The 72,089-nt window shown below is 44.3% G+C and overlaps 1 protein-coding gene and 2 pseudogenes across 1 annotated transcript; 2 read left to right on the top strand and 1 right to left on the bottom strand.

The window, feature by feature from the left end:
- The first annotated feature begins 36,007 nt into the window (after window positions 1-36,007).
- On the top strand, window positions 36,008-37,825 carry LOC115120750 (small integral membrane protein 11-like). Its single transcript, XM_029649725.2, has 3 exons — window positions 36,008-36,115; window positions 37,200-37,428; window positions 37,582-37,825. Exons 1-2 carry the CDS (start codon window positions 36,092-36,094, stop codon window positions 37,401-37,403), a joined length of 228 nt encoding a protein of 75 aa, XP_029505585.1. The 5' UTR covers window positions 36,008-36,091; the 3' UTR covers window positions 37,404-37,428; window positions 37,582-37,825.
- Window positions 37,826-38,482: 657 nt separating this feature from the next.
- Window positions 38,483-50,595, bottom strand: LOC115120749 (calcipressin-1-like; annotated as a pseudogene).
- Window positions 50,596-52,382: 1,787 nt separating this feature from the next.
- Window positions 52,383-62,427, top strand: LOC115144441 (eukaryotic translation initiation factor 3 subunit A-like; annotated as a pseudogene).
- The last annotated feature ends 9,662 nt before the right edge of the window (window positions 62,428-72,089 follow it).

The following is a 72,089-nucleotide window of genomic DNA, read 5'->3' as shown; positions in this document are numbered from 1 at the left end:
ATCCTGCTGTACAGTACATTCATTAAGAGGTGTTGTTGATAGACATACACAGGACTAAATCCTGCTGTACAGTACATTCATTAAGAGGTGTTGTTGATAGACATACACAGGACTAAATCCTGCTGTACAGTACATTCATTAAGAGGTGTTGTTGATAGACATACACAGGGCTAAATCCTGCTGTACAGTAGAGTCATTAAGAGGTGTTGTTGATAGACATACACAGGGCTAAATCCTGCTGTACAGTAGAGTCATTAAGAGGTGTTGTTGATAGGCATACACAGGGCTAAATCCTGCTGTACAGTAGGACTAAAGTCATTAAGAGGTGTTGTTGATAGGCATACACAGGGCTAAATCCTGCTGTACAGTAGAGTCATTAAGAGGTGTTGTTGATAGACATACACAGGGCTAAATCCTGCTGTACAGTAGAGTCATTAAGAGGTGTTGTTGATAGGCATACACAGGGCTAAATCCTGCTGTACAGTACATTCATTAAGAGGTGTTGTTGATAGACATACACAGGACTAAATCCTGCTGTACAGTACATTCATTAAGAGGTGTTGTTGATAGACATACACAGGACTAAATCCTGCTGTACAGTAGAGTCATTAAGAGGTGTTGTTGATAGACATACACAGGGCTAAATCCTGCTGTACAGTAGAGTCATTAAGAGGTGTTGTTGATAGGCATACACAGGGCTAAATCCTGCTGTACAGTAGAGTCATTAAGAGGTGTTGTTGATAGGCATACACAGGGCTAAATCCTGCTGTACAGTAGAGTCATTAAGAGGTGTTGTTGATAGACATACACAGGGCTAAATCCTGCTGTACAGTAGAGTCATTAAGAGGTGTTGTTGATAGGCATACACAGGGCTAAATCCTGCTGTACAGTAGAGTCATTAAGAGGTGTTGTTGATAGGCATACACAGGGCTAAATCCTGCTGTACAGTAGAGTCATTAAGAGGTGTTGTTGATAGACATACACAGGGCTAAATCCTGCTGTACAGTAGAGTCATTAAGAGGTGTTGTTGATAGGCATACACAGGGCTAAATCCTGCTGTACAGTACATTCATTAAGAGGTGTTGTTGATAGACATACACAGGACTAAATCCTGCTGTACAGTACATTCATTAAGAGGTGTTGTTGATAGACATACACAGGACTAAATCCTGCTGTACAGTACATTCATTAAGAGGTGTTGTTGATAGGCATACACTAAATCCTGCTGTACAGTACATTCATTAAGAGGTGTTGTTGATAGACATACACAGGACTAAATCCTGCTGTACAGTAGAGTCATTAAGAGGTGTTGTTGATAGGCATACACAGGGCTAAATCCTGCTGTACAGTAGAGTCATTAAGAGGTGTTGTTGATAGGCATACACAGGGCTAAATCCTGCTGTACAGTAGAGTCATTAAGAGGTGTTGTTGATAGACATACACAGGGCTAAATCCTGCTGTACAGTAGAGTCATTAAGAGGTGTTGTTGATAGACATACACAGGGCTAAATCCTGCTGTACAGTACATTCATTAAGAGGTGTTGTTGATAGACATACACAGGACTAAATCCTGCTGTACAGTACATTCATTAAGAGGTGTTGTTGATAGACATACACAGGACTAAATCCTGCTGTACAGTAGAGTCACAGTAAGAGGTGTTGTTGATAGACATACACAGGGCTAAATCCTGCTGTACAGTAGAGTCATTAAGAGGTGTTGTTGATAGGCATACACAGGGCTAAATCCTGCTGTACAGTAGAGTCATTAAGAGGTGTTGTTGATACTGCTGTACAGTCAGGGCTAGACAGTACAGTAGAGTCATTAAGAGGTGTTGTTGATAGACATACACAGGGCTAAATCCTGCTGTACAGTAGAGTCATTAAGAGGTGTTGTTGATAGACATACACAGGGCTAAATCCTGCTGTACAGTAGAGTCATTAAGAGGTGTTGTTGATAGGCATACACAGGGCTAAATCCTGCTGTACAGTAGAGTCATTAAGAGGTGTTGTTGATAGACATACACAGGGCTAAATCCTGCTGTACAGTAGAGTCATTAAGAGGTGTTGTTGATAGGCATACACAGGGCTAAATCCTGCTGTACAGTACATTCATTAAGAGGTGTTGTTGATAGACATACACAGGACTAAATCCTGCTGTACAGTACATTCATTAAGAGGTGTTGTTGATAGACATACACAGGACTAAATCCTGCTGTACAGTAGAGTCATTAAGAGGTGTTGTTGATAGACATACACAGGGCTAAATCCTGCTGTACAGTAGAGTCATTAAGAGGTGTTGTTGATAGACATACACAGGGCTAAATCCTGCTGTACAGTAGAGTCATTAAGAGGTGTTGTTGATAGGCATACACAGGGCTAAATCCTGCTGTACAGTAGAGTCATTAAGAGGTGTTGTTGATAGGCATACACAGGGCTAAATCCTGCTGTACAGTAGAGTCATTAAGAGGTGTTGTTGATAGACATACACAGGGCTAAATCCTGCTGTACAGTAGAGTCATTAAGAGGTGTTGTTGATAGGCATACACAGGGCTAAATCCTGCTGTACAGTAGAGTCATTAAGAGGTGTTGTTGATAGGCATACACAGGGCTAAATCCTGCTGTACAGTAGAGTCATTAAGAGGTGTTGTTGATAGACATACACAGGGCTAAATCCTGCTGTACAGTAGAGTCATTAAGAGGTGTTGTTGATAGGCATACACAGGGCTAAATCCTGCTGTACAGTACATTCATTAAGAGGTTTGTTGATAGACATACACAGGACTAAATCCTGCTGTACAGTACATTCATTAAGAGGTGTTGTTGATAGACATACACAGGACTAAATCCTGCTGTACAGTACATTCATTAAGAGGTGTTGTTGATAGGCATACACAGGACTAAATCCTGCTGTACAGTACATTCATTAAGAGGTGTTGTTGATAGACATACACAGGGCTAAATCCTGCTGTACAGTAGAGTCATTAAGAGGTGTTGTTGATAGGCATACACAGGGCTAAATCCTGCTGTACAGTAGAGTCATTAAGAGGTGTTGTTGATAGGCATACACAGGGCTAAATCCTGCTGTACAGTACATTCATTAAGAGGTGTTGTTGATAGACATACACAGGCTAAATCCTGCTGTACAGTACATTCATTAAGAGGTGTTGTTGATAGACATACACAGGACTAAATCCTGCTGTACAGTACATTCATTAAGAGGTGTTGTTGATAGACATACACAGGAGTCTAAATCAGGGCTGCTGTACAGTACAGTCATTAAGAGGTGTTGTTGATAGGCATACACAGGGCTAAATCCTGCTGTACAGTACATTCATTAAGAGGTGTTGTTGATAGACATACACAGGACTAAATCCTGCTGTACAGTACATTCATTAAGAGGTGTTGTTGATAGGCATACACAGGGCTAAATCCTGCTGTACAGTACATTCATTAAGAGGTGTTGTTGATAGACATACACAGGAGTCTAAATCCTGCTGTACAGTAGAGTCATTAAGAGGTGTTGTTGATAGACATACACAGGGCTAAATCCTGCTGTACAGTAGAGTCATTAAGAGGTGTTGTTGATAGGCATACACAGGGCTAAATCCTGCTGTACAGTACATTCATTAAGAGGTGTTGTTGATAGACATACACAGGGCTAAATCCTGCTGTACAGTACATTCATTAAGAGGTGTTGTTGATAGGCATACACAGGGCTAAATCCTGCTGTACAGTACATTCAGGTGTTGTTGATAGGCATACACAGGGCTAAATCCTGCATTACAGCTACATTCATTAAGAGGTGTTGTTGATAGACATACACAGGACTAAATCCTGCTGTACAGTAGAGTCATTAAGAGGTGTTGTTGATAGGCATACACAGGGCTAAATCCTGCTGTACAGTAGAGTCATTAAGAGTAAGGTGTTGTTGATAGGCATACACAGGGCTAAATCCTGCTGTACAGTAGAGTCATTAAGAGGTGTTGTTGATAGACATACACAGGGCTAAATCCTGCTGTACAGTAGAGTCATTAAGAGGTGTTGTTGATAGACATACACAGGGCTAAATCCTGCTGTACAGTACATTCATTAAGAGGTGTTGTTGATAGACATACACAGGACTAAATCCTGCTGTACAGTACATTCATTAAGAGGTGTTGTTGATAGACATACACAGGACTAAATCCTGCTGTACAGTACATTCATTAAGAGGTGTTGTTGAGAGGCATACACAGGGCTAAATCCTGCTGTACAGTAGAGTCATTAAGAGGTGTTGTTGATAGGCATACACAGGGCTAAATCCTGCTGTACAGTAGAGTCATTAAGAGGTGTTGTTGATAGGCATACACAGGGCTAAATCCTGCTGTACAGTACATTCATTAAGAGGTGTTGTTGATAGACATACACAGGGCTAAATCCTGCTGTACAGTAGAGTCATTAAGAGGTGTTGTTGATAGACATACACAGGGCTAAATCCTGCTGTACAGTAGAGTCATTAAGAGGTGTTGTTGATAGGCATACACAGGGCTAAATCCTGGAGGTGTTGTTGCTAAATCCTGTACATTCATTAAGAGGTGTACAGTACAGTAGAGTCATTAAGAGGTGTTGTTGATAGACATACACAGGGCTAAATCCTGCTGTACAGTAGAGTCATTAAGAGGTGTTGTTGATAGGCATACACAGGGCTAAATCCTGCTGTACAGTAGAGTCATTAAGAGGTGTTGTTGATAGACATACACAGGGCTAAATCCTGCTGTACAGTAGAGTCATTAAGAGGTGTTGTTGATAGGCATACACAGGGCATACACAGGGCTAAATCCTGCTGTACAGTACAGTCATTAAGAGGTGTTGTTGATAGACATACACAGGGCTAAATCCTGCTGTACAGTAGAGTCATTAAGAGGTGTTGTTGATAGGCATACACAGGGCTAAATCCTGCTGTACAGTACATTCATTAAGAGGTGTTGTTGTTGTTAGACATACACAGGGCTAAATCCTGCTGTACAGTAGAGTCATTAAGAGGTGTTGTTGATAGGCATACACAGGGCTAAATCCTGCTGTACAGTACATTCATTAAGAGGTGTTGTTGATAGACATACACAGGACTAAATCCTGCTGTACAGTACATTCATTAAGAGGTGTTGTTGATAGACATACACAGGGCTAAATCCTGCTGTACAGTAGAGTCATTAAGAGGTGTTGTTGATAGGCATACACAGGGCTAAATCCTGCTGTACAGTAGAGTCATTAAGAGGTGTTGTTGATGCATACACAGGGCTAAATCCTGCTGTACAGTACATTCATTAAGAGGTGTTGTTGATAGCTAAATCCTGCTGTACAGTACATTCATTAAGAGGTGTTGTTGATAGACATACACAGGGCTAAATCCTGCTGTACAGTAGAGTCATTAAGAGGTGTTGTTGATAGACATACACAGGGCTAAATCCTGCTGTACAGAGTCATTAAGTTGTTGTTGTTGATAGGCATAGGGCTAAACAGGCATACACAGGGCTAAATCCTGCTGTACAGTAGAGTCATTAAGAGGTGTTGTTGATAGACATACACAGGGCTAAATCCTGCTGTACAGTAGAGTCATTAAGAGGTGTTGTTGATAGACATACACAGGGCTAAATCCTGCTGTACAGTAGAGTCATTAAGAGGTGTTGTTGATAGGCATACACAGGGCTAAATCCTGCTGTACAGTAGAGTCATTAAGAGGTGTTGTTGATAGGCATACACAGGGCTAAATCCTGCTGTACAGTAGAGTCATTAAGAGGTGTTGTTGATAGACATACACAGGGCTAAATCCTGCTGTACAGTAGAGTCATTAAGAGGTGTTGTTGATAGGCATACACAGGGCTAAATCCTGCTGTACAGTACATTCATTAAGAGGTGTTGTTGATAGACATACACAGGACTAAATCCTGCTGTACAGTACATTCATTAAGAGGTGTTGTTGATAGACATACACAGGACTAAATCCTGCTGTACAGTACATTCATTAAGAGGTGTTGTTGATAGGCATACACAGGACTAAATCCTGCTGTACAGTACATTCATTAAGAGGTGTTGTTGATAGACATACACAGGGCTAAATCCTGCTGTACAGTAGAGTCATTAAGAGGTGTTGTTGATAGACATACACAGGGCTAAATCCTGCTGTACAGTAGAGTCATTAAGAGGTGTTGTTGATAGGCATACACAGGGCTAAATCCTGCTGTACAGTACATTCATTAAGAGGTGTTGTTGATAGACATACACAGGGCTAAATCCTGCTGTACAGTACATTCATTAAGAGGTGTTGTTGATAGGCATACACAGGGCTAAATCCTGCTGTACAGTACATTCATTAAGAGGTGTTGTTGATAGACATACACAGGACTAAATCCTGCTGTACAGTACATTCATTAAGAGGTGTTGTTGAGAGGCATACACAGGCTAAATCCTGCTGTACAGTACATTCATTAAGAGGTGTTGTTGATAGACATACACAGGGCTAAATCCTGCTGTACAGTAGAGTCATTAAGAGGTGTTGTTGATAGACATACACAGGGCTAAATCCTGCTGTACAGTAGAGTCATTAAGAGGTGTTGTTGATAGGCTGCTGTACAGTACATTCATTAAGAGGTGTTGTTGATAGACATACACAGGCTAAATCCTGCTGTACAGTACATTCATTAAGAGGTGTTGTTGATAGACATACACAGGACTAAATCCTGCTGTACAGTACATTCATTAAGAGGTGTTGTTGATAGACATACACAGGACTAAATCCTGCTGTACAGTACATTCATTAAGAGGTGTTGTTGATAGACATACACAGGGCTAAATCCTGCTGTACAGTACAGTCATTAAGAGGTGTTGTTGATAGGCATACACAGGGCTAAATCCTGCTGTCATTAAGAGGCATACACAGGGCTTGTTCAGTAGAGTCATTAAGAGGTGTTGTTGATAGGCATACACAGGGCTAAATCCTGCTGTACAGTACATTCATTAAGAGGTGTTGTTGATAGACATACACAGGGCTAAATCCTGCTGTACAGTAGAGTCATTAAGAGGTGTTGTTGATAGGCATACACAGGGCTAAATCCTGCTGTACAGTAGAGTCATTAAGAGGTGTTGTTGATAGACATACACAGGGCTAAATCCTGCTGTACAGTACATTCATTAAGAGGTGTTGTTGATAGACATACACAGGACTAAATCCTGCTGTACAGTACATTCATTAAGAGGTGTTGTTGATAGACATACACAGGGCTAAATCCTGCTGTACAGTACAGTCATTAAGAGGTGTTGTTGATAGGCATACACAGGGCTAAATCCTGCTGTACAGTAGAGTCATTAAGAGGTGTTGTTGATAGGCATACACAGGGCTAAATCCTGCTGTACAGTAGAGTCATTAAGAGGTGTTGTTGATAGACATACACAGGGCTAAATCCTGCTGTACAGTAGAGTCATTAAGAGGTGTTGTTGATAGGCATACACAGGGCTAAATCCTGCTGTACAGTAGAGTCATTAAGAGGTGTTGTTGATAGGCATACACAGGGCTAAATCCTGCTGTACAGTAGAGTCATTAAGAGGTGTTGTTGATAGACATACACAGGGCTAAATCCTGCTGTACAGTAGAGTCATTAAGAGGTGTTGTTGATAGGCATACACAGGGCTAAATCCTGCTGTACAGTACATTCATTAAGAGGTTTTGTTGATAGACATACACAGGACTAAATCCTGCTGTACAGTACATTCATTAAGAGGTGTTGTTGATAGACATACACAGGACTAAATCCTGCTGTACAGTACATTCATTAAGAGGTGTTGTTGATAGGCATACACAGGACTAAATCCTGCTGTACAGTACATTCATTAAGATGTGTTGTTGATAGACATACACAGGGCTAAATCCTGCTGTACAGTAGAGTCATTAAGAGGTGTTGTTGATAGGCATACACAGGGCTAAATCCTGCTGTACAGTAGAGTCATTAAGGTGTTGAGGCATACACAGGGCTAAATTGCTTAGAGTCATTAAGAGGTGTTGTTGATAGACATACACAGGGCTAAATCCTGCTGTACAGTACAGAGTCATTAAGAGGTGTTGTTGATAGGCATACACAGGGCTAAATCCTGCTGTACAGTAGAGTCATTAAGAGGTGTTGTTGATAGACATACACAGGACTAAATCCTGCTGTACAGTACAGTCATTAAGAGGTGTTGTTGATGCATACAGGGTACATTCATTAAGAGGTGTTGTTGATAGACATACACAGGGCTAAATCCTGCTGTACAGTAGAGTCATTAAGAGGTGTTGTTGATAGGCATACACAGGGCTAAATCCTGCTGTACAGTAGAGTCATTAAGAGGTGTTGTTGATAGGCATACACAGGGCTAAATCCTGCTGTACAGTAGAGTCATTAAGAGGTGTTGTTGATAGGCATACACAGGGCTAAATCCTGTCTGTTGTTGATAGACATACACAGTAGATTCATTAAGAGGTGTTGTTGATAGACATACACAGGGCTAAATCCTGCTGTACAGTAGAGTCATTAAGAGGTGTTGTTGATAGGCATACACAGGGCTAAATCCTGCTGTACAGTAGAGTCATTAAGAGGTGTTGTTGATAGGCATAGAGTCATTAAGAGGTGTTGTTGATAGGCATACACAGGGCTAAATCCTGCTGTACAGTACATTCATTAAGAGGTGTTGTTGATAGACATACACAGGACTAAATCCTGCTGTACAGTACATTCATTAAGAGGTGTTGTTGATAGACATACACAGGACTAAATCCTGCTGTACAGTACATTCATTAAGAGGTGTTGTTGATAGACATACACAGGACTAAATCCTGCTGTACAGTACAGTCATTAAGAGGTGTTGTTGATAGACATACACAGGGCTAAATCCTGCTGTACAGTAGAGTCATTAAGAGGTGTTGTTGATAGGCATACACAGGGCTAAATCCTGCTGTACAGTAGAGTCATTAAGAGGTGTTGTTGATAGACATACACAGGGCTAAATCCTGCTGTACAGTAGAGTCATTAAGAGGTGTTGTTGATAGACATACACAGGGCTAAATCCTGCTGTACAGTAGAGTCATTAAGAGGTGTTGTTGATAGGCATACACAGGGCTAAATCCTGCTGTACAGTAGAGTCATTAAGAGGTGTTGTTGATAGGCATACATAGGGCTAAATCCTGCTGTACAGTAGAGTCATTAAGAGGTGTTGTTGATAGACATACAAGGGCTAAATCCTGCTGTACAGTAGAGTCATTAAGAGGTGTTGTTGATAGGCATACACAGGGCTAAATCCTGCTGTACAGTACATTCATTAAGAGGTTTTGTTGATAGACATACACAGGACTAAATCCTGCTGTACAGTACATTCATTAAGAGGTGTTGTTGATAGACATACACAGGACTAAATCCTGCTGTACAGTACATTCATTAAGAGGTGTTGTTGATAGGCATACACAGGACTAAATCCTGCTGTACAGTACATTCATTAAGATGTGTTGTTGATAGACATACACAGGACTAAATCCTGCTGTACAGTAGAGTCATTAAGAGGTGTTGTTGATAGGCATACACAGGGCTAAATCCTGCTGTACAGTACAGTCATTAAGAGGTGTTGTTGATAGGCATACACAGGGCTAAATCCTGCTGTACAGTACATTCATTAAGAGGTGTTGTTGATAGACATACACAGGACTAAATCCTGCTGTACAGTACATTCATTAAGAGGTGTTGTTGATAGACATACACAGGACTAAATCCTGCTGTACAGTAGAGTCATTAAGAGGTGTTGTTGATAGACATACACAGGGCTAAATCCTGCTGTACAGTAGAGTCATTAAGAGGTGTTGTTGATAGGCATACACAGGGCTAAATCCTGCTGTACAGTAGAGTCATTAAGAGGTGTTGTTGATAGGCATACACAGGGCTAAATCCTGCTGTACAGTAGAGTCATTAAGAGGTGTTGTTGATAGGCATACACAGGGCTAAATCCTGCTGTACAGTACATTCATTAAGAGGTGTTGTTGATAGGCATACACAGGGCTAAATCCTGCTGTACAGTAGAGTCATTCATTAAGATACACAGGGTTGTTGAGTCATTAAGAGGTGTTGTTGATAGGCATACACAGGGCTAAATCCTGCTGTACAGTAGAGTCATTAAGAGGTGTTGTTGATAGACATACACAGGGCTAAATCCTGCTGTACAGTAGAGTCATTAAGAGGTGTTGTTGATAGGCATACACAGGGCTAAATCCTGCTGTACAGTACATTCATTAAGAGGTGTTGTTGATAGACATACACAGGACTAAATCCTGCTGTACAGTACATTCATTAAGAGGTGTTGTTGATAGACATACACAGGACTAAATCCTGCTGTACAGTACATTCATTAAGAGGTGTTGTTGATAGGCATACACAGGACTAAATCCTGCTGTACAGTACATTCATTAAGAGGTGTTGTTGATAGACATACACAGGACTAAATCCTGCTGTACAGTAGAGTCATTAAGAGGTGTTGTTGATAGGCATACACAGGGCTAAATCCTGCTGTACAGTAGAGTCATTAAGAGGTGTTGTTGATAGGCATACACAGGGCTAAATCCTGCTGTACAGTAGAGTCATTAAGAGGTGTTGTTGATAGACATACACAGGGCTAAATCCTGCTGTACAGTAGAGTCATTAAGAGGTGTTGTTGATAGACATACACAGGGCTAAATCCTGCTGTACAGTAGAGTCATTAAGAGGTGTTGTTGATAGGCATACACAGGGCTAAATCCTGCTGTACAGTAGAGTCATTAAGAGGTGTTGTTGATAGGCATACACAGGGCTAAATCCTGCTGTACAGTAGAGTCATTAAGAGGTGTTGTTGATAGACATACACAGGGCTAAATCCTGCTGTACAGTAGAGTCATTAAGAGGTGTTGTTGATAGGCATACACAGGGCTAAATCCTGCTGTACAGTACATTCATTAAGAGGTTTTGTTGATAGACATACACAGGACTAAATCCTGCTGTACAGTACATTCATTAAGAGGTGTTGTTGATAGACATACACAGGACTAAATCCTGCTGTACAGTACATTCATTAAGAGGTGTTGTTGATAGGCATACACAGGACTAAATCCTGCTGTACAGTACATTCATTAAGATGTGTTGTTGATAGACATACACAGGACTAAATCCTGCTGTACAGTAGAGTCATTAAGAGGTGTTGTTGATAGACATACACAGGGCTAAATCCTGCTGTACAGTAGAGTCATTAAGAGGTGTTGTTGATAGGCATACACAGGGCTAAATCCTGCTGTACAGTAGAGTCATTAAGAGGTGTTGTTGATAGACATACACAGGGCTAAATCCTGCTGTACAGTAGAGTCATTAAGAGGTGTTGTTGATAGGCATACACAGGGCTAAATCCTGCTGTACAGTAGAGTCATTAAGAGGTGTTGTTGATAGACATACACAGGGCTAAATCCTGCTGTACAGTACATTCATTAAGAGGTGTTGTTGATAGACATACACAGGACTAAATCCTGCTGTACAGTAGAGTCATTAAGAGGTGTTGTTGATAGACATACACAGGGCTAAATCCTGCTGTACAGTAGAGTCATTAAGAGGTGTTGTTGATAGGCATACACAGGGCTAAATCCTGCTGTACAGTAGAGTCATTAAGAGGTGTTGTTGATAGACATACACAGGGCTAAATCCTGCTGTACAGTAGAGTCATTAAGAGGTGTTGTTGATAGACATACACAGGGCTAAATCCTGCTGTACAGTAGAGTCATTAAGAGGTGTTGTTGATAGGCATACACAGGGCTAAATCCTGCTGTACAGTAGAGTCATTAAGAGGTGTTGTTGATAGACATACACAGGGCTAAATCCTGCTGTACAGTAGAGTCATTAAGAGGTGTTGTTGATAGGCATACACAGGGCTAAATCCTGCTGTACAGTACATTCATTAAGAGGTGTTGTTGATAGACATACACAGGACTAAATCCTGCTGTACAGTACATTCATTAAGAGGTGTTGTTGATAGACATACACAGGACTAAATCCTGCTGTACAGTACAGTTCATTAAGAGGTGTTGTTGATAGGCATACACAGGGCTAAATCCTGCTGTACAGTACAGTCATTAAGAGGTGTTGTTGATAGGCATACACAGGGCTAAATCCTGCTGTACAGTAGAGTCATTAAGAGGTGTTGTTACACAGGGCTAAATCCTAGTACATCACAGGGCTAAATCCTGCTGTACAGTAGAGTCATTAAGAGGTGTTGTTGATAGACATACACAGGGCTAAATCCTGCTGTACAGTAGAGTCATTAAGAGGTGTTGTTGAGAGGCATACACAGGGCTAAATCCTGCTGTACAGTAGAGTCATTAAGAGGTGTTGTTGATAGACATACACAGGGCTAAATCCTGCTGTACAGTAGAGTCATTAAGAGGTGTTGTTGATAGACATACACAGGGCTAAATCCTGCTGTATTCATTAAGAGGTGTTGTTGATAGGCATACACAGGGCTAAATCCTGCTGTACAGTACATTCATTAAGAGGTTTTGTTGATAGACATACACAGGACTAAATCCTGCTGTACAGTACATTCATTAAGAGGTGTTGTTGATAGACATACACAGGACTAAATCCTGCTGTACAGTACATTCATTAAGAGGTGTTGTTGATAGACATACACAGGACTAAATCCTGCTGTACAGTACATTCATTAAGAGGTGTTGTTGATAGACATACACAGGGCTAAATCCTGCTGTACAGTAGAGTCATTAAGAGGTGTTGTTGATAGACATACACAGGGCTAAATCCTGCTGTACAGTAGAGTCATTAAGAGGTGTTGTTGATAGGCATACACAGGGCTAAATCCTGCTGTACAGTACATTCATTAAGATGTGTTGTTGATAGACATACACAGGACTAAATCCTGCTGTACAGTACATTCATTAAGAGGTGTTGTTGATAGACATACACAGGACTAAATCCTGCTGTACAGTAGAGTCATTAAGAGGTGTTGTTGATAGACATACACAGGGCTAAATCCTGCTGTACAGTAGAGTCATTAAGAGGTGTTGTTGATAGGCATACACAGGGCTAAATCCTGCTGTACAGTAGAGTCATTAAGAGGTGTTGTTGATAGGCATACACAGGGCTAAATCCTGCTGTACAGTACATTCATTAAGAGGTGTTGTTGATAGGCATACACAGGGCTAAATCCTGCTGTACAGTACATTCATTAAGAGGTGTTGTTGATAGACATACACAGGGCTAAATCCTGCTGTACAGTAGAGTCATTAAGAGGTGTTGTTGATAGACATACACAGGGCTAAATCCTGCTGTACAGTAGAGTCATTAAGAGGTGTTGTTGATAGGCATACACAGGGCTAAATCCTGCTGTACAGTAGAGTCATTAAGAGGTGTTGTTGATAGACATACACAGGGCTAAATCCTGCTGTACAGTAGAGTCATTAAGAGGTGTTGTTGATAGGCATACACAGGGCTAAATCCTGCTGTACAGTACATTCATTAAGAGGTGTTGTTGATAGACATACACAGGGCTAAATCCTGCTGTACAGTACATTCATTAAGAGGTGTTGTTGATAGACATACACAGGGCTAAATCCTGCTGTACAGTACATTCATTAAGAGGTGTTGTTGATAGGCATACACAGGGCTAAATCCTGCTGTACAGTACATTCATTAAGAGGTGTTGTTGATAGACATACACAGGGCTAAATCCTGCTGTACAGTAGAGTCATTAAGAGGTGTTGTTGATAGACATACACAGGGCTAAATCCTGCTGTACAGTAGAGTCATTAAGAGGTGTTGTTGATAGGCATACACAGGGCTAAATCCTGCTGTACAGTACATTCATTAAGAGGTGTTGTTGATAGACATACACAGGGCTAAATCCTGCTGTACAGTAGAGTCATTAAGAGGTGTTGTTGATAGACATACACAGGGCTAAATCCTGCTGTACAGTAGAGTCATTAAGAGGTGTTGTTGATAGCATACACAGGGCTAAATCCTGCTGTACAGTAGAGTCATTAAGAGGTGTTGTTGATAGGCATACACAGGGCTAAATCCTGCTGTACAGTACATTCATTAAGAGGTGTTGTTGATAGACATACACAGGGCTAAATCCTGCTGTACAGTAGAGTCATTAAGAGGTGTTGTTGATAGGCATACACAGGGCTAAATCCTGCTGTACAGTACATTCATTAAGAGGTGTTGTTGATAGACATACACAGGACTAAATCCTGCTGTACAGTACATTCATTAAGAGGTGTTGTTGATAGACATACACAGGACTAAATCCTGCTGTACAGTACATTCATTAAGAGGTGTTGTTGATAGGCATACACAGGACTAAATCCTGCTGTACAGTACATTCATTAAGAGGTGTTGTTGATAGACATACACAGGACTAAATCCTGCTGTACAGTAGAGTCATTAAGAGGTGTTGTTGATAGGCATACACAGGGCTAAATCCTGCTGTACAGTAGAGTCATTAAGAGGTGTTGTTGATAGGCATACACAGGGCTAAATCCTGCTGTACAGTACATTCATTAAGAGGTGTTGTTGATAGACATACACAGGGCTAAATCCTGCTGTACAGTAGAGTCATTAAGAGGTGTTGTTGATAGGCATACACAGGGCTAAATCCTGCACATTCATTAAGAGGTGTTGTTGATAGGCATACACAGGGCTAAATCCTGCTGTACAGTACATTCATTAAGAGGTGTTGTTGATAGACATACACAGGACTAAATCCTGCTGTACAGTACATTCATTAAGAGGTGTTGTTGATAGACATACACAGGACTAAATCCTGCTGTACAGTAGAGTCATTAAGAGGTGTTGTTGATAGACATACACAGGGCTAAATCCTGCTGTACAGTAGAGTCATTAAGAGGTGTTGTTGATAGACATACACAGGGCTAAATCCTGCTGTACAGTAGAGTCATTAAGAGGTGTTGTTGATAGGCATACACAGGGCTAAATCCTGCTGTACAGTACATTCATTAAGAGGTGTTGTTGATAGGCATACACAGGGCTAAATCCTGCTGTACAGTACATTCATTAAGAGGTGTTGTTGATAGACATACACAGGGCTAAATCCTGCTGTACAGTACATTCATTAAGAGGTGTTGTTGATAGACATACACAGGGCTAAATCCTGCTGTACAGTAGAGTCATTAAGAGGTGTTGTTGATAGACATACACAGGGCTAAATCCTGCTGTACAGTAGAGTCATTAAGAGGTGTTTTGATAGGCATACACAGGGCTAAATCCTGCTGTACAGTACATTCATTAAGAGGTGTTGTTGATAGAAGTCATACACAGGGCTAAATCCTGCTGTACAGTACATTCATTAAGAGGTGTTGTTGATAGACATACACAGGACTAAATCCTGCTGTACAGTACATTCATTAAGAGGTGTTGTTGATAGACATACACAGGACTAAATCCTGCTGTACAGTACATTCATTAAGAGGTGTTGTTGATAGACATACACAGGACTAAATCCTGCTGTACAGTAGAGTCATTAAGAGGTGTTGTTGATAGGCATACACAGGGCTAAATCCTGCTGTACAGTAGAGTCATTAAGAGGTGTTGTTGATAGACATACACAGGGCTAAATCCTGCTGTACAGTAGAGTCATTAAGAGGTGTTGTTGATAGACATACACAGGGCTAAATCCTGCTGTACAGTAGAGTCATTAAGAGGTGTTGTTGATAGGCATACACAGGGCTAAATCCTGCTGTAGTCATAGGCTAAAGTCATTGTGTTGTTGATAGACATACACAGGGCTAAATCCTGCTGTACAGTAGAGTCCAGATCATTCCGGAAGAGCCTTCATTAAGAGGTGTTGTTGATAGGCATACACAGGGCTAAATCCTGCTGTACAGTACATTCATTAAGAGGTTTTGTTGATAGACATACACAGGACTAAATCCTGCTGTACAGTACATTCATTAAGAGGTGTTGTTTGTAAATCCTGCTGTACAGTACATTCATTAAGAGGTGTTGTTGATAGGCATACACAGGACTAAATCCTGCTGTACAGTACATTCATTAAGAGGTGTTGTTGATAGACATACACAGGGCTAAATCCTGCTGTACAGTAGAGTCATTAAGAGGTGTTGTTGATAGGCATCTAAATCCTGCTGTACAGTAAGTCATTAAGTTGTGTTGTTGATAGGCATACACAGGGCTAAATCCTGCTGTACAGTAGAGTCATTAAGAGGTGTTGTTGATAGACATACACAGGGCTAAATCCTGCTGTACAGTACATTCATTAAGAGGTGTTGTTGATAGACATACACAGGACTAAATCCTGCTGTACAGTACATTCATTAAGAGGTGTTGTTGATAGACATACACAGGACTAAATCCTGCTGTACAGTAGAGTCATTAAGAGGTGTTGTTGATAGACATACACAGGGCTAAATCCTGCTGTACAGTAGAGTCATTAAGAGGTGTTGTTGATAGGCATACACAGGGCTAAATCCTGCTGTACAGTACATTCATTAAGAGGTGTTGTTGATAGACATACACAGGCTAAATCCTGCTGTACAGTACATTCATTAAGAGGTGTTGTTGATAGACATACACAGGACTAAATCCTGCTGTACAGTAGAGTCATTAAGAGGTGTTGTTGATAGACATACACAGGGCTAAATCCTGCTGTACAGTAGAGTCATTAAGAGGTGTTGTTGATAGGCATACACAGGGCTAAATCCTGCTGTACAGTACATTCATTAAGAGGTGTTGTTGATAGACATACACAGGGCTAAATCCTGCTGTACAGTAGAGTCATTAAGAGGTGTTGTTGATAGGCATACACAGGGCTAAATCCTGCTGTACAGTACATTCATTAAGAGGTGTTGTTGATAGGCATACACAGGGTTAAATCCTGCTGTACAGTACATTCATTAAGAGGTGGTGTTGGTAGACATACACAGGACTAAATCCTGCTGTACAGTACATTCATTAAGAGGTGTTGTTGATAGACATACACAGGACTAAATCCTGCTGTACAGTAGAGTCATTAAGAGGTGTTGTTGATAGGCATACACAGGGCTAAATCCTGCTGTACAGTAGAGTCATTAAGAGGTGTTGTTGATAGACATACACAGGGCTAAATCCTGCTGTACAGTAGAGTCATTAAGAGGTGTTGTTGATAGACATACACAGGGCTAAATCCTGCTGTACAGTAGAGTCATTAAGAGGTGTTGTTGATAGACATACACAGGGCTAAATCCTGCTGTACAGTACATTCATTAAGAGGTGTTGTTGATAGACATACACAGGGCTAAATCCTGCTGTACAGTACATTCATTAAGAGGTGTTGTTGATAGACATACACAGGGCTAAATCCTGCTGTACAGTAGAGTCATTAAGAGGTCAAGAGGTGTTGTTGATAGGTCATTACAGGTGGGCTAAATACACAGGGCCTGCTGTACAGTACATTCATTAACAGGGCTAAATCCTGCTGTACAGTACATTCATTAAGAGGTGTTGTTGATAGACATACACAGAACTAAATCCTGCTGTACAGTACATTCATTAAGAGGTGTTGTTGATAGACATACACAGGACTAAATCCTGCTGTACAGTACATTCATTAAGAGGTGTTGTTGATAGACATACACAGGGCTAAATCCTGCTGTACAGTAGAGTCATTAAGAGGTGTTGTTGAAAGGCATACACAGGGCTAAATCCTGCTGTACAGTACATTCATTAAGAGGTGTTGTTGATAGGCATACACAGGGCTAAATCCTGCTGTACAGTACATTCATTAAGAAGGGGGTTGTTGGTAGACATACACAGGACTAAATCCTGCTGTACAGTACATTCATTAAGAGGTGTTGTTGATAGACATACACAGGACTAAATCCTGCTGTACAGTACATTCATTAAGAGGTGTTGTTGAGAGGCATACACAGGGCTAAATCCTGCTGTACAGTAGAGTCATTAAGAGGTGTTGTTGATAGGCATACACAGGGCTAAATCCTGCTGTACAATACATTCATTAAGAGGTGTTGTTGATAGACATACACAGGACTAAATCCTGCTGTACAGTACATTCATTAAGAGGTGTTGTTGATAGGCATACACAGGACTAAATCCTGCTGTACAGTACATTCATTAAGTTGTGTTGTTGATAGACATACACAGGACTAAATCCTGCTGTACAGTAGAGTCATTAAGAGGTGTTGTTGATAGGCATACACAGGGCTAAATCCTGCTGTACAGTAGAGTCATTAAGAGGTGTTGTTGATAGGCATACACAGGACTAAATCCTGCTGTACAGTACATTCATTAAGAGGTGTTGTTGATAGGCATACACAGGGCTAAATCCTGCTGGACAGTAGAGTAATTAAGAGGTGTTGTTGATAGACATACACAGGGTATTGCGAATGGCCATGACACACTTGAAAGTCATTTCTCATTCATGTCAAGCTGAAAGAACACAAGGACACATCTCTCTCTCTCTCTGTATATATATATATATATATATATATATATATATCCCTCTTCATCTCTCTCTCTCTCGCTCTCTGTATATATATATATATATATCCCTCTTCATCTCTCTCTCTCTCGCTCTCTGTATATATATATATATATATCCCTCTTCATCTGTCTCTCTCTCTCTCTCTGTATATATATATATATCCCTCTTCATCTCTCTCTCTCTGTATATATATATATATATATATATATATATATCCCTCTTCATCTGTCTCTCTCCCTCTCTCTGTATATATATATATATATATATATATATCCCTCTTCATCTCTCTCTGTATATATATATATATATATATATATATCCCTCTTCATCTGTCTCTTCGTCCTCTTCGTGCATGTTTAAGTGTGGAACCGAATGGACACATACTGTATCAGAGCTTTATGTCATTATGGGATCATGTGAGTTTTTAATCTGGGCCATAGAATCTATGGTCCCTTTTTGCCTCCTTTATCTCTCTGTACTGTTACCCCTGGATAATATAAGCTTGGCCAGAAGCAAAGACCAGGCAAGGCACTTTCCTGCAGTCAAATGAACTAGTGGCCTCATGGGTGGAATGTTAATAATATTTTTCAGATTTTCATAGTTAATAAACATGGTTGTTTTACGCCAAAAATCCAGAGTTTCCATTACAAACAGTGTTATATTTCAGTCTTCTGTGATGTACATAAAGTGTAATAATGGGATGCTGTTACGGTTTTCTTGTGTCGAAAGAGAGGAGGACCAAACTGCAGCGTGGTTATTCCGATACATCTTTAATAAAGATAATAACGAACGATACAAAACACTAAACGTAACGTGAAAAAACCAAAAGAGCCCTATCTGGTGCAAACAAACACAGAGACAGGAACAATCACCCACGCTGCCTAAATATGGTTCCCAATCAGAGACAACGATAAACACCTGCCTCTGATTGAGAACCACTCCAGGCAACCATAGACTTTTCTAGACAACTATACTACACCACAATCCCATAACCACAAAAAAAACCTAGACAAAACACACCACATAAATAACCCATGTCACACCCTGGCCTGACCAAAATAATAAAGAAAACACAAAATACTAAGAGCAGGGCGTGACAGACCCCCCCCCCAAGGCCGCACACCTAAACCCATAGGGGAGGGTCCGGGTGGGCGTCTGTCCACTGTGGCGGCTCCGGCTCGGGACGTGGACCCCACTCCAACATAGTCTTAGTCCACTTACATCGCGTCCTTAGATTGGCGACCCTCGCCGCCGACCTTGGCCTAGTAACCCTAACCAAGGACCCCACTGAACTGAGGTAGCTCGGGACTGAGGGATAGCTCGGGACTGAGGGGTAGCTCTGGACTGAGGGGAAGCTCTGGACTGAGGGGAAGCTCTGGACTGACGGTAAGCTCTGGACTGAGGGGAAGCTCAGGACTGAGGGGAAGCTCAGGACTGAGAGGAAGCTCAGGCAGGTTGATGGCTCTGGCAGATCCTGGCTGGCTGGTGGTTCTGGCAGATCCTGGCTGACTGGTGGTTCCGGCAGATACTGGCTGACTGGCAGATCCTGGCTGAATGGCGGATCCTTGCTGAATGGCGGATCCTGGCTGACTGGCGGATCTGGAAGATCCTGGCAGACTGGCGGCTCTGGCTGTTCCATGCTGACTGGCGGCTCTGGCTGCTCCATGCAGACTGGCGGCTCTGGCTGCTCCATGCAGACTGGCGGCTCTGGCTGCTCCATGCAGACTGGCGGCTCTGGCTGCTCCATGCAGACTGGCGGCTCTGGCTGCTCCATGCAGACTAGCGGCACTGGCGGCTCCTTGCAGACTGGCGGCTCTGGCGGCTCCTTGCAGACTGGCGGCTCTGGCAGCTCCTTGCAGACTGGCGGCTCTGGCGGCTCCTTGCAGACTGGCAGCTCCTTGCAGACTGACAGCTCTGGCAGCGCTGAACAGGTGGGAGACTCCGGCAGCACTGAACATGCGGGAGACTCCGGCAGCGCTGTAGAGGAGGAAGGCTCTGGCAGCGCTGGACAGGCGAAGCGCACTGTAGGCCTGGTGCGTGGTGCTGGCACTGGTGGTACTGGGCCGAGGACTCGCACAGGAAGCCTGGTGCGGGGAGCTGCCACCGGAGGGCTGGTGCGTGGAGGTGGTACTGGATAGACCGGACCGTGCAGGCGCACTGGAGCTCTTGAGCACCGAGCCTGCCCAACCTTACCTGGTTCAATGCTCCCGGGCTATGCAGGCGAACCGGGGACACCGTGGGAAAGGCTGGTGCCATGTAAGCCGGCCCAAGGAGATGTACTGGAGACCAGATGCTTAGAGCCGGCTTCATGACATTTGGCTCGATGCCCACTCTAGCCCGGCCAATACGAGAAGCTGGTATGTACCGCACCGGGCTATGCACCCGCACTGGAGACACCGTGCGCACCACAGCATAACACGGTGCCTGCCCGGTCTCTCTAGCCCCCCGGTAAGCACAGGAAGTTGGCACAGGTCTCCTACCTGGCTTCGCCATACTCCCTGTGTGCCACCCCCCCCTCAAGAAATGTTTGGGGCTGACTCTCGGGCTTCCATCCAAGCCGCCGTGTTCGTCTCTCCAACTCCATTCTCATATAACCTTCCTCGCACTGCTCCAGCGAATCCCAGGCGGGCTCCGGCACTCTCCCTGGGTCAAACTGCAGCGTGGTTCCGATACATCTTTAATAAAGATAATAATGAACGATACAAAACACTAAACGTAACGTGAAAAAACAAAACAGCCCTATCTGGTGCAAACAAACACAGAGACAGGAACAATCACCCACGAAACACTCAAAGAGTATGGCTGCCTAAATATGGTTCCCAAACAGAGACAACGATAAACACCTGCCTCTGATTGAGAACCACTACAGGCAACCATAGACTTTTCTAGACAACTATACTACACCACAATCCCATTACCTACAAAAGAAACCTAGACAAAACACATCACATAAATAAACCATGTCACACCCTGGCCTGACCAAAATAATAAAGAAAACACAAAATACTAAGAGCAGGGTGTGACAGATGCAAACTCTAAATTGACCCTGATTTAGCCGACTGCAGTCAATGAACAAGAAGTCATTGTTGTGTGTGTGAGTGTGTTAGGTTATGTTGCCACGGTGCTCTCTCCCCATGAGATAGAGCCCCTGATGATCAATGTGTGATCTAAAGAGGCACGTCTCAAATATCAACAACAAACACATACACATACACACGCACACACACACACACACACACACACACACACACACACACACACACACACACACACACACACACACACACACACACACACACACACACACACACACACAGAGCCAGAACATCCATCACCACCTTTCCATTCTATACATGAACACACACATATACAAGCAAAGAATGCACATACATACACTCCACTTACACATGGTAAGATATTTGCTACTGCTGTGCATTCCAGACCATAATCTCTAAAGCAGGGGCTTTGGGCATGGACAGAGGTTGCCTAGCAACAGTTGCCTAGCATCATTGATGTATACAGAGAAGAGAGTCGGTCCAAGAATTGAACCCTGTGGCACCCCCATAGAGACTGCCAGAGGCCCGGACAACAGCCCTCCGATTTGACACACTGAACTCTATCAGAGAAGTAGTTGGCGAACCAGGCGAGGCAATCATTTGAGAAACCAAGGCTATCGAGTCTGCCGATGAGGATGTGGTGATTGACAGAGTCGAAATCCTTGGCCAGGTCAATGAATATGGCTGCACAGTATTGTTTCTTATCGATGGCAGTTAAGATATCGTTTAGGACCTTGAGCGTGGCTGAGGTGCACCCATGACCAGCTCTGAAACCAGATTGCATAGCGGAGAAGGTGAGATTGGTGGGATTCGAAATGGTCGGTAATCTGTTTGTTGACTTGGCTTTCGAAGACCTTAGAAAGGCAGGGTAGGATAAGTCTGTAGCAGTTTGGGTCAAGAGTGTCCCCCCCCTTTGAAGAGGGGGATGACCGCAGCTGCTTTCCAATCTTTGGGAATCTCAGACGTCACGAAAGAGAGGTTGAACAGGCTAGCAATAGGGGTTGCAACAATTTCGGCAGATCATTTTAGAAAGAAAGGGTCCAGATTGTCTAGTCCGGCTGATTTGTAGGGTTCCAGATATTGCAGCTCTTTCAGAACATCAGCTGACTGGATTTGGGAGAAGAGAAATGGGGAAAGCTTGGGCGAGTTGCTGTGGGGAGTGCAGTGCTATTGACCGGGGTAGGGGTAGCCAGGTGGAAAGCATGGCCAGCCGCAGAAAAATGCATGTTGAAATTCTCAATTATAGTTGATTTATCTATGGTGACAGTGTTTCCTATCCTCAGTGCAGTGGGCAGCTGGGAGGAGGTGTTCTTATTCTCCATTGTGTCCCAGAACTTTTTTGAGTTTGTGCTGCAGGAAGCTAATTTCTGCTTGAAAAAGCTAGCCTTGGCTTTTCTAACTGCCTGTGTATATTGGTTTCTAGCGTCCCTGAACAGTTGCATATCACGGGGGCTGTTCGATGCTAATGCAGAACGCCATAGGATGTTTTTGTGTTGGTTAAGGGCAGTCAGGTCTGGAGAGAACCAAGGGCTACATCTGTTCCTGAATGGGGCATGCTTATTTAAGATGGTGTGCAAGGCAGTTAAAAAAAATAACCAGGCATCCTCTACTGACGGGATGAGATCAATATCCTTCCAGGATACCCCGGCCAGGTCGATTAGAAAGGCCTGCTCGCTGAAGTGTTTCAGGGAGCGTTTGACAGTAATGAGTGGGGGTCGTTTGACCGCTGACCCATTACGGATGCAGGCAATGAGGCAGTGATCGCTGAGATCTTGGTTGAAAACAGCAGAGGTGTATTTAGAGGGCAAGTTGGTTAGGATGATATCTATGAGGCTGCCCGTGTTTACGACTTTGGGGTGGTACCTGGTAGGTTCATTGATAATTTGTGTGAGATTGAGGGCATCAAGCTTAGATTGTAGGATGGCTAGGGTGTTAAACATGTTCTAGTTTAGGTCGCCTAGCAGCACGAGCTCTGAAGATAGATGGGGGGCAATCAGTTCACAAATGGTGTCCAGAGCACAGCTGGGGGCAGAGGGTGGTCTATAGCAGGCGGCAACGGTGAGAGACTTGTTTATAGAGAGGTGGATTTTTAAAAGTAGAAGTTCAAATTGTTTGGGTACAGACCTGGATAGTAGGACAGAACTCTGAATGAAGGAATGAATGAAGGAAAGGAGACAAGGCGAGGAGGAATTCATTACTTCAGACCACTGAGATGCTCCCTCAGGGAAGTCATCAGGGAATGGACATATGAGATTGTAACGTGTTGGAACATGGCCATACTGTCTAGTCAGGAAGCCCTATAGGGCCCAATTTGAGGCAGAAATGAAGGCAATCCAATTTAATGGGAGTTTTCCTGGCGCCTGTTTTAACATTAGTGTGCAGAGATGAGTTGAGAGGATCGGCCTGTCTTCTGTATCCCTGGGGGCTGAAGGTTACTGTGTGGGACGCAACACTAGCACTGACACATCTACTGCAGACACTTCTCCTCTCTCCCCCATCTTTTTCTCTCTCCCTCTCTCTCATCTCCATGCTCCTGCTGCCTGTCCCTAGGGTTCTCCTTCTCAAATCAAAATGTATTTGTCACGAGCGCTTACAGTCTAGACCTTACATGCTCATCAGTCTTGCATTGCCATTTAGTCTCTCTCGCCACCAAGGTCCTCCAATGCCCTCATATACTGTACCCCCTGGCCCACTGTTTCTCATGTGTAGACTCACTCACACACGCACGCGCACACGCACACACACACACACACACACACACACACACACACACACACACACACACACACACACACACACACACACTGGTCATTTCACTATACACCCTCAGGCACACTTTCTGTTGTGGGGAGAATAGGTTACGAGTCTCATACTTTACTGACTTTGTTTTAAAGCTCAAACACGCACATGTTGTTCTGCTGTTCCACTCCCCTCCCCCATCTTAACCCTCCATGTCTATGTGGTACCCATAGTAACCAACTACACCACATCCCTTAGGTCCCATTCCATCACTGAAACACCCACCCACCCACCCCACCCACCCTACCCACACACACATACAGACCACACTCAACAGGCACTGCACAGGTCCACTCATCTCTGCATCATATGGATGTGCTAATCCAGCGACTCACTGAGCTGAGAGGAGATCGAGGTGATTTAAAGATCAGAGGTTTGGCAGAGACACAAGTGAACAAGTTGCAGCACAACACAGCAGTCGGGGTTAGGTTAGGAGGACGCCAGAGCAATCAATGTCTTCTTATTCGCTGCTGCGGCTCACTGGTTCACACACACACATCCTTGCAGGCACCATGTGAATTGAACATCCTTGCAGGCACCATGTGAATTGAACATCCTTGCAGGCAGCATGTGAATTGAACATCCTTGCAGGCACCATGTGAATTGAACATCCTTGCAGGCACCATGTGAATTGAACATCCTTGCAGGCACCATGTGAATTGAACATCCTTGCAGGCACCATGTGAATTGAAAATCCTTGCAGGCACTATGTGAATTGAACATCCTTGCAGGCACCATGTGAATTGAACATCCTTGCAGGCACCATGTGAATTGAACATCCTTGCAGGCACCATGTGAATTGAACATCCTTGCAGGCACCATGTGAATTGAACATCCTTGCAGGCACCATGTGAATTGAAAATCCTTGCAGGCACCATGTGAATTGAACATTCTTGCAGGCACCATGTGAATTGAACATTCTTGCAGGCACCATGTGAATTGAACATTCTTGCAGGCACCATGTGAATTGAACATCCTTGCAGGCACCATGTGAATTGAACATCCTTGCAGGCAGCATGTGAATTGAACATCCTTGCAGGCACCATGTGAATTGAACATCCTTGCAGGCACCATGTGAATTGAACATTCTTGCAGGCACCATGTGAATTGAACATCCTTGCAGGCACCATGTGAATTGAATGTGTGAGGTGTTGGTTACAAGCAGGGAGTCAACTAACCTTTTCCTAACCGACTGAAAACCAGCAGTCTGACAGGGGTTGTATGACAGGAACAAGGAGTGGTTGGGTGAACTATGAGGAGCCTAACCTGAGATATAAACACTTGTGTTGGCTCAATGGGATGATAGTCTGGGGTTCAAATCCTCTGGGTCCCAGAACACCTACACTGTTCCTTCTCATCTGTAAGAATAGAAGAAGAAGAAGATGAGTGTGTATATTAAGAAGAAGAGTGTGTGGGAGAGACACCTGGTGATAGAGATGAAAGGATCCTCACATTGAGGAGGAAGCTTTTGGCGTTTCCACGGAGATGAGAGAGGAGGGACGACAGATGTTGGGGACGAGTAGAGAGCTCAATCAACTCTCTTCCTCTCTCTTCTCTCCTACTCTCTCTCTCTCACACACTCTTTCTCTCCCCGTCTCCTCTCCTCTCTCCTTTCTTTGTACCTCTTCACTTGTCTCCTCTCTTTCTCCATCCCTATCCTCTCTGCCCTCTGTCAGAAGCTTCTGCCTACTTTAACTAACATTGCTAGTTAGCGAGCAGTCTTCTACCTCAGTTAACGCCAACCAATGACACATCCATGTCATTATATCACAGCTAATACACTGTGGCGAATGAAAGCTAGCATGTTGTCTCACACAGCTAACAACGCTACTAACTACTAAGACAACACACAGCATCAACAGCCTTATCTCTCCCACTGGTACTCATTGAGCTATGAGAGATCTAAGTCAGGCACATTAATAATGGAACACAAACAAGCAAGTGCGAGGCAGTGTGTTTGTGTGTGCATGTGTGTGAGCATGTGTGTGTTTGTGAGTGTGTGTGAGAGCATCTTTCCCGTGAACAGAAATCCAAAAAGGTTATGAACATCAGTGTCAGAAACATCTGTTCAACTGGAGAGGTTGGAGGTTGTTTTACCACCTTTGACCTGCTCTTTTAATATCAGAGGCTTCGGTGCCTCAGGGATGGATGTAAATAGCCCAGTGTGTGTGTGTGTGTGTGTGTGTGTGTGTGTGTGTGTGTGTGTGTGTGTGTGTGTGTGTGTGTGTGTGTGTGTGTGTGTGTCTGAGTCTGAGTCTGAGTCTGAGTCTGAGTCTGAGTCTGTGTATGGTTACTATTGACCCAACCAACATACTTGGCTCAAATCCATCAATATCACTGCTTTAGGAGAAAAGAGTAAGATATATACATATGTACATCCATCCACATGCAGCCACCTACACAAATGCACTCAAGTACATATGTTCATATACAAGGATTCAGACCCCTTAACTTTTTCCAAATTTTGCTACGTTACAGCCTTATTCTAGAATGGATGAAATCGTTTCCCCCCCTTATCAATCTACACACAATACCCCATAATGACAAAGCAAAAACAGTTTGGAGGCCACTGTTTTTGGGGACTTTGAAAATGCTAAAGAAATATTTTGACATTTACCCCAGATCTGTGACCCTTTACAATCCTATCTTTGTTGGTCAATTCTTTTGACCTCATGGCTTGGTTTAGCTTGACATGCACTGTCAACTTGGGACCTTATTAGACTGGAGTTTGCCTTTCCAAATTATGCAATCCTTCAAGCTTTGTCAGGTTGGACTCCAAACAAGTTGTCAGAAACAACAGCTATTATCAAGGTCTCTCCAGGATGCACCGGAGTTCAAGTCCGGGTCTCATAGGAAAAGGTCTGAATACTAATTTAAAAAGGTATTTCTGTTTTTATTTTATTTCTAAAAATGTTTTCACTTTGTCATTATGGGGATCTCTATGCAGATTGATGACCTTTATCTTTATTTAATCCATTTTAGAATAAGGCTGTAACTTAAAAACATGTGGAAAATTGATGCTGCCACCACCATGCTTTACCGTAGGGATGGTGCCAGGTTTCCTCTTCAGGGCAAAGAGTTCAATCTTGGCTCCACTCAGATCCCCTTGAATCCTGTCCTTCTATGGTAAAATAAGAGTCTCCATGCTTCCTTGTATGAACAACATCCTAACGGGCTGTCATGTGCTTAACCAAACACTGAGGAGTGGCTTCTCTCGTTACCATGGAAACTAGAGCCTCATTGGTGGAGTGATTGCAGATGATTCTCCCCTGAAATTCTCCCATCTCCACAGAGGAACTCTTTTTCTTTCTTTCTTTCTTTCTTTCTGTCACTTTCTTTCTTTTTCTCCCTATTATTCTCACTTCTCTCGGGTGGCCTCTCTAGGAAGAGTCTTGGTGATTCAAACTCTTTTCCATTTAAGAATGATGGAGGCCACTGTTTTTGGGACCTGCAATGCTGCAGAAATATTTTGGTACTCTTCCCCAGATCTGACACAATCCTATCTCAAAGCTCTATGGTCAATTCCTTCGACCTCATGGCTTGGTTTTAGCTCTGACATGCACTGTCAACTTTGGGACCTTATTCTCAGATGGCTTGTGCCTTTCAAATTATGTCCAATCAATTGGTTTTCTCAGATGTGGACTGCCAAACAAGTTGTAGGAAAGAACTGTGGTGATATGGAAACAGATGCACCTGAGCACGAGTCTCATAGGAAAGGGTCAGATACTAATTTAAATAAGGTCCATTTCTGTTTTTATTTTATTTCAAAACTGTTTTCACTTTGGCATTACTGTGGTCCATATTCTCAGATTGATGAGCTTGCATTTAATCCTTTTAGAATAAGGCAGATAACAAAATGTGGAAAATTCTCAGATGAATACTTTGCAGCACTGTATAAAAATACTCTGAAATGTCCATATTCTCAGATGTAGCTTGCAGCACTGTCTATGGTAAAATAACCTGTGGTCCATATTCTCAGATGAACAACATCCAACATAACCAAACACCCCGCATATTCTCAGATGTTACAGCACTGGAGGCAGAGCCTCACTGGGTCCATATTCACAGATGAAGCTTGCAGCACTGTCTGAGGCAGATCCTGTTTTCCATATTCTCAGATGTAGCTTGCAGCACTTTCTCCCTATTTATTCTGTGGTCATATTCTCAGATGTAGCTTGCAGCACTGTCTCTCTCAAATAGAATGATTCTCCATATTCTCAAATGTCAAAGTACCAATGCAGCATCCTATCCTGAGGCAGAAACTTTGGTCCATATTCTCAGATGTAGCTTGCAGCACTGTCTGAGGCAGATACTGTGGTCCATATTCTCAGATGTAGCTTGCAGCACTGTCTGAGGCAGATACTGTGGTCCATATTCTCAGATGTAGCTTGCAGCACTGTCTGAGGCAGATACTGTGGTCCATATTCACAGATGTAGCTTGCAGCACTGTCTGAGGCAGATACTGTGGTCCATATTCTCAGATGTAGCTTGCAGCACTGTCTGAGGCAGATACTGTGGTCCATATTCTCAGATGTAGCTTGCAGCACTGTCTGAGGCAGATACTGTGGTCCATATTCTCAGATGTAGCTTGCAGCACTGTCTGAGGCAGATACTGTGGTCCATATTCTCAGATGTAGCTTGCAGCACTGTCTGAGGCAGATACTGTGGTCCATATTCTCAGATGTAGCTTGCAGCACTGTCTGAGGCAGATACTGTGGTCCATATTCTCAGATGTAGCTTGCAGCACTGTCTGAGGCAGATACTGTGGTCCATATTCTCAGATGTAGCTTGCAGCACTGTCTGAGGCAGATACTGTGGTCCATATTCTCAGATGTAGCTTGCAGCACTGTCTGAGGCAGATACTGTGGTCCATATTCTCAGATGTAGCTTGCAGCACTGTCTGAGGCAGATACTGTGGGCCATATTCTCAGATGTAGCTTGCAGCACTGTCTGAGGCAGATACTGTGGTCCATATTCTCAGATGTAGCTTGCAGCACTGTCTGAGGCAGATACTGTGGTCCATATTCTCAGATGTAGCTTGCAGCACTGTCTGAGGCAGATACTGTGGTCCATATTCTCAGATGTAGCTTGCAGCACTGTCTGAGGCAGATACTGTGGTCCATATTCTCAGATGTAGCTTGCAGCACTGTCTGAGGCAGATACTGTGGTCCATATTCTCAGATGTAGCTTGCAGCACTGTCTGAGGCAGATACTGTGGTCCATATTCTCAGATGTAGCTTGCAGCACTGTCTGAGGCAGATACTGTGGTCCATATTCTCAGATGTAGCTTGCAGCACTGTCTGAGGCAGATACTGTGGTCCATATTCTCAGATGTAGCTTGCAGCACTGTCTGAGGCAGATACTGTGGTCCATATTCTCAGATGTAGCTTGCAGCACTGTCTGAGGCAGATACTGTGGTCCATACAGTATTCTCCTCAGCATATAGAGACTCCATCCATACAGATGACAAAAACATTGAACGTTTAGCTCATGTGAAGGACAGGTCAACTTTACATGAAATGAATGCTCAGTCATGCGGTGCAGACATTATCAATGGTTCTTCACCTCTCTCCAAGTATGATCCCTCACCACCATATGCAACCAATGTAGCATACAGCGAACATAAGTACAGTATGTGCTTGTTTTACACTTCATTTCCATGTGACTTCAAGCAAGAAATGTAATTATCTCCGGTCCTATGATGCATTGCATTACTGCCTATTGATACACATGCATACTCGCACGCACCCACACGCACGCACGCACGCACGCACACACACACACACACACACACACACACACACACACACACACACACACACACACACACACACACACACACACAGCTGTTAAACAAGGTCAGTTTGTTATTTAGGTGAGTGAGAAAGTTACAGACACACAAATATCATACCCCCCCTATAAATCCTAACCTCCCCTGTTATGATTTAATGGTGAGAGGTTAGCACGTCTTGGTGGTATGAAATGTGTGCGTCTGTAACTTTTTCACTCACCATTATTGACGATCCATTCAGGATTATCTGTAATCATGGTGGTCTTTAGAAACATTTTATATTCTTATTTACAATAAAAATTACTCCAAAATGACAGAATACAGGGCCAAATACTTGTTACTACTTTAATACATATATAAGTGAATATGTCCGAAAACTTTTGCTCCCCTAGAATAGGGGGACTCTGTACAAAAAGTGGATTCACCCGATTTGGATGAAAGTAGCCTCAAATTAAAGCTGACAGTTGACACTTTAACCTCAGAGTCAAAGTTTGATTTCAAATCCAAAATTTTGGAGTATAGAGACAAAAGATGAAAACATGCTTTAACTGTCTCAATAATTACGGGAGGCACTGTAAATCACAGAAGACTAAAATATAACAAAACCATTTGACATAGAAACACCAGATTTTTGGGTGTTTTTTGTAAAAAAAAAAAAGTAATGTTTATTAATTATGATATTGTGAAAAATATGAATAACCTTCCACACGAGGCCACTAGTCATATGAAGAAAGGTCACATATCTACCAGGTGTGTGTGTATGTGTGTGTATGTGTATGTGTATGTGTGTGTGTGTGTGTGTGTGTGTGTGTGTGATTGTGAGCATGTGATTGCCATGGTGCTGTAAAGATAAACGCACACATACACACACACACACACACACACACACACACACACACACATACACATACACACACACACACACACACACACACACACACACACACACACACACATCACCATACATGGAGTTGGCTTGACACTGATGGTGGAAATCACACTCCTGTGGTTTAACTGAAGGTAGGTCAGAGTAAGTAACACTCCTGTGGTTTAACTGAAGGTAGGTCAGAATAAGTAACACTCCTGTGGTTTAGCTGAAGGTAGGTCAGAGTAAGTAACACTCCTGTGGTTTAGCTGAAGGTAGGTCAGAGTAAGTAACACTCCTGTGGTTTAGCTGAAGGTAGGTCAGAGTAGTAACACTTCCTGTGGTTTAGTAACACTTCTGTGGTTTAGCTGAAGGTAGGTCAGAATAAGTAACACTCCTGTGGTTTAGCTGAAGGTAGGTCAGAGTAAGTAACACTTCTGTGGTTTAGCTGAAGGTAGGTCAGAGTAAATAACACTCCTGTGGTTTAACTGAAGGTAGGTCAGAGTAAGTAACACTCCTGTGGTTTAGCTGAAGGTAGGTCAGAGTAAGTAACACTCCTGTGGTTTAGCTGAAGGTAGGTCAGAGTAAGTAACACTCCTGTGGTTTAGCTGAAGGTAGGTCAGAGTAAGTAACACTCCTGTGGTTTAGCTGAAGGTAGGTCAGAATAAGTAACACTCCTGTGGTTTAGCTGAAGGTAGGTCAGAGTAAGTAACACTCCTGTGGTTTAACTGAAGGTAGGTCAGAGTAAGTAACACTCCTGTGGTTTAACTGAAGGTAGGTCAGAGTAAGTAACACTTCTGTGATTTAGCTGAAGGTAGGTCAGAGTAAGTAACACTTCTGTGGTTTAGCTGAAGGTAGGTCAGAGTAAGTAACACTTCAGTGGTTTAGCAGTGGTTTAGCTGAAGGTAGGTCAGAAGTAGGTCAGAGTAAGTAACACTCCTGTGGTTTAACTGAAGGTAGGTCAGAGTAAGTAACACTTCTGTGATTTAGCTGAAGGTAGGTCAGAATAAGTAACACTCCTGTGGTTTAGCTGAAGGTAGGTCAGAGTAAGTAACACTCCTGTGGTTTAGCTGAAGGTAGGTCAGAGTAAGTAACACTCCTGTGGTTTAGCTGAAGGTAGGTCAGAGTAAGTAAAACTCCTGTGGTTTAGCTGAAGGTAGGTCAGAATAAGTAACACTCCTGTGGTTTAGCTGAAGGTAGGTCAGAGTAAGTAACACTCCTGTGGTTTAGCTGAAGGTAGGTCAGAGTAAGTAACACTCCTGTGGTTTAACTGAAGGTAGGTCAGAGTAAGTAACACTCCTGTGATTTAGCTGAAGGTAGGTCAGAGTAAGTAACACTCCTGTGGTTTAGCTGAAGGTAGGTCAGAGTAAGTAACACTCCTGTGGTTTAGCTGTGGTTTAGCTGAAGGTAGGTCCTGTGGTTTAGCTGAAGGTAGGTCAGAGTAAATAACACTCCTGTGGTTTAGCTGAAGGTAGGTCAGAGTAAGTAACACTCCTGTGGTTTAACTGAAGGTAGGTCAAAGTAAATAACACTCCTGTGGTTTAACTGAAGGTAGGTCAGAGTAAATAACACTCCTGTGGTTTAACTGAAGGTAGGTCAGAGTAAGTAACACTCCTGTGGTTTAGCTGAAAGTAGGTCAGAGTAAGTAACTGGCTGCCAAGTGGGCGTCACATCACTGTTCTGTCTCTGGCATATCATGTTGCCAAGTACATTGCTAGTGAATGACCAGTCCTTTAGAGTACTGGTAGGGAGTGGCATGGAATACTGGGTAGGGAGCCATGTTTGGCTGAATCTCTTTAACATTTACAAGAGCCATGATGATGATATCTCATGACTGGTAGACCTATTTACCTTTGACCTTACAGCTGAGCACAGGTCATGGGGGATTGCCTGTCAGCATGGAACATACTTGATACCAGGTGTGTGTCCACCTGGTTTACTCCTGTGTGTGTGTGTGTGTGTGTGTGTGTGTGTGTGTGTGTGTGTGTGTGTGTGTGTGTGTGTGTGTGTGTGTGTGTGTGTGTGTGTGTGTGTGTGTGTGTGTGTGTGTGTGAGGATATCCATCCTCCCCCATCAGCTGTGTGTCCTCAGCAGGGAAGTGTTTCTCTCCAGCACTCTTCAGACGACTAGAAAGCAAACAAACACTTTCACATCTAACCGCTCAAAAAAAAAACATCTTTAAACAAATAAGGCCTCTTTGATACCCAGATATTCTACTGTATAAAGAGAGACACAGGTGGTGTTTTCATTAAGAAGAAAAGACCTCCCTCTGCTTTTCCCAGAATCCTGTGTTGTTTCTCCCAGCAGGATCTGCGCCCTGTCAGCCCATTGGGTGACGTGGTCTGGGGAGAGATGGAAGGAGGTGGAGGAAAGGGTTAGAGGTTACAAGACTATTTCCTTTTCTTTCCACCTGTCTAGTTATTTTCAGATCAGTGCAGATGTGGAAAGGGGGTGATACATTGGCTGTGTTCAAGAGCATCAAAACGACTGCAGGCGACTGCTAACTGACTGATCTACAAATCACCTTACATCAGAAATAATGCGTATTATTATTTGTATATCAGTCAGTCACAATTTACGGTTTTGATTCTCTCGAACACAGCCATTACAAATGTACATACATACGTGTGTTCGAGCATTAAGCCTAACGAAGCCGACTGTAGACGAAAGTCGGAGAGTGAAGTTGGGGGTAGGTGCACCTGCGACACCCGAAGGTCATACAGTGTAAGGGTTTTCCAACAGCAAGGCTCATATCAATATGGCAGTGTCAACATAGCTTTTATTGTTTATTTAATTTTTTAAAATAAATATCCAAATAAACTTTTCTAACCCTAACACATATCACACACTCATAAAAGGAAAACATAACATGTGTACAATTCATTGGTTAGAGAGACTTTCATTTGTATCCCCTGTAGCTTTAGAATCCTGGCAATGTTGGTTCCTGTTTCAGTCAGGTCTTTGGCCATGTTCACGTGGGTCAAACAAAAACATTGATTGACAAATAGCGCCTCCCAAAATCCAGGTGATGGCTGAGAAGTAACTGCAGCGACTTGAAGGGCGACTTCATCAAAAACTGATTTTTGTCAAGTTAATTCAGTCGACATGTAGTCAAGTCTTTTTATAACCATAATGCAATGTCCCTCTGCTCTTCTCCACTTTGAAAGGCCAACTTTGTTGGTCAAACATGCACTCATTTTCTTTCCATCTAGTTTGCCACAGAATGGCTGATTTACGGCCTCCCGGGTGGCGCAGTGGTTAAGGGCGCTGTACTGCAGCGCCAGCTGTGCCACCAGAGACTCTGGGTTTGCGCCCAGGCTCTGTCATAACCGGCCGCGACTGGGAGGTCCGTGGGCGTACACATGTTATGCACAGTTTATTGGCCTAGCGTCGTCCGGGTTAGGGAGGGTTTGGCCGGTAGGGATATCCTTGCCTCATCACGCACCAGCATGACCCTCAACCTTGTCTCGAGGTACGGGAGTTGTCTGACACAAGATAGTAGCTACTAAACAATTGGATACCATGAAATTGGGGAGAAAAAGGGGTAACATTAAAATATTAAATTTAAAAAAAGAATGCTGATTTATATTTTATAGATTTGTTCTATAGTGAATTAACCATTCATGAGCCTCTGTAACTTTTTCTTGTAGACATAAACACACAGCACATTTTATTTATTTATTTTTATTTTATTTTACTAGGCAAGTCAGTTAAGAACAAATTCTTATTTTCAATGACAGCCTAGGAACAGTGGGTTAACTGCCTGTTCAGGGGCAGTACGACAGATTTTGTTCCTTGTCAGCTCGGGGATTTGAACTTGCAACCTTTCGGTTACTAGTCCAACGCTCTAACCACTAGGCTACATATCCTCATTCTCTCTCTCTCATCACCCTGCTCCTTTCTCTCCCTCCCTCCAGGCGTTGGACAATGTCCCTCTGCTCTTCTCCATCCTGGCATGTAGAAGAAGAAGACACGGGCGCCTTGGTGCGGATCAACAACGGACCAACAATGATCACTGCCCTGACAAAAGTGATCCGCTCCAGACACTGATATAAGGTCAGTTTGGTGTTTTGGTGGTAATGGTTAAGGATTTAATTTTGGATTCATGAGCTGATTTGAGATCTGTGCCTAGGAGTATAAACGCCTTACGCAACAGACTGATGAAGAGGTAATTTATCGCCCTCTAGAGGATACTGAACAATACTGCATTGTCATAGTAGCTTGACCTCAAATAGCCAACATTGTTTTCCATAGAACACAGCATACCCTTAAGGCCCGATGGGGTATGGTATTGGCCAATATACCCCCTTAAGCGCTGTTCTTACGCACGACGTGAAGTGGAGTGCCTGGACACAGCCCTTAGCAGTGGTAGTGTATACTGGCCATAGGCCTAAACCATAAACCCCTGAGGTGCCTTATTCATATTATAAACTGGTTACCAACATAATTAACAAGCATTTTGTGTCATACCCATGGTATATTGTCTGGTATACACACATCTGAAATGCTCTTTCTGTCAATCAGCATCCTGGTCCCAAACTACCTGGTTTATAATAGGCTATAAATATAATTTGAACTGTATGGCGGTGTCTATAGCTAGATGTTGGCTAGAAGTACAACAAAGTGTGTGAAACTCGAACGGTTAAATCCATAATTGGTGATGGAGTAGATCTACATTTAATCTGATTCAGCAATAATAACATGGCTAATCAGATTAGCAAACCCCGTTACAAGGTTGTAACTTTATAGTAAGAAGTAAGAATATCTTTGGAGTCACTTCTAGACGGTTCTTTTCCATTCGTCATAACATGTTTCCCGTGAAACTCTCAGTGCCCATTCATTGGCTAACCTACCGGTTTGTTCTACGACTCTTAGATGACGATTGCGTTCTTATTGGTAGAATGTTCTAAGCCCCGCCCCTAAAAGTAACACATTATACTTTCCTTCTTCCCGGAGCAGTGCTACATATATCTGTGCTAGGGGAAACTTCACCCAAAGCCACTTTCTTAACACAGTTCCGTCCAACGTCACACTACAGCAGACATGGACCACATGATCAACTGGAAGGTAAGTCAAATATATTAATAAAAGTCTATTCATTAGTAACAATTAACATATGCTGAGCATCCCATGTTGTATTGTGTTCTATAAATCGTCCCTCATTTCGCTACGAGGTCGTTGATGTCTGGCAAGCTGCCCATTCTCTCCAATGGTGTTGTGACTTGATAGTGACGCTTGCTATTTGCATGGACAGTGCAGTGTTACGTTTTAAGATATTTTTTATTCTCTTGTTGTTGTTTAGCTACATTGTTATGAGTGCTTTGTACAGTGACGCATATGCAACGTTTTTAGGATAGTCTTGCTATAAATACTGCAGCCTGCGCAGCACCGTTTATGTGGTCTAGTTCACGAGGGTCGTCTTAAGCAGGCGCTGCGCAGAGAAGCAGATCTAAAAGTCAGCTCATTTTACAAGTAACTGAACTGATAGGTTCTAATTATAGAAAGATCAGCTAATTTGTTTTGAGGTGTGTGTGTGTGTGTGTGTGTGTGTGTGTGTGTGACAGACAGAAGACAGGCCTAGTATACGGATGGTTGCAGCTGTCCTGCCAACTATGGTGACTGTTTGGGTGTCAGCTGACTTATAGTCTTTTGACTTTTTGATGCGGGGGTTGAGGGGGGGTCGGTGTAGTATTTTGGTTCCTTGTGGGATTCTAGAGCAGGGAATCCACAGGGGGTACTTACTGGTAAAATACACGAGGGGGTACTCCGAGCAGAGCAAAATTCAGATGGTGGTACAGTAACCGAAAAAGGTTAAGAACCGTTGTTCTAGAGTGTTCCTTCCTTTAGGGACGGTAAAGAGGGGCTGGTGGAGAGTGACTTGGTCCTCTACTTGGTCCACTGTGTAATTGAGCATGACAGAGGATTATATTAAGTCGGACAACTTTGTTGGTCAAACAAGCACTCATTTTCTTTCCCTCTAGTTTTCCAAAGAATGTCTGATTTATATTTTATAGATTTGTTCTATAGTGAATTAACCTGTACATTACCAACATTCATGAGTTTTCATGACCTAAACACACAGCACACAGCCTCATTCTCTCTCTCTCTCTCTCTCTCTCTCTCATCACCCTGCTCCTTTCTCTCCCTCCAGGCGTTGGACAATGTCCCTCTGCTCTTCTACATCCTGGCATTGAAGACCCTGGTCTTGTGCCTGGGCTTCGCTGGAGTGAAGATCTATCAGGCTAAGAAGGAAGAGGCCAAGCTGAAGATACAGAGGGCAGAGCAGAGGAGGATAGCGGAGCAGGTGCAGGAGCTCCTGGATAACGAGCTCCTGGACAACAAGAAGGATGACTGACCTGGAGGAACAAGGGAGATGAAAGGTGAAAGTGAATACAATACAAAATGAGTCCATTTGGAAATCAGTCAGCAATATAGACTGGGAGATAACAATGGGTGTTTCAAAGGGTATGATGCCTTAAAGTACAGTAGTTATTGGTCAGTTTGAGCTAAACATTTCCCCTCTTTCTTCCCAGGAACTAAAGTATGTCATCTGACCAGACTGGGGACCTACATGCTCCAAGGATGGGGCGGAACTCTGATTGGCTGATCTGGGGAGGAAGTGTTGAGAATGTCTAGTTCCTGTTGGACAGTACTCACCCAGAACAGGCCTGGGGTCCTGGACATTGCTGCGGGTGTCATTCTTTTTTTTACACAAACTTTTAACTTCAGAGCCACCAGATGTTTTGTAAATAAAGATTAAAGAGTTTTTGTACCTCTGTTGGAGTGGCCTTTCTTTGTCCCATTTGATGTATAGAGCTGAATGTTGGAGACAGTGGTGTGATGGAGAGGTGGTCAGTCTATTGTCTACACATTAGGGGGCATTTAATTTGTCCTGATAAAGGAGATGAGCTGAGGAAGCCACTATAGCACTAAAGCCTTATGTTGACTTTTTCCCCTGGTTCGTCTGTATGATTAGTGTACTTTTGGTACTTATTTTAATGATTTTATAGCTTCTTTTTTTTACTTGCTGATTATCTCCATTAAGTGAAAAGCATTTAATCAAATGTATTAGACTATTGAGAAGTCTTAGTGTCTGTACATGGCTCAGTTCCCTGCACATTGTAAATTTGGTATTGGCACTGACCCTGTTTATATAGCTTCCTCTTATTTCTGAGGTTTTTCTTAATTATTTATGATTTTGAGCACTGCACTGTTGGGTAGAGCTTACAAGTTAAGCATTTCACTGTACTTTTGTGCCTGTGACAACTAACTTGTAAAAGTGATAGTTTGAAAGGGTGCACATCCAACTGTCACCATAGGGAGGCAGCAAAGTGCCAATTGGCCAGAATGTGAAGTGGCTTCAGACAGTACTTGCCTATGTTGAACATTTGATGAAAATAAACCAACGCAATTAAAACAAACCACACATTCACATGACTTTAGCGGTGAAGTCTTTATTACATGATAACTCATTAGATTATTATTCAAAGTATAGTAATGAATGTCAATAGTCCAGAGTACAAAAGTAGCTAAATGTCTAATGCAACTAAACCGCTGGGGTGGATAACTTCATTCCAGATGTGCTGTGATGGCGCATGCATTAAACATTTCACAGTGCATCTACACAAGCCTCCCACTACAACCTATGAACCCCCCTCTCTCTCTCTGACAGCAGCGCACACAACCAACCCTCCTACAGTAACTGCAGTTCAGAGCCCTAATGGCCCCCAGTCAGCCCCAAAATAGCAGTGTAAGTCAAGTGAGACCAGCCATATTGGCCAGGAATATGTGCAGCAAAAATGTACAGTAAGCTATGAAGACCCATGCAGGAGGCCATCCCTGCCACGTGTGATCAGTGTGATATGGCAGCCATTTCTGTCAATCAAAGGAGGATGAACTAGGAGGGGAGTTTGTAGTAACATATCTCAATGCTATGGAAGCAGATGAGTCATTATTGGAGACATATTATTGAACAAAAAGTCAATTTCATAGCTAATTAACCTGTCAAGGAGTGAATTCCAAGAAAGTTACTCTGAAGTGTTCTGTTTACAAATGTTAGGCCTGGAGTAAAGACCATTAGGAATTAGAATATTCATGAATAATAATTAGGTTTATTGTGATGTCATCAAATAGAATGTCATTTGTACTCCTTGATGAGTGAAACATTGTAAAACGCTGAGCTAGTGATGGCAGCATTCCACAGGAGGTTGGTGGCACCTTAATTGGGGAGGACGGGCTCGTGGTAATGACTGGAGCGCAATAGGTGGAATGGTATCAAATACACCAAACATAGTTTGACGCCATTCCATTCACGCCGTTTCAGCCATTATTACAAGCCGGCCTCCACTGCAGCATGCGCACACATCTTATAGACAAGAAAATGATGGATCCAGTACACAGTATGAAATGAGTCTATAGACAGGGTTTGTTACGGGGTCCTGAATTACAAGTCACAATGAATTCAAAGAAAGTTGATCCCCCGGTGTCTCTCTAGAGAGGACTACAACATCTCTCTCTCACACTACCATGCCTGACCATGAACATATACAACGGTTACAAAGCAAATGAAGTAAAACAGTTTTTTTTACAGCAAAACTATTCAAAACATCCCTTGTTCTTTATTTTCTGTCTACTTATCTTTCTCTCAAGTGTCTAATATTGTTCCAAATGAAGGACGAAAGAGAAATTAAATGTGAAATGATAAGAGATGAATGTCTCTCTCTCTCTTTTCCTTTCTCTCTCTCCATGAAAAGGCAGGGCTTTGAGAGGCGACTCCCCCTAGTGTTAGAGAGGATGTATTACATGTCCCAACAGCATCCTCCCAGGGCCAGGTTGTCATTGACTTCTGAGAGGCAGATGTGGGAGACATGCTTTGTGGATGTTAGAGCGCCCCTTCTCTCTGCTGCTCACTGCATGACGCCGGGGGTGATGTCCGGACGCCGTGTCTGGATGATTTTGGGGCGAGGGGGGCGGTTGCTGCTGCTGGTGCTTCCTTCTGTGTTGTCTTCGCCCCCCGAGCTGTCCTGCTCGTTCTCACACACGTGGACCACTACGCTGGGGGTGGTGGGGGTGCCGGTGTGAAGCTCGTACTTCTCACCTAATTTAGAGTTGGAGAGAGGACCGTTGATACTGTAGGACTGGCCACAATCAAACTGATGGCAATACAAAGGACAGCTACTGTAATTCCATCATATTGAATTAAAATCAATTCTAATTTTAGGTTCCCATCCTCATTGTAGCAAGTGTGCGTGTGTTGTACCTGGCCCTAGTTTGGAGATGGCACAGAGAAGGTCGTAGTTGATGACGGGCACGGCGTCCGGGGCCTGCTGCCACCCCACCGGTGGCGAGGCTGGGGGGGAGATCAGGAACTGTTTGTCTGGTTTAGGGGGCTCCAGGCGGGGACTGCCAATGAGGACAGACTGCAGGGCAGACGGGGAGGGGAAAAGTGAGACACAAGAGGCTCAATGTAGATCAATAAAATCAAATCAGTGCCAACACTGCTGCTAGCTAAATAGTGATGAACATGTTTTTTAAATTATTTGTTTACCTTTATTTAACTAGGTAAGTCAGTTAAGAACAAATTCTTATTTACAAAGCCCCCCCGGCCAAACCCTCCTCTAACCCGGACGAAGCTGGGCCAATTGTGCGCCGCCCTATGTGACTCCCGATCACGGCGATACAGCCCGGGATCGAACCCGGGTCTGTAGTGACGCCTCTAGCGCTGTGATGCAGTGCCTTAGACCGCTGCGCCACTTGGGAGCTATAATTTGTAATGCATAGCATATTTCCACTACCAAAAGATCCAAGTAACTGAAAGTATGGGGGCATTGGGTGATGTACAGAAGTCGTGTCTCTACCTGTGCGAAGTAGAGGCGCATCTCTTTGCCGTTGAAGTCACTCTTGTGCAGTCGGAGCCGCGCCTCAGCGGCAGCCAGTGCATCGCTGAAGTTGATTCTCACACGCCGGAAACTCTTAAAGAACTGGAAGTTCACGTCCGGGTCGAAGGAGCGGAACAGAGACTCAAAACTGGCCTATAGGAGGAGAGAGAGAAAAGAGAGGGCGAGAGAGAGAGGGTGAGAGAGAGAAGAGAGAGAGAGGGGGGGTGAGAGAGAGGGGTGTGAGAGAAATAGAGGGGGTGAGAGGGAGAGGGTGAGAGGGCGAGACAGAAAGAGAGAGGGTGAGAGAGAAAGTACAGGGTGAGTTGGATAGTGATGTTGCCACACAGCATTAGTAATGGGATGACGTAATACATTAAATACATAATGGTCTGTTTACCCAGAAATAGGCTATGCTTCTCAAAACTTCTCAGTCACCATGATCCCACAGATAACAAACATTAACTACAGTTATGAGACTGTGGCCTGGGAGAGAACCAGCAGTGGGAGAGAAGCCCAACAAAAAGCCTAAAACCAAGGGGCTCAGCGGTCTGGGGCACTGCATCGCAATGCTAGAGGCTTCACAACAGACCCGGGTTTGATCCCAGGCTGTGCCGCAGCCGGCCGCGACTGGGAGACCCATGAGGCGGCGCACAATTGGCCCAGCGTCGTCCGGGTTACGGGAGGGCTTGGCCGGCCGATATATCCTTGTCCCATAGCGCTTTAGTGACTCCTGTGACGGGCCGGGCGCATGCACGTTGACACGGTCGCCAGTTGTGCTGTGTTTCCTCCGACACATTGGTGCGGCTGGCTTCCGGGTTAACCGGGCATTGTGTCAAGAAGCAGTATAGCTTGGTTGGGTCATGTTTTGGTGGACGCACGGCTCTCGACCTTCGCCTCTCCTGAGTCCATACAAGAGTTGCAGCGATGGGACAATTGGATACCACGAAATTGGGGAGAAAAAGGGCTAAAAAATTCAAATAAAACCCAAGACCAGTCCAGGCACAATGACAATAAAACCAAACCCCATAAAGGCCAAATGCATTGTGATTTGAAAGGCATATTTGTCAAGTGTATGAAGACTTGTACTGTAAGTACCTTTCCCAAAAACACTGTCACCAACCTTGTTTCATATCTTCAGTCTTTCAGGCCTAATGTTACCTCCCCCCGCTCTTCTAAAAATAGCTGCTGCAAAATGCTTGACTAAACTGTCCCCTTAAAATGAGGAACACTGCCCGGTTGTCATGGCAACTCTGCTCAACTTGTGTGCGTGCCTGGCCTTGGTGAGCGTCGGGGTCCATCGCTAAAGAAAGACCCAGTGTGACAGCGGTCTGATAGGAGCTCAGCACAGACCATGAGAACCGCTGCATCTCATTGGTCTAAAGCCGTTTGGAACGATTAGTTGAGAGAGAATGGATCACAATCGCAGCCAAGCACAGATCTAGGAACAGATGACCTAACCATTACAATCGACCTCAAAGGCTACAGAATCTGACCCTAGATCAGTTTTAGGAGACAGATCAGAGGCGACATATAAAGCCTTCTTACCCGGGACTCAGGCCTGTCAAACACTTCCTGGTTGGTCACCGAGGCAACCAGGCAGAAGGCGTTACACTTGGTGGTCTTGAGGTGCATGATGGGAAGAGCAGGGAGGCAGAGGCCTTTCCACCTGATAATGCGGGAGGTCAGAGTTTGTGAGGAGGGGCCGGGATGAAGATGACAGGTGTGGGGGGGTTGCGCCGCCTTCCCCAGCGTGAGGGTTGAGGGAGATCTCGTTCCAACAAAAAATATATATATATTTTCCCGCTTCCCTTACTTCCTCCTCTATCTCTCTCTGTTTGTACAGTCCACACCCCACTAAAAGAGCTGCAAAAGCCTGCAGTCCTGGCCAAATGAAGAGCCAAACAAAATGTCCAGTGACGTTCAAGCCGGAAGCAGTCAGCTACTGAGCAGCTAGCCCAGATGCAGAGTTAGCTCTCAGGTTCCACCCTTGGCAGTGAAGTCTGTAGGACAGAGACAGGCAGCTACACGACAGCTGAAAACAGTCCTCCGTCTAGGCTGTAGAACATTCCAACGAGACTATGGGCTGCATTTGTAAAAGTCTCATATAATAGAGCCTTCTGTCTGGTCTCCAGCTCTCTCTGCCTCTGCAGCCACTTATATGAGAGTCACAACTACTGACGTACACCACAGCCCCTCCCTCTCTCTCTTATCTTCCTTCATTCCATGGTTCATTCACTCCCAGCCAACCCGCTGACACAGGGGGTGTGTCCTTCCTTTCTTCCCTCCCTCCCTCGCTCCTTTGCTGACAAATTAGAGAGGCAGTGAGACACACAGAGAGAGCGAGAGACAGACAGACAGAGGACTGGAAAATAACAAAATCAATCTTTAGCAGACTGAAGTGTTAATCTCTTCACTCTTCTCTTGTTCTCTCTCTCACTCACAACACATATGACAAATATGTTGCTTAGTTGTGAATGGAAAATATGTGCAAATCAGAAACTGGGTCCATGACTCTGACACAATAAAACCACACACACACTGAATCAGCTTATCGGGGCACTTGACTCTGGCCTGCTGAGCGTCAGTCGTGGGTATAAATACGCCCAAGAGCTTCACTACAGAGAGACACAGATGAGAGAGAGAGACACAGATGAGAGAGAGATAGACTAAAAGAGAGGTGACAGAAGCACAGAGTACATGAGAGAAAGGGAGAGAGACAGCCTGAAAAACAGAGGTCTGTGTGGAAGGTAAGGGAAGAAGAGAGAGAGAGATGAAGGAGAACTGGTTCTTATGGAAAGTATGCAGCTGGAGGCTTGATAACACAGAAGCTTTTATGAGAGTGGTATTAATAGCACTGAGGTGCTGTGAGAGGAAAAATGTATGAGAGAGAGAGACTAAAGTAAAGGCTAAGCAAGTGTGTCTTTTATATATGTGCTAAATGTAGTATACACTTGTTTGTGTGTTAGTAGTGAAGTGACAATCTGTGTGTTTGTGTGTGTGTGTGTGAGAAAGCAAATGTTCCAGTGAGGGAATGGAAAATAGGAATATGAAACCAAAACAGAGAGGACGGAAAGAATGGCTGAGAGCCGCCGCCCCCCACACACACACACAATGAGTGTTATGCAAAGTGGCTCTGAAAGAGATAGTGTGGGTGTGTATGAGACTAACTAACAGGGTAGGACAAAGGTCTGGAGATGGTTAACACACACGTACACCGTCACACACACGGTGGGACAGAGGTCTGGAGATGGTTAACAATAACAAACACTCACATTGAACCTCAGCTGCTCTGCAGGGAGGAAGAGGAGGGAGGCACATGTTTCCATACAACGCCCACAAACTTTAAAACTAGCCTACACATCCATTTTCTCAAGACTACACCCACAGGCCTACATGCAAGTTAACAGTTAGAGGTATTGTGTCTGGACCCTCGACTGACACTTTTTGACAACACTACTTGTATTCTGCATGCAGAGATCATCAACTCTTGTCTGAGATGTCGTCTCCAGCTGCTGCTACATGAAAGGTAGTGAGTAACAAATCATACTAGCCATTGGCTGTGACTGACAAGCCAGTCGGCTAGAAGACAGAACCTAGAACAGCAGAGTGTGACCTCAGACAGTGACAGGTGGAACCTCAGAACTGGTTGTATATTCTAGAACACTCCACCATTGTCTGATCGGAGTGGCAGAAACCGCAGGAAAGAGCAAAGTGTCACTGATAGCTATAATGAGCACCAGAAACCAGACAGCACAGACGCATGCACACCTTTACATCAAAGACTAGACAACAAAGAGATTCTGTCCCCCCAGCACAGCGTAGAGAGAGACAAGTGCACAGAGGTTGTACTCAGTTAGAGTATTTAAAGGTGCAATATGCAGAAATCTCTCCACCATTTCCTGGTTGCTAAAATTCTAAATTGTTTGCCTAATTTCAGTTTGTGACAAAACAAGTGTAGAGAATCATTGTACCATCTAAACTGCTGTGAAATATATTTTCTAACCAAAAATATTGTATTTTCAGCTGGTGTGCAAAACAAAGTAAAAGACGCAAAAACAAAACTTAACGGGAAGAATAGAAATAGCACACATAGAACAGATATACCGCTTCTTAGACTTGAGAATGGCAGATCTATAACTCACATTTATGTGAATTTGGTCGATTTGCCCAAAAAAGTTACATCATGTAGCTTTAAGTCTACCAGCTGCAGTCTGGTACTAGCGTGCAAGAACACACACACTACCTGCTCTGCTCTCTCTCTCCAGGCCTGAGGCTTTGTGAATCAAATATCTCTACCACGCAAATCCCTCAGTGAGTACAGTAAGACAGTACAGGTCACAGTTTCCATTCGGTAACCTCTGGGGTGTCACGTGTGTGGCCAGTCCCTGGCGGTGACCTGTATTAAAATGACCTGTTGTAATAATGTGTGGCCCTTACTGCAGGAGGGAAGCCATTCTGATTTGGACAGGACAGTTTACCTGATTAAGGGCAGGGACGGGTCTTAAAACTAGATGAATATCTGAATAGGATGGAAACGGTGTGTGTCTTTGTCAAACATTCCTAAAGGAGAACACAGTGTTGATGCACACAGCGGAATATTCCATCACATGATCTCTCAGCTGACTCAAAGCTCCTTAAAGGACGTGACCCTGTGAAAAGAAAAACACTTTTATTCCAAACAGTCAAGTTTTTATGACCTTTACCCTGTTTCACTTCCTTCTAAGCCCAATTGATTATTCAATCATTGATCTGTGTGTGTGTGTGTATGTGTGGCTTGACCAGCTGTTCTGGTTTGAGCACCTGTCTCACTGTTTCTGCCCCCTCCCGTCCATGGAAGAGGCCCTCAGTAGGAAAATACATTTCAGCTGAATCTGACACTATTCACCAATGTCACCACACCAGCTAGACCTCCATGTTAAACATACAATGTGTAAATTCCATACAGCATTGACTTCTGTTTGCCATTTCTCACAATAGTACTGTTTGTATGGCCCATAGTAGTGTGTAGTAGATCCATGGTGAGTTGACACTTCTCATTAACAAAAGCAACAGTGTGTGGTAGGGCTGACCCCAATTAGTTGACTGGTTGATGGTCGCCCGCGGCCAAGTTGTTATTTTCTCCTTTGTTTGGAGCGCTCCTGTCAACGTTGAGTAAGGACGCGCACCTGATTATGCACTGAAGTAGGCCTATATGCTACCTGGCCTATGTGCAAATATAGGCATATAAATGTGCCCATTTGGCGATCTGATTGTATTTCTGATTGGCTTAACGCACCACCACTAATAAGAAGTGGAGCTTCTCAGAGTAATGTTTGCTTTCTGTTTTAGGTGAAGTAAACAAGGTCTGTTTTTACATTCATTGAGAATGACAATAGTTCCTCAATGTACACAACCGGTCAAAAGTTTTAGAACACCTACTCATTCAAGGGTTTTTCTTTATTTTTACTATTTTCTACATTGTAGAACAAGAGTGAAGACATCAACACTATAAAATAACACATATAGAATCATGTAGTAACCAAAAAAGCGTTAAACAAATCTATTTTATATTTGAGATTTTTCAAATAGCTACCCTTTGCCTTGATGACAACTTTGCACACTCTTGGCATTCTCTCAACCAGCTTCATGAGGTAGTCACCTGGAATGCATTTCAATTAACATGTGTGTCTTGTTAAAAAGTATTTGTGGAATTTCTTTCTTAATGCAGGCAAGTCAGTTAAGAACAAATTCTTATTTTCAATGACGGCCTAGGAACAGTGGGTTAACGGCTTTTACCTTGTCAGCTCGGGATTCGATCTTGCAACCTTTCGGTTACTAGTCCAACGCTGGTCAACTAACAGACACATCTCAACATCAACTGTTCAGAGGAGACCTGTGTGAATCAGGCCTTCGTGGTCGAATTGCTGCAAAGAAACCACTATTAAAGGACACCAATAAGAAGATGAGACTTGTTTGGGCCAAGAAACATGAGCAATAGACATTAGACCAGTGGAAATGTGTCCTTTGGTCTGGAGTCCAAATTGGAGATTTTGGGTTCCAAGTGCTGCATCAGATGACCTGGCCTCCATAATCACCTGACCTCAACCAAATTGAGATGGTTTGGGATGAGTCGGACCGCAGAGTGGGAAAGGAAATGCAGCCAACAAGTGCTCAGCATATGTGAGAACTTCAAGACTGTTGGTAAAGCATTCCAGCTGAAGCTGGTTGAGAGAATGCCAAGAGTTTACAAAGCTGTCATAAAGGCAATGGGTGGCTATTTTGATTTGGTTACTACATGATTCCATATGTGTTATTTCATAGTTTTGATGTCTTCACTATTATTCTACAATGTAGAAAATAGTAAAAATAAAGAAAAACCCTTGAATGAGTAGGTGTTCTAAAACTTTTGACCGGTAGTGTATTTGAAAAATCTTTACAGCTCTCTCCCTTTCGATAACAACTCAGTGTGAAAGGGAAAAATGTCATGCTCGTATTCAGTGGAAATGTCATAAAATAGACCTACCTGATTACTTCTTATCCATTGCGCAAATAACCTACAGCTGTGTCTGTCTTAAGCTCACTGGCACAGGAAACTGAGGGCCCAGAATATGTTATACAATGTTGCAAGTTTGCTAGTGTGAGCTGGGCCAGACCCAAGTTAATAGTTATAGTTTCAAGTTCGTTGCAGACAGGCCATGCGTAGCCAATGTGATTTATATGATATTTCTTTTATCAGGATATTTTCTACCTGCAGGCTGCAATGTTTTTATTTGTTGGCTTTATGTAGGCTATTTCTACATAGTTGCAATGGCAATAGAAGTTGCATTTTAAGTTTGTATCATTTTTATTTAGATAGAATTTTGATTAACCACATGACAATGATTTTGTGATGTGAAGATGTTATTCTAAATTAAATGAAACTGTTCCATGAAAAAGTGCATTTGAAAACCATAACTAGCATGCAAATCGGTAGAAATTGTAAGATAAATTGGCATTGCTCATGAGAAAGGTTGTGGACTCCTTGTGTAGCCCATTACCAGCAACTTCAGGAGGATGGTTGGGTCAGGTTAAGGTTTTTTCTTCTGGTTATCTTGATCTCTGGCTCCCTCTTGAGTCATCTGCGTCTTATTTCATCAAACAGTGAGCTTAAAGCATCATTCAAGCTCAATGCATATAGTTGACTTTATTAAAACAAATAGAGTGTGTCTACCGTAATTGCTGGACTATTAAGCGCACCTGAATATAAACCGCACCCACTGAATTATTTAAAAATATGTATTTTGTACATAAATAAGCCACACATGTCTATAAGCCACAGGTGCCTACCGGTACATTGAAACAAATTAACTTTACACAGCCTTTAAACGAAACACGGCTTGTAACAAAAATAAATAGGCTTTAACGAAACACGGCTTGTAACAAAAATTAAAACAGTAGCTTACCAAGCCTCCTCCTGTGCACTGAAACCACTGAAGTCATCTCCTTCGGTGTCGGAGTTGAATAGCCTCAGAATTGCTTCATCCGATGTTGGATCGTTTTCATTGTCGCTCTCGTCACTTTCATCCGGAGGCAAATACCCCGCTGAGCTCATGCTGCCCCTTCAACACGCAGCAGTCCAGCCATTCGAAACCCGTTGATGATAGTGGATTGTTTGACAATGCTCCAAGCTGTCAGGACCCACTGGCAGACTTGACCATAAGTTGCTCTTCGCATGCGGCCCATTTTGGTGAAGGATTTCTCCCCACTTGTCATCCAAGCCTCCCACTGAACACGGAGCGGAGCGCCACCTTAAATGCACGATTTACACTGATGTTGAGTGGCTGCAAATACTTTGGGCCATCTGCTTTTCTTCCCTCTGAAAGGTTTGTTGTCTTTTGCACTGAGTCAGTTCCTCACGCTGCTTTTGCAAGTCTTATAGTCGACTCATTAAGGCCAAGCTCCCATGCAGCAGCTCTATTTCTTTTTCCAACAGCCAGATCGATGGCACTTCAACTTGAAAGCTGCATCATATGCATTTCTCCGTGTCTTTGCCATGATGAGGAGTGACAAAATTACTACCGTAATCAGATGATGGGAAGTTTGAGCGCACTCGATTTACGTCACATTATGTGACGGTGCTCAGTTTTTGGCGGCATGGTCTTGCGGCGGGAAAATCCATAAATTAGCCGCGTCATTGTATAAACCGCAAGGTTCAAAAGTGTGGGAATAAAGTAGCGGCTTATAGTCCAGCAATTAGGGCATATGGAAAAATACGTTTAAAATTCCGATCACTCAATTTTTACGTGTTTTTCCCCCTTGATATATAGACATACTATTTGTTATATGCAGAACAGACGACTTTCGGTCAACCAATATAAATGTTTTTTATCGGGACAGCCCTAGTGTGTGGTTATTCGATTTGCTTAAACAAATTGCAAGGCATAGGGCCTAGTCTTTACATAAAACTAAGTCTCTAATTTCTCCCCTTTTCAACCTCATCTCTTCCTGCTTATGACTGCTGTCCTTTGTTCCTTGCGTCCTGCCAGCTCCAATGAAACTCTCTCTGAATCAAAGACTAGCCTACACAGAGCGGAAGAATGTTGTGTACACTGAAAAATACATTAGTCAGATTTCCAACACAAAAACTCAGCCCCTGTGACACATTCACCTGACCTCAGGAAGGCTAGATGTTATCAGAGACTGAGATAATGAGAGTGTGTACCAGATATGCATTTTACTAAAGATACCAATCTTTGTTTTATAATTTAGGCTATATCCTCAAAGTCCAGAAACGCTTTTGACTGAATAGGGCCCTGCTTGCCAACTCTCTCCCTCTCAGGATCTCCTGAAGGACATCTGGCATAGTTAGAGGCACACACCTTTTTCCATTGTTCTGATTACAGTGTGTTATGACATCGTCTACTTCCAGTGGCTTCATTTGACTGACAAAGAGGTCACAGCCTCATCAGCAAAACCCCTGACAAGAGATCGGTGAGAGGAGCAGAGATGACTAGACATGTTTGTGCCATATCATTTCACTTATTGGCTAGCTAAGTGGTCATGAAGGAAAGAAGGCAAGGGAAAGAGTCAAATAAACACTCTGCCGGTGTGCATCTGTCCTTGGCTAAACTCTGAGATTCTGGCCCAGTTAGGACAGAATCTCAGTTTTCCAAGCTTCCTGTATTCTGGCCTTGTTATGGGGAAATCTAGTAATGTTCTTGCTGATGGAACTGTTCCAACCCCTATGGAATCAGGCAGGGGATGGAGGGAACCCAATTTCCATGTGTGTGATGAGGGTGTGAGTGGTGGATTGGAACTACACAACTAGGAGCCTAAGACTCATCTTTAGAAAGATGCCAATTCTTTGGAGGAGTGGAATGTAATACTATCTTTGGATTGAACATGAGTACACACACACACACACATAGGTTTAAGTTGTTTAGTAGGGAACCATTGTAATGTAATGCAAGCTTGCTTTGGTTGAATGCTTTGATCCACCATAAGCACATCCTTACCTTCAGAGTTTGGTCATTGAAAACATCTTCAGTTACTTTGCATGCGATAAGGGCGTTGGGAAGGTCTCGGTAAACTGCACACCGACCGTTGCCTCAACACCATCGCTTTTCTCTGATTTCTGCATCTTGTACTTGTTCTAGTCGCGCCAGGTTAGTTGTTTCAACTTGCAGTTCGGACCTAGCAGTCACTGTAGCTAAATATGCTGTGGTCCTCCGTTAGCTTTCATCTAGCTAGCTAGCTAGCAGAAGCGCTTAGCTACTATCTCATCGCAAGCTCCTTAGAGTCGTCATTAATTAATGAGCAAAGTTAAATAACTAATGTAGCTATGTTGTTTTATGGCCAAATATTTCTCAGTAAATGATATTCAAAACGCATATTACAATAAAAACTGAAAGTACTGGTATAGAGCTGGTGGCACATCGACTAAAGGAGATGACGTCAAGGGACGAAAAACAGCTGATGCGATTTTCCGGTTTAGAACTGTCGCAACGCAGCTTCACTGATCACTGCAATTCGGGATTGTCCAAAAAGATTACATGATAACGAGTTTGACTCATACAGTCTGTTTTAGATCCAGTGATGTCTACGCGGCGCTTTACCCCATTGCAAATTACTGGAACGCTCTGAAGGTGATGGCATATTAGCTGCCACTGTCAGTGTTGAGTTTTAGGACACTGTAATTTTGCCTGAACTGCTCGTTGCAAATGCCATACTTATGTCTACTGAAGTGAAGTCTATTTATTTATATGTAAATGACCTGCTATTTTATCATATTTACTACCATTATAGACAAGCAATACTGCCCTCTAACGTTGAAAAACGTAAGGCCTACAGTCAGTATTAGATGATCTTCTTTATTTGAAGAGTATGATGGAAGCATCATCAATATGTTTACATCGAAGAATGACATTTAAAGATAAATAATTACTAAGGTTATTCATCCTTTTTGTACCAGAATTCTCTTGTGTGAATAATTCAATTTGGTCAACAATGCAATCCTTTACCTTCCGATGCCTCTGACTGTCAGACAGTGGTTTTATAGAGTCTACTCTGCCTAAAAAGCCTGAAAGAGGATAGGGATTGTACTAGGACAACTGTGGTTTACTGAAAAAGCTAACTCAGGGCATCCTCACTGACCTCAGCAGAGGCTCAGCTTATGAGTTATGTTAAAGGAGAACTGAAAACTGCCAAGGGGTCAGGGCAGGAGGGCTTGTTGGATGTGTTTTATGATTGGAGGGCATGTATGGAGGCAGCCATCGGGAGGAGGAGATTGTTAGGGAAGTGGTTGAATGGATGGGGGGTTGGAGTGGAGTAGAGGGGCCTGGGGTATGGGGAGGGGATGTGGGATACTGGGGCTATGCTGGGCTAGGCATGGTTGTGGGGGTATAGGCTCTGGAGCTGGGCTGAGCTGGGGGATATAGGCTCTGGAGCTGGACTGGGCTGGGGGATATAGGCTCTAGAGCTGGGCTGGGCTGGGGGATATAGGCTCTGGAGCTGGGTGGGGGGTATAGGCTCTGGAGGCTGGGCTGGGCTGGGCTGGGCTGGGCTGGGAGGATAGGCTCTGGAGCTGGGCTGGGAGGATAGGCTCTGGAGCTGGGGCGGGGTTGGGGGTTATAGGCTCTGGAGCTGGGCTGGGGCTGGGCTGGGAGGATATAGGCTCTGGAGCTGGGCTGGGCTGGGCTGGGGGATATAGGCTCTGGACGGATTTAAAATGAGGCAGGCTGGTCATGTGGGATCAGCTTCTGAAACTCAGCTAATCCTTTGGAGAAGGAGGGGGAAAGAGGTGTACTTTGACCAACTGTACACAGGCACTATTTACAGATTGGAGCCCCAGGCAGCGACAACTAGAAGCTGTGCGTGTCCGTGGAACCTACAAACACACACTTATCTAACTTTCTCAAACTTGGCTTGAACTCCTGGACACATACTCGTTGGAACCTTGAACACACTCCTTCCCAGTGTGTGTTGGTCTTCCAGTAACCATGGCTCAGTCTGAAGCTAATGGCCTCAGCCCGGACCTTTCAATGGGCCATCATCCACAGCCCTATAGGAACCTGTACCAAGCCCGGACAGACAGAGACAACGAGATGAAGAGGAGGAGGAGGATGTAGAACTAGCAGGGAGGTGTTAGAACTGGGGGAGGAGGTGGGCGAGGACATGGAGGACATTGGGATGGCAGGTGCAGCTGATCATTTAGTGACGATGCAAGCTAGCGGGAGCGCGGAGAAGGAGGAGAGGGAGGGGGAGAGGGGGATTGAAGAGGAGGTTGGTTTACAGGAAAAGAGGGGGATAAAGGGGGGAGCGGGAGCTGACCGTGACAGTTGTAATTGAAGGAGGAGAAAGAGCAGGAGGAATCTGTAGAGGCTGTTGAAGAAGTTCGCTGAGAGAGAGGAGGAGTCAGCAGGGGGCGGACAAGAGAGAAATAGAGGAGAGAAGATCCTCTCCCCCACCACCCCTAGTTTACCTGAAACTGAGTCCATTAATGATGAGGTAGGGAAAGCCTTGGAGACATCTCCAGAGGCAGAAAAGGCACAAATAATTTTGCCTGTTGATGAGACAGAAGACAGAGGACAATGTCGGTTTGACGACAACAGAACCGCCAGTCCCGTCAACTAATGATGAGGTGGAGAGTAAAGAAGAGCTGTGGACAGAGAGTCGAAGCCAGAAACCACATCCACTACAGATGAGTTAACAAGGGAGAGCAGAGTGGCGGTCAGGATGCGGAGATGCCCATCAGCCAGGTGACTAATGATGATGGCATGGCGAGTGAGTGATGGCGGGAGTCAAGTGACCGATGACTTTCAAACGGTGTCCACTAGTGATGAGGTCAGAGAAACACGGCAGGAGGGAGGACGGGAAGGAGCCTAAACATCAGCCAGCCAATGACAATGAAGGAAGACCGAGGAAAGTAACAATAAATTGGCAAAAAATCGACAGGTTTCACAAGAAGAGAGGGATGAGAACCAGCAGGGAAGTGAGAAGAGTAAAGAGAAAAAAGAGGAGGTTAAAAAGCCCTGTTACAGAAGAACAGGGAGAGACAACTAAAGCAGTTTTTAGAGAAAAGAGGGAGGGGGATCAAGCGACAGAGCACCAGCCCCGTTGTTTGTTACCAATGAGTTCATAGAGCTTGGAGTCGTCAAGAGTCAGGCAACCACAGCTCAACAGCCACAGGATGTTGTCACTCCACCTGTTGAGGGTAGAGGGAGGGTGCAAGAGCAAGGCACAGCCACTGATACAGCCCAATGAGAGTCAGGAGGGGTGAGAACGGCTCTAAAGAGGAGGAGGTTTACAACAGACAGAACACAGCTACAGGTGGAAGAGGGTGACAGTGATAGGGCAGTGAAGGGAGGTGGTAGGGAGAGGGAAGAGCCGCAACAGGTTGGAGATAATGCGGTGGTGGGGATGGACACAGAGGCAGCAAAGTAAAAGGAGCAAAAGAAGGAGGATAATGTAGACATAGCAGAGGGAAGAGAGGAGGTGGCGGTGGTATGGAGGAACAGACGGAAAAGGCTTTGGAGCCTGATTATGCTGCCAGAGAAGAGGGAAAGAGAGAAGACAAAGTTGTAGCTCAGCCACAGGTACAGATACTCAAGGGTTCAGAAGAAGCTACACAGGAGGACGACGACAAGGATTTAGAGCATGTCGAGGAGGCTTTTGAGCTTGAGGGAGGGAGGAGACATGGAGAAAGAACAGCCAGGAGAGGAGTCATTCTGGATGGTTTCCGGGCTGCAGAGGTGGGAGGGGCTGAAGAGATGGATAATCCAGTCCGGTCTCAGAATGGGACGGGAGGAGCAGAGGGAGTGAGTTGGAGGAACAGCCAGTGACAAACATTGACGATAATCTAGACTCACAATCAGTGGTAGCGATTGAGATGGCGGAAGAGCCAGAAGATCTCATTGAGGATGAGTCTAAATCTGCATTAGAGGAGGCTGCAAGAGAGTAGAACAGCCAGGGCCTGCCACTAGGATGAGCCAGTAAAGTTTGGGAAGGAATACACAGCGAAGGGAAAGAAGGAAGAGAGAAGAAAGAGGAGGTGGAGCTAGGGGTCAAAGTCGCAAAGCCAGGATAGAGAATGGGTTCCCTGGAACAGAGGAGGTGAAGCGACAACTGCTGAATGAGATGCTGCTAACTCCCACAAGGCTGAGACAAGGAAAAATGAAAGAGGAGGCGACAGTAAAAGAGATAGGGTGACACCCCGCAGAGGAGCAACGACTGGATCAAGAAGGAGGCCCCAGAGGAGGTGCAGACCCGCAGAGGGAGCAGACTGGATCAAGAGGGCCCCAGAGGAGGTGCAGACCCGCAGAGGGAGCAACGACTGGAACAGAAGGTGGCCCCAGAGGAGGTGCAGACCCGCAGAGGGCAACGACTGGAACAGAGGTGGCCCCAGAGGAGGCGCAGACCCGCAGAGGGAGCAACGACTGGAACAAGAAGGCGGCCCCAGAGGAGGTGCAGACCCCCAGAGGAGCAACGACTGGAACAAGCGGCCCCAGAGGAGGTGCAGACCCGCAGAGGGCAACGACTGGAACAGAAGGCGGCCCCAGAGGAGCGCAGACCCGCAGAGGGAGCAACTGACTGGAACAAGGCGGCCCCAGAGGAGCGGCCTGACTGGAACAGCGGCCCCAAAGGAGGCGCAGACCCGCAGAGGGAGCAACGGCTAGGGTGAAGGCGGCCCCAGAGGAGCGCAGACCCGCAGAGGGCAATGACTGGAACAAGAGGCGGCCCCCAGAGGAGCGGCGCAGACCCGTAGAGAACAGCGACTGGAACAAGAAGGCGGCCCCAGAGGAGGCGCAGACCCACGAGGAGCAATGACTGAGAGGCGGCCCCAGAGGAAGGCGCAGACCCGTAGAGGAGCAACGACTGGAACAGGCGGCCCCAGAGGAGGCGCAGACCCGCAGAGGGAGCAACGACTGGAACAAGAAGGCGGCCCCAGAGGAGGCGCAGACCCGCAGAGGAACGACTGGAACAAGAAGGAGGCCCCAGAGGAGCGCAGACCACAGAGGGAGCAACGTGGAACAAGAAGGCGGAACAGAGCAGAGGCTGGTGGAGGCAGCCCCAGAGGAGGCACAGACCCCCTGGAGAGGGAGGACTGGGCCAGAAGGAGGCCCCAGAGGAGGTGCAGACCCACAGAAGGAGTGATGACTGGATCAAGAAGGCCCCAGAGGAGGCACAGACCCCGAGAGGAGTGAGGACTGGATTAAGTTGTCTCAGAGGGGCGCAGACCCCAGAAGGAGCGACGACTGGATCAAGAAGGAGGCCCCAGAGGAGGCGCAGACCCCTGGGTGGAGGAGGACTGGATTAAGAAGTTGTCCCCAGAGGAGGTGCAGACCCACAGAGGGAGCAACGACTGGAACAAGAAGAAGCCCCAGAGGAGCGCAGACCGCAGAGGGCAATGACTGGAACAGGCGGCCCCAGAGGAGGCGCAGACCCGTAGGGGAGCAACGACTGGAACAGAAGGCGGCCCCAGAGGAGCGCAGACCCGCAGAGGGAGCAACGACTGGAACAAGAAGGCGGCCCCAGAGGAGCGCAGACCCGCAGAGGAGCAACGACTGGAACAAGAAGGAGGCCCCAGAGGAGCGCAGACCCGCAGAGGGAGCAACGACTGGAACAGAGCGACCCCCAGAGGAGGCGCAGACCCGCAGAGGGGAGCAACGACTGGAACAAGGAGGCGGCCCCAGAGGAGGCACAGACCCCTGGAGGAGGAGGACTGGGCCAAGGAGGCCCCAGAGGAGGTGCAGACCCACAGAAGGGTGATGACTGGATCAAGAAGGCCCCAGAGGAGGCACAGACCCCGAGAGGAGTGAGGACTGGATTAAGTTGTCTCCAGAGGAGCGCAGACCCGCAGAAGGAGCGCGACTGGATCAAGAAGGAGGCCCCAGAGGAGCGCAGACCCCTGGGTGGAGGGAGGACTGGATTAAGAAGTTGTCCCCAGAGGAGGTGCAGACCCCTGAGCGGAAGGAGGACGGGATTAAGAAGTTGTCCCCAGAGGAAGCTCAGACCCCGAGAGGAGGGAGGACTGGATAAAGGAGCTGAAGTCGGTGCTCAAGAGGAGGTACTTTCCCGAAGAGGAGAGAGGAGCAGGTGAAGAAAAAAAAAAGAAGAAGGTGGTGGTCATGGACGAAGTGCCCACGTTCATGCACCAGAGGACAGAGAGTGAAGATAGAGGTGAAGAAAGAGAAGGAGGCGCAGGGGGAGGAGAAGACGCCAAAGAAGTCTGTGAGGCTGCAGAGCCCAACTCATACGAGGAAGACAGCGACAGTCCGGACCCCCAGAGTACGAGATCTCCCTCTATGTCAAGGTACAGTAGCACCAAGGGTTAACTATGGGTTAGCTATGACGTTAAGAACGTTGCAGATAGACATGTGATGAATAAAGCTGACACAATTCCCTTTTTTTAGACGACAGGCAATCACATGTGTTCTATCTACAATACACCCTGTGTAGTACACAGTACATTTATATCTGAAAGTTCTGTTATGTTGCATCTTCCTGAACAGACCCCAGTGCTCCCTGGTCTGTAGAGCTACAGGCTGTATCGATCAGCTGATTACCTGAATCAGGTGTGTTACCTTGCACATCCTGTGGGTGCGCAGGACCAGGACTGAAGAACACTGAGGGTGTGGTCTAAGATGTATAGATCTCTCTGCCATTGTCTTCGTGTATTGGCAACTCCACTTGTGGCAGGTTATAGTTTAGCATGTTTTCAAAGTCAAGTGTAGCTTCTATTCAGGTAACGGCTACAAGATGTATCTGTCCACATGTCACAACAATACAAACCCACCCCTTCTCTTCCTTCTTTTCTCTCTCTATCTGCCTCCAACTCTCACATGGTAATCCAATCAGTGTTTCGGAATCTCGAGAATGATCTACTTAGCTCGTAATGGAACTTTCCTGTCATCCTGTTCTATAGATTACACATGGGGCTACATGTAGCGTGCTAGCTAGCATCATATGAAAACTCATGCCAGCCACTAGCCTAGCCCACCTTTTAGCTTATCTTAGCTACTTAGTTGCTAATTATATTAGTGTCTGGTCTATAGTCATGTTCAGTTGGTCATAAAGGCTAGCAAGCTCAGACACTGTCCGCTCAAAGCCCCAGACATTGTTCTGTTGTTGTGGTCTATTCTCCCTGGCTGGTTTTAAAGTATGCGATTTGACAACTTGAAATGGCCGCCTTTCAGGAGTCGTTGAGAGAGAGAGGACGTTGTTGTTATCATTAGCCTACTTTCTGTGGCCTGTTCTTCTTTACCACCGAGTGTAGCGATAAGGCAACATACAATGATACTGGCTTCGCTTCAGATCTGGGCCTGGAAAATATACTGTAAGGGGAGTAGTTAGCAGGTAACTTAATTTACGTCGAAATAAAGACACTGTTTGGCCTGCAGGTCAGAGGTGATGTAGTAAGGAAAGAAGAGGGTCTGTGTGTCTGGCCAGTAAAGTATTAGCCTGCTGGACTTATTCAAAAAACACACCGCCATTTTGAAAATCTGTTGCTAAGGAAACATCAAGCATACTTACGGTTTGGGTGTGAGGCATGTTGTGTAATATTCCTTGTGTTATGATTGCATGTGAGGTGTTTTGTTGGGGTTTGTGTGATTGTGTTGGCATGTGGGGAGTCATGTCGCTGGGTTGCCTGAGATCCCACTGTGATCTCGTTATCTCATCCCATTAAAGTGATATCCTACTGTAATTCTACCCCTCTTTAGCTGATTGCACACACACACACACACACACACACACACACACACACACACACACACACACACACAGTCTTACCCGGCCCCATTGTCCCATGCGTGCGTGTGTGTGAAATTCTAGTAGTGTTGTTAGTGAGTGTTCTGGTCAAAATGGCTGCCGTAGCATCACCTGTGGCCCACTATCAATATAAAGTGCTTTGAGGACTAGGTGGAGAGTACTACATTGAGCCACTACATCATTACGGCTCCATTCTAGCCGCATCTGTATTGCTTAGAGCCATGTATTTCTGGTCAGTTGTCTATAAAAAGCCTGTATTAAAAAGTTACCTGACATGGTACCTCCTTTGGCTCAATTGGTTGGAGTGTGGCTCTCTATAGCAACCCCAGGGTTGTGGATTTGACTCCCCATGTGCTACATAATACTGTATGTGTGCTAACCGTCAGTCGCCTAGATAAAACCTCCTGCTAAAAATGGGCATATTGTTATGGTGTTGTAGGTCTGGAGGGCTGCATGCCATGGAGCCCAGGACGTGACCAACACAACAAAGGCACATTCAGAGTTTGATGAAGGTGCCCTGGCGCCCAGCTGAAGGATTAAGCCTGGGGGAAAATGTCCTAATATCTGGCCTGTTCTCGGGGCGCCTGCTCACATAATACAATAGACGCCTTTGTCTTGCTCTTGGTGTGAGCAACTGTAGAGGTATGCTCCATGGCCAAGGTCAGGGGAGGCAGGAGGCAGGAGCAAGCTCCAGCTGTGGCTTTCAGAAGTTAGAGACTCAAGGAAAACATGGAGAAATTATTTTTGCATTTCTCTCTCCCTCCTCTCTCTCTCTCTCTCTCTCTCTCTCTCTCTCTCTCTCTCTCTCTCTCTTTTTCTCTCTTCCCTTCTTGACCCCCCCCTCTCTCTTTTCTCTCTTCCTTCTTGACCCCCTCTCTCTCTCTCGCTTTCTTTCTCTTTCCCTCTTTCCCCTCTCTCCTTCTCGACCCTCTCTCTCCCCTCTCTCTCCCCTCTCCCCTCTCTCTCTCCCCCCTCTCTCTCTCTCTCTCTCTCTCTCTCTCTCTTTCTCTCTCTAATTCTCTCTGACAATAAGCTGATTATCAGGCCTGCTGGTATGGAGCTGACTGGTGTCTGGGGACAAGAGGGTGACAGGAGCCCACTCTGCCTACACACATGCAGATATTTGACTTATTGGTCCGCTGTTGTTGTCATTATGATAACAAAGTCACACACTTGAATGGTCACCTATTGCCATTAACTTTGGGGTCAGAGTTGAAGTGTGATGAGTCAGAGTTGGTTGGGTTTGTAATGATCTCAGTAGAAATATACATGATCAAACAATGTTATGTTGTTGACAACTTTCTACCCAATGAGGTACTTCTATGATATGCATGCACAGTATGGTTGGTTGCCTACGAGGAGTACGTTTTCAGTGTGTGTGTGTGTGTGTGTGTGTGTGTGTGTGTGTGTGTGTGTGTGTGTGTGTGTGTGTGTGTGTGTGTGTGTGTGTGTGTGTGTGTGCGTGCGTTTGTGTTTGTGTGAGAAACACATTGCGCTTTTCCATCAGGGTCAGAACAGACCTGAGGATTCCATCAACTCCCACACTGACCCCAGAACAGACCTCACACTGTTCTGCCAGCCTACACTGACACCATACCCACAGACTCTGGGTCAGTCAGTTAGTGCCTATTGTTGCTGTTGTTTGAGGATTAATTAAAACGTATCCTGGTGCGCAAAAGAGGCAGAGTTTCTGCATTGTTAGGTTATTAAGGGCAGTGAATGAGATAATTTTACTGGAATCATAAACTGAAACTTTTGCATCAGGAAGAAATTGTGTAGAGGGCACATGGACCTGATTACGTATCTAAACAAGTTTGCACGCTGTTCTCTGTTTGGCATGGGCTATTATTAATTCATTATGTCAGTACCTGTAGCTGAATTCAACACATCAGAACTACAATCTATAAACGAAAGACGCCCCACCAGACAGGGAAACACCCAAACAGTGTGTCTATTATGCTAGCCTGTGTGGCTAACAAAGAGGGAGTGTGCTGTGCAAAACGTCTCACTGTCCCTGCTCTGCATATCTAAACCCACCTCCCTCGATCTTACCACTCAATCATGGACACCCACAGCTACAGAACCCTCAGACCCGGTCCGGTCTCAGTCAGCCAGACAGGGACCGTAACTTTCCGCAGTTTCGCTGACAGAACCTGACTGATTGGAGGCAGATTGATTTACGGATCGGGCTGTGTCTTTGGACCTCTAGGTTATGAGTCCATAAACTGATACCTTGACTTGTGTTGTCACCATGGCCTGGTTTGACATAGCAGCCAAAAGCTGGGGTTCCCCAACTATCGAGCTGTTTGTCAGGTAGAGTTGAGCTTGAAGTATGGAGAATTTGATGCTGCTGGTGCTGTTGTTGTTGCTGGTGGTGGTGCTGTTGTTGTTGCTGGTGTTGGTGCTGTAGTTGTTGCTGGTGGTGGTGGTGCTGTTGCTGGTGCTGCTGGTTGTGGTACTGCTGTTGCTGGTGCTGGTGGTGATACTGTTGTTGCTGCTGCTGGTGGTGCTGTTGTTGTTGTTGCTGGTGGTGATACTGTTGCTGCTGCTGGTGGTCGTGCTGTTGTTGTTGTTGCTGCTGCTGCTGGTGCTGCTGGTGGTGGTACTGTTGTTGTTGCTGCTGGTGGTGCTGTTGTTGTTGCTGCTGGTGGTGGTGCTGCTGTTGTTGCTGCTGGTGGTGGTACTGTTGTTGTTGCTGGTGGTGGTGCTGTTGTTGCTGCTGCTGGTGGTGGTGCTGTTGTTGTTGCTGCTGCTGATGGTGGTGCTAGTGTTGTTGATGATCTCTCAGGTTTGTTGAGGACCTTTAGTGGCAAAGAGATCGTCAGGGGCTGATTCAACATGTTGTGGTAGTGTGTTTTACCAGACAGGGAATAATGACCAGGGCATTTGTGATTGGGACCTGTTGTATGTACTGTATGTATTTGAACTGTGTGTGTATGAGTTGGACTGAACCTTTTGTGTGTCTCCTACTTAGGCTGGCAGTGATGGTGAGAGCATCGGGAACTGTCCGTTCTCCCAGCGCCTCTTCATGATCCTGTGGCTGAAGGGAGTTATCTTCAACGTCACCACAGTCGACCTCAAAAGGTATGGATCATCCCATCGGCCAATACATCTATCAATCAATCAATTGTGTTCTATATCAAGATCAACAGGGTTTGAAATACTTTCTAAAGACATTCAGTCATTAATGCTGGATGATGTTTATGTGGGTTCCCTGACACAGGAGCCCTGTAAGAACCTTGTAATAATGTGTTACCCAGGAAACCGGCGGACCTGCAGGACCTGAGCCCCGGGGACCAACCCTCCATTCGTCACATTTAACGGGGAGGTGAAGGTCGACGTCAACAAGATAGAAGAGTTCCTTGAGGAAAAACTCACGCCACCACGGTACTCACTCACCACTTCCTGTCTATTGCCTGTCAATCAAACAACCACTTCCTGGATTCAACTGACCAATCCTGATGTCTGATATATCTTTCTCAGGTACCCCAAGTTGGCGACTAAACACCCAGAGTCAAACACCGCAGGTATAGATGTGTTCTCCAAGTTCTCTGCCTACATCAAGAACCCCCGCAAAGATACCAACGACGGTAAGGCTTGTGTTTGTGTGTGTGTTTGTGTGTGCGTGCGTGCAAGTTTGTTTGTACTGCATGTGTGTACTGTGTGCTTGCGTGTTTACACTGTAGCCTGTGTGTCTCTGACTGTGATTACAATGTCTGTGTGTGTGCATCTCTGTCTGTCTATGTTCACTCACTGTATACCCTGTGTGTGTGTGTGTGCATGTGTGTGTGTGTGTCTGTGTGTGTGTGTGTGGGGGGCATGGTGTGGGGGTGGGGTGCAGGCCTGGAGAAGGCCCTGTTGAAGTCTCTGAGGCGACTGGATGAATTCCTGAGGACCCCCCTGCCGGAGGAGATCGATGCCAACAGCACAGAAGACCCTCAGGAGTCCACACGCTGCTTCCTGGATGGACCTGACCTCACACTGGCAGACTGCAACCTGCTGCCCAAACTACACATTATAAAGGTACTGCTGCCTAGACTACACATTATAAAGGTACTGCTGCCCAGACTACACATTATAAAGGTACTGCTGCCTAGACTACACATTATAAAGGTACTGCTGCCTAGACTACACATTATAAAGGTACTGCTGCCCAGACTACACATTATAAAGGTACTGCTGCCCAGACTACACATTATAAAGGTACTGCTGCCCAGACTACACATTATAAAGGTACTGCTGCCAAGACTACACATTATAAAGTTACTGCTACCCAGACTACACATTATAAAGGTACTGCTACCTAGACTACACATTATAAAGGTACTGCTGCCCAGACTACACATTATAAAGGTACTGCCTAGACTACACATTATAAAAGGTACTGCTGCCTAGACTACACATTATAAAGGTACTGCTGCCTAGACTACACATTATAAAGGTACTGCTGCCTAGACTACATATTATAAAGGTACTGCTGCCTAGACTACACATTATAAAGGTACTGCTGCCTAGACTACACATTATAAAGGCATTGCTGCCCAGACTACACATTATAAAGGTACTGCTACCCAGACTACACATTATAAAGGTACTGCTAACCACACTACACATTATAAAGGTACTGCTGCCTAGACTACACATTATAAAGGTACTGCTGCCCAGACTACACATTATAAAGGTACTACTGCCTAGACTACACATTATAAAGGTACTGCTGCCTAGACTACACATTATAAAGGTACTGCTGCCCAGACTACACATTATAAAGGTACTACTGCCTAGACTACACATTATAAAGTGACTGCTGCCTAGACTACACATTATAAAGGTACTGCTGCCCAGACTACACATTATAAAGGTACTACTGCCTAGACTACACATTATAAAGTGACTGCTGCCTAGACTACACATTATAAAGGTACTGCTGCCCAGACTACACATTATAAAGGTACTGCTGCCCAGACGACACATTATAAAGGTACTGCTGCCCAGACTACACATTATAAAGGTACTGCTGCCCAGACTACACATTATAAAGGTACTACTGCCTAGACTACACATTATAAAGGTACTGCTGCCCAGACGACACATTATAAAGGTACTGCTGCCTAGACTACACATTATAAAGGTACTGCTGCCTAGACTACACATTATAAAGGTACTGCTGCCCAGACTACACATTATAAAGGTACTGCTGCCCAGACGACACATTATAAAGGTACTGCTGCCTAGACTACACATTATAAAGGTACTGCTGCCTAGACTACACATTATAAAGGTACTGCTGCCTAGACTACACATTATAAAGGTACTGCTGCCCAGACTACACATTATAAAGGTACTACTACCAATAATACCCACCTTGCCGCTAGGACTACACATTATAAAGGTACTGCTGCCTAGACTACAAATTATAAAAGGTACTGCTGCCCAGACTACACATTATAAAGGTACTGCCCAGACTACACATTATAAAGGTACTGCTGCCTAGACTACACATTAGAAAGGTACTGCTGCCCAGACTACACATTATAAAGGTACTGCTGCCCAGACTACACATTATAAAGGTACTGCTGCCCAGACTACACATTATTACTGCTGTCTAGACTACACATTAAAGGTACTGCTGCCCAGACTACACATTATAAAGGAACTGCTGTCTAGACTACACATTATAAAGGCACTGCTGCCCAAACTACATATTATAAAGGTACTGCTGCCCTAGACTACACATTATAAAGGTACTGCTGCCCAGACTACACATTATAAAGGTACTGCTCCCCAGACTACACATTATAAAGGAACTGCTGCCCAGACTACACATTATAAAGGCACTGCTGCCCAGACTACACATTATAAAGGTACTGCTGCCTAGACTACACATTATAAAGGTACTGCTGCCCAGACTACACATTATAAAGGCACTGCTGCCCAAACTACATATTTTAAAGGTACTGCTGCCTAGACTACACATTATAAAGGTACTGCTGCCTAGACTACACATTATAAAGGTACTGCTGCCCAGACTACACATTATAAAGGTACTACTGCCTAGACTACACATTATAAAAGGTACTGCTGCCCAGACTACACATTATAAAGGTACTGCTGCCCAGACTACACATTATAAAGGCACTGCTGCCCAAACTACATATTATAAAGGTACTGCTGCCTAGACTACACATTATAAAGGTACTGCTAACCAGACTACACATTATAAAGGTACTGCTGCCCAGACTACACATTATAAAGGTACTGCTGCCTAGACTACACATTATAAAGGTACTGCTGCCTAGACTACACATTATAAAGGTACTGCTGCCCAGACTACACATTATAAAGGTACTGCCTAGACTACATTATAAAGGTACTGCTGCCCAGACTAGACATTAGAAAGGTACTGCTGCCTTAACTACACATTATAAAGTACTGCTGCCTAGACTACACATTATAAAGGTACTGCTGCCTAGACTACACATTATAAAGGTACTGCTGCCCAGACTACACATTATAAAGGTACTGCTGCCTAGACTACACATTATAAAGGTACTGCTGCCCAGACTAGACATTAGAAAGGTACTGCTGCCTTAACTACACATTATAAAGGTACTGCTGCCTAGACTACACATTATAAAGGTACTGCTGCCTAGACTACACATTATAAAGGTACTGCTGCCCAGACTACACATTATAAAGGTACTGCTGCCCAGACTACACATTATAAAGGTACTGCTGCCTAGACTACAAATTATAAAGGTACTGCTGCCCAGACTACACATTATAAAGGTACTGCTGCCCAGACTACACATTATAAAGGTACTGCTGCCTAGACTACACATTATAAAGTTACTGCTACCTAGACTACACATTATAAAGGTACTGCTACCTAGACTACACATTATAAAGGTACTGCTGCCCAGACTACACATTATAAAGGTACTGCTGCCCAGACTACACATTATAAAGGTACTGCTGCCAAGACTACACATTATAAAGGTACTGCTGCCCAGACTACACATTATAAAGGTACTGCTGCCCAAACATATTATAAAGGTACTGCTGCCCAGACTACACATTATAAAGGTACTGCTAACCAGAATACATTATAAAGGTACTGCTGCCCAGACTACACATTATAAAGGTGCTGCTGCCTAGACTAAGCACATTAGAAAGGTACTGCTGCCCAGACTACACATTATAAAGGTACTGCTGCCCAGACTACACATTATAAAGGTACTGCTGCCCAGACTACACATTATAAAGGTACTGCTGTCTAGACTACACATTAGGAAGGTACTGCTGCCCAGACTACACATTATAAAGGAACTGCTGTCTAGACTACACATTATAAAGGCACTGCTGCCCAAACTACATATATTATAAAGGTACTGCTGCTAGACTACACATTATAAAGGTACTGCTGCCCAGACTACACATTATAAAGGGTACTGCTCCCCAGACTACACATTATAAAGGTACTGCTGCCCAGACTACACATTATAAAGGTGCTGCTGCCCAGACTACACATTATAAAGGTACTGCTGCCTAGACTACACATTATAAAGGTACTGCTGCCCAGACTGCATTATAAAGGCACTGCTGCCCAAACTACATATTTTAAAGGTACTGCTGCCTAGACTACACATTATAAAGGTACTGCTGCCTGGACTACACATTATAAAGGTACTGCTGCCCAGACTACACATTATAAAGGTACTACTGCCAGACTACACATTATAAAGGTGCTGCTGCCCAGACTACACATTATAAAGGTACTGCTGCCCAGACTACACATTATAAAGGGCACTGCTGCCCAAACTACATATTATAAAGGTACTGCTGCCTAGACTACACATTATAAAGGTACTGCTAACCAGACTACATTATAAAGGTACTGCTGCCCAGACTACACATTATAAAGGTACTGCTGCCCAGACTACACATTATAAAAGGTACTGCTGCTGGACTACACATTATAAAGGTACTGCTGCCCAGACTACACATTATAAAGGTGCTGCTGCCCAGACTACACATTATAAAGGTACTGCTGCCCAGACTAGACATTAGAAAGGTACTGCTGCCTTAACTACACATTATAAAGGTACTGCTGCCTAGACTACACATTATAAAGGTACTGCTGCCTAGACTACACATTATAGGTACTGCTGCCCAGACTACACATTATAAAGGTACTGCTGCCTAGACTACACATTATAAAGGACTGCCCAGACTAGACATTAGAAAGGTACTGCTGCCTTAACTACACATTATAAAGGTACTGCTGCCTAGACTACACATTATAAAGGTACTGCTGCCTAGACTACACATTATAAAGGTGCTGCTGCCCAGACTACACATTATAAAGGTACTGCTGCCCAGACTACACATTATAAAGGTACTGCTGCCTAGACTACAAATTATAAAGGTACTGCTGCCCAGACTACACATTATAAAGGGTACTGCTGCCCAGACTACACATTATAAAGGTACTGCTGCCTAGACTACACATTATAAAGTTACTGCTACCTAGACTACACATTATAAAGGCACTGCCCTAGACTACACATTATGGGTACTGCTGCCCAGACTACACATTATAAAGGTACTGCTGCCCAGACTACACATTATAAAGGCACTGCTGCCAAGACTACACATTATAAAGGTACTGCTGCCCAGACTACACATTATAAAGGCACTGCTGCCCAAACTACATATTATAAAGGTACTGCTGCCTAGACTACACATTATAAAGGTACTGTTAGATAACATTATAAAGGTACTGCTGCCCAGACTACACATTATAAAGGTTTTGCCTAGACTGGCTACTACTTATAAAGGACTGCTGCCCAGACTACACATTATAAAGGACTGCCCAGACTAGACACATTAGAAAGGTGCTGCTGCCCTGGACTACATTATAAAGGTACTGCTGCCTAGACTACACATTATAAAGGTACTCTGCCTAGACTAAGGTTAATATTATAGTCAGGCTGCCTAGACCACATTATAAAAAGCTGCCTAGACTACACTGCTGCCCAGACTACACATTATAAAGGTGCTGCTGTCTGGACTACACATTATAAAGGTACTGCTGCCCAGACTACATTATAAAGGTACTGCTGCCTTTAGACTACACATTATAAAGGTTCTTTTGCCCAGACTACACATTATAAAGGTAGCTGCCTAGACTACACATGCCTAAAGGTGCTGCTGCCCAGACTACACATTAGAAAGGCACTGCTGCCTTAGACTACACATTATAAAGGTACTGCTGCCTAGACTACACATTATAAAGGTAACTACACACTAAAGGCTGCCCAGACTACACATTATAAAGGTACTGCTGCCCAGACTACGTACATTATAAAAGGTACTGCTGCCCAGACTACACATTATAAGGGTACTGCTGCCCAGACTAGACATTAGAAAGGTACTGCTGCAGATTCACAAATTTAGGGCTTCAAGTGCTCCAGACTACATTATAAAGGTACTGCTGCCCAGACTACACATTATAAAGGTACTGCTGCTGCTAGACTACACATTATAAAAGGTACTGCTGCCCAGACTACACATTATAAAGGTACTGCTGCCCAGACTACACATTATAAAGGTACTGCTGCCCAGACTACAAATTATAAAGGTACTGCTGCCCAGACTACATTATAAAGGTACTGCTGCCCAGACTACACATTATAAAGGTACTGCTGCCTAGACTACACATTATAAAGTTACTGCTCCAGACTACACATTATAAAGGTACTGCTGCCTAGATCTACACATTATAAAAGGTACTGCTGCCCAGACTACACATTATAAAGGTGCTGCTGGACTACACTGCTGCCTTGGACTACACATTATAAAGGTACTGCTGCCCAGACTACACATTATAAAGGGTGCTACCCTGGACTACACATTATAAAGGTACTGCTGCTAGACTACACATTATAAAGGTACTGCTACCCAGACCACACATTATAAAGGTACTGCTGCCCAGACTACACATTATAAAGGCACTGCTGCCTCAGACTACACATTATAAAGGTGCTGCTGCTCAGACTACACATTATAAAGGTACTGCTGCCCAGACTAGACATTATAAAAGGTACTGCTGCCTGGACTACACATTATAAAGGCACTGCTGCCTCCAGACTACATTATAAAGATACTGCTGCCCAGACTACACATTATAAAGGTACTGCTGCCTAGACTACACATTATAAAGGTACTGCTACCCAGACTACACAATAATGCCTAGACTACACATTATAAAGGTACTGCTGCCCAGACTACACATTATAAAGGTACTGCTACTACTACACATTATAATATTGCTGCCCAGACTACATTATGTTAGAAAGGTACTGCTGCCCAGATTACACATTATAAAGGTACTGCTGCTTAGACTACACATTATAAAGGCAATTGCTGCCCAGACTACACATTATTACTGTTGCCCAGACTACACATTTATAAGGTACTGCTGCCAGACTACACATTATAAAGGTACTGCTGCCTAGACTACACATTAGAAAGGTACTGCTGCCCAGACTACACATTATAAAGGTACTTGCCTAGACTACACATTATAAAGGTACTGTTGCCCAGACTACATTATAAAGGTACTACTACCAATAATTATAAACCTTCCCGCCCAGACTATACATTATAAAGGTACTTCATGCCCAGACTACAAATTATAAAGGTACTGCTGTCAGACTACACATTATAAAGGTACTGCTGCCCAGACTGGCTATTAATATAAAGGCACTGCTGCCCAGACCACACATTATAAAGTTACTGCTACCTAATTACATTATCAGAGGAAGGTACTACCTAGACTACACATTATAAAGGTACTGCTGCCCAGACTACACATTATAAAGGTACTGCCCAGACTACACATTATAAAGGTACTGCTGTTAAGATCACACATTATAGTTACTGCTACCTAGACTACATTATAAAGGTACTGCTACCTAGACTACATTATAAAGGTACTGCTACCCAGACTACATTGCAAAGGTACTGCTACCCAGACTACATTATAAAGGCACTGTGCTGCCCACACTAAACATTATGTAAAGGTACTGCTGCTCAGACTACACATTATAAAGGTACTGCTACCCAGATTCTACACACATTATAAAGGTGCTCACTGCCTAGACTACATTATAAAGGTACTGCTGCCCAGACTACACATTATAAAGATATTGCTGCCTGTAATTACACATTATAAAGGTACTGCTGCCTAGACTACACATTATAAAGGTACTGCTGCCCAGACTACACATTATAAAGGTACTGCTGCCTAGACTACACATTATAAAGGTACTGCTGCCCAGACTACACATTATAAAGGTACTGCTGTCTAGACTACACATTATCAAGGTACTGCTGCCCAGACTACACATTATAAAGATACTGCTGCCCAGACTACACATTATAAAGGTACTGCTGCCTAGACTACACATTATAAAGGTACTGCTGCCCAGACTACACATTATAAAGGTACTGCTGCCCAGACTACACATTATAAAGGTACTGCTGCCCAGACTACACATTATAAAGGTACTGCTGCCTAGACTACACATTATAAAGGTACTGCTGCCTAGACTACACATTATAAAGGTACTGCTGCCTAGACTACACATTATAAAGGTACTGCTGCCCAGACTACACATTATAAAGGTACTGCTACCAATAATACCCACCTTCCGCTAGGACTACACATTATAAAGGTACTTCTGCCTAGACTACACATTATAAAGGTACTGCTGCCTAGACTACACATTATAAAGGTACTGCTGCCCAGACTAGACATTATAAAGGTACTGCTGCCCAGACTACACATTATAAAGGTACTGCTGCCCAGATTACACATTATAAAGGTACTGCTGCCTAGACTACACATTAGAAAGGTACTGCTGCCTTAACTACACATTATAAAGGTACTGCTGCCCAGACTAGACATTATAAAGGTACTGCTGCCCAGACTACACATTATAAAGGTACTGCTGCCTAGACTAGACATTATAAAGGTACTGCTGCCCAGACTACACATTATAAAGGTACTGCTGCCCAGACTACACATTATAAAGGTGCTGCTGCCCAGACTACACATTATAAAGGCACTGCTGCCCAAACTACACATTATAAAGGTACTGCTGCCTAGACTACACATTATAAAGGTACTGCTGCCCAGACTACACGTTATAAAGGCACTGCTGCCTAAACTACATATTATAAAGGTACTGCTGCCCAGACTACACATTATAAAGGTACTGCTGCCCAGACTACACATTATAAAGGTACTGCTGCCCAGACTACACATTATAAAGGCACTGCTGCCCAGACTACACATTATAAAGGTACTGCTACCTAGACTACACATTATAAAGGTACTGCTGCCCAGACTACACATTATAAAGGTACTGCTGCCCAGACTACACATTATAAAGATCCTGCTGCCCAGACTACACATTATAAAGGTACTGCTACCAATAATACCCACCTTGGTCGCTCAGACTACACATTATAAAGGTACTACTACCAATAATACCCACCTTGCCGCTAGGATTACACATTATAAAGGTACTGCTGCCCAGACTACACATTATAAAGGTACTGCTGCCCAGACTACACATTATAAAGGCACTGCTGCTCAAACTACATATTTTAAAGGTACTGCTGCCCAGACTACACATTATAAAGGTACTGCTGCCCAGACTACACATTATAAAGGTACTGCTGCCCAGACTACACATTATAAAGGTACTGCTGCCCAGACTACACATTATAAAGGTACTGCTGTCTAGACTACACATTATAAAGGTACTGCTGCCTAGACTACACATTATAAAGGTACTGCTGTCTAGACTACACATTATAAAGGCACTGCTGCCCAGACTACATATTATAAAGGTACTGCTGCCTAGACTACACATTATAAAGTGCTGCTGCCCAGACTACACATTATAAAGGTACTGCTCCCCAGACTACACATTATAAAGGTACTGCTGCCCAGACTACACATTATAAAGGTACTGCTGCCTAGACTACACATTATAAAGGTACTGCTGCCCAGACTACACATTATAAAGGTACTGCTGCCCAGACTACACATTATAAAGGTACTGCTGCCCAGACTACACATTATAAAGGTACTGCTGCTCAGACTACACATTATGAAGGTACTGCTGCCCAGACTACACATTATAAAGGTACTGCTGCCTAGACTACACATTATAAAGGTACTGCTGCCTAGACTACACATTATAAAGTTACTGCTGCCCAGACTACACATTATAAAGGTACTGCTACCAATAATACCCACCTTGCCGCTAGGACTACACATTATAAAGGTACTACTACCAATAATAACCACCTTGCCGCTAGGACTACACATTATAAAGGTACTGCTGCCCAGACTACACATTATAAAGGTACTGCTGCCCAGACTACACATTATAAAGGTACTGCTGCCCAGACTACACATTATAAAGGCACTGCTGCCCAAACTACATATTATAAAGGTACTGCTGCCTAGACTACACATTATAAAGGTACTGCTGCCCAGACTACACATTATAAAGGTACTGCTACCAATAATACCCACCTTGCCGCCCAGACTACACATTATAAAGGTACTGCTGCCCAGACTACATATTATAAAGGTACTGCTGCCTAGACTACACATTATAAAGGTACTGCTGCACAGACTACACATTATAAAGGTACTGCTGCCCAGACTACACATTATAAAGACTGCCCAGCTACACTATGACCGCACTACACATTATAAAGGTACTGCTGCCTAGACTACACATTATAAAGTTACTGCTCCCCAGACTACACATTATAAAGGTACTGCTGCCTACACTACACATTATAAAGGTACTGCTGCCCAGACTACACATTATAAAGGTACTGCTGCC

Source organism: Oncorhynchus nerka, linkage group LG2, assembly GCF_034236695.1.
Source record: "Oncorhynchus nerka isolate Pitt River linkage group LG2, Oner_Uvic_2.0, whole genome shotgun sequence".
Lineage (NCBI taxonomy): Eukaryota > Metazoa > Chordata > Actinopteri > Salmoniformes > Salmonidae > Oncorhynchus > Oncorhynchus nerka.
The sequence above is the reverse complement of the archived record's forward strand: the minus strand, read 5'-3'. Positions and strand labels throughout refer to the sequence as shown.

Excerpts from the sequence above, each read along its gene's own strand:
- LOC115120750 (XM_029649725.2), top strand. The coding sequence starts at position 36,092 with ATGGACCACATGATCAACTGGAAG. Across the intron at positions 36,116-37,199 it reads ACCACATGATCAACTGGAAG|GCGTTGGACAATGTCCCTCT; the intron begins GTAAGTCAAATA and ends CTCTCCCTCCAG.